This window comes from Pezoporus occidentalis, unplaced genomic scaffold (assembly GCF_034315485.1).
Source record: "Pezoporus occidentalis ecotype Australia unplaced genomic scaffold, CSIRO_AGI_Poc_V1 ctg9, whole genome shotgun sequence".
In the NCBI taxonomy this organism is placed as follows: Eukaryota; Metazoa; Chordata; class Aves; order Psittaciformes; family Psittacidae; genus Pezoporus; species Pezoporus occidentalis.
Genome location: NW_026916262.1, coordinates 4,218,029 through 4,289,723, shown reverse-complemented (window position 1 = coordinate 4,289,723; position 71,695 = coordinate 4,218,029). Strand labels below are relative to the sequence as shown.

The 71,695-nt window shown below is 41.3% G+C and overlaps 3 protein-coding genes across 9 annotated transcripts in view; 2 read left to right on the top strand and 1 right to left on the bottom strand.

Annotated features, from left to right (window-relative positions):
• The first annotated feature begins 28,799 nt into the window (after nt 1-28,799).
• TAC1 (tachykinin precursor 1) lies at nt 28,800-35,293 on the top strand. Of its 4 annotated transcripts, none has more exons than XM_062604999.1 (6): nt 28,800-28,936; nt 29,604-29,741; nt 29,868-29,964; nt 30,578-30,601; nt 32,263-32,316; nt 34,643-35,293. In XM_062604999.1, the coding sequence occupies exons 2-6, from the start codon at nt 29,619-29,621 to the stop codon at nt 34,690-34,692; spliced, it is 348 nt and encodes a 115-aa protein (XP_062460983.1). In that variant the 5' UTR covers nt 28,800-28,936; nt 29,604-29,618; the 3' UTR covers nt 34,693-35,293. The 4 variants fall into 4 exon arrangements, with proteins under 4 accessions (XP_062460983.1, XP_062460982.1, XP_062460985.1 ...); XM_062604998.1 differs by having other exon boundaries at nt 28,808-28,860; XM_062605000.1 differs by lacking the exon at nt 28,800-28,936 and adding an exon at nt 28,940-28,962.
• A 9,662-nt stretch (nt 35,294-44,955) lies between these two features.
• ASNS (asparagine synthetase (glutamine-hydrolyzing)) lies at nt 44,956-59,386 on the bottom strand. Its single transcript, XM_062605175.1, has 12 exons — nt 59,246-59,386; nt 57,939-58,220; nt 55,691-55,928; nt 54,238-54,423; nt 53,881-53,982; nt 51,681-51,808; nt 50,776-50,902; nt 49,329-49,435; nt 48,860-48,960; nt 47,059-47,140; nt 46,640-46,795; nt 44,956-45,350 (listed from the first exon to the last, which is right to left on the bottom strand). Exons 2-12 carry the CDS (start codon nt 58,185-58,187, stop codon nt 45,141-45,143), a joined length of 1,686 nt encoding a protein of 561 aa, XP_062461159.1. The 5' UTR covers nt 58,188-58,220; nt 59,246-59,386; the 3' UTR covers nt 44,956-45,140.
• Nucleotides 59,387-69,024: 9,638 nt separating this feature from the next.
• Nucleotides 69,025-71,695, top strand: part of C1GALT1 (core 1 synthase, glycoprotein-N-acetylgalactosamine 3-beta-galactosyltransferase 1) — a 14,940-nt gene continuing 12,269 nt past the window's right edge. Inside the window, exon 1 of one of the 4 annotated variants that reach the window (XM_062605140.1) lies at nt 69,025-69,166. The gene's annotated coding sequence lies outside the window, so the exon portion shown is untranslated. Of the gene's footprint in view, nt 69,167-69,556; nt 69,581-69,849; nt 70,007-71,695 lie in introns of those variants that run through there. The other 3 variants (XM_062605142.1, XM_062605139.1, XM_062605141.1) reach the window with 3 other exon arrangements.

Sequence of the window (71,695 nt, the reverse complement as noted above, 5' to 3'; positions counted from 1 at the left end):
CCTCTGAGAATTTCAGCTAACAAACCTGCATTCATTTTCCAAAAGCTCATTTCACCTGTTTTATGTAATAAGTTCACAAAATTAAAATGAAAACCCTTTTCCAGCAATCTTGGCTTTCCTGGTTTCTTTGCCAAGCAACTCAGTAGCAGCTTTCTCTTCAAGGTGCTATCTCATTTGATACCATAACGTTTTGATGACAACAGTGCAAAAAATTGCTTTTCAAAGGATGAAAACCAAGATATTTTCTGCCTCAATTTAGTAATATCGCCTCCAGAATGAGTAAGCAAAGTTCTCAGCTACCATGGTATGGCAAGAGTCTACTCTGACCTCCCCCATCATGAAACCATTTTTCATAGAAGAAGAAAAAATGCTTTTAAAAAGTTCTTTGAGATAAAGTTGCTGCAGTCCTCCAAGCACTACGTCTTCTTCCCCAGTGGACAAGTGAAGAGTGAAGGCTTCATTATGCCTATGTTTACTGAATGTATCCTCTTTCCAGAAAAGTGTACACTGCATGGAGTATTACAGAAATTAGAGAAATACTGAGCACTGTGTGTCCTTGAAAAGGGGTGTGAAGACATCCAAGTGGAATGGAAAGCACACAGTGAAGATAAGCTGCTTCTTGTAAACAAAAGCATGCAAGTCAGCCATGTAAATCTTCTTCCCATGTCTTTGGGGCCCCAAGCTATCTGTAAAAGAATTAGTCCAGGCCTCCATGATGAACACTGACAGAAAGGGACTACGATCTTTTAGAGTGCTTAACACTCACCTACCATGCTACTAAGATGGCACTATCATGGTCTGTAATGGTAGCCTCCATATCATGGGTGAAGATGTCCTCATGCCCACAGTCAGTGCTTTTCAGCTGCACTGCATCCCTGGGTACCTGTCTCAGAGCAGCACTGGGCAAGATATGCCAAAGCTGTCTGTGATCCCAGAAGATCATGAGTAAAGGGGCAAAACTCCTCTGGCCTCCAGTTTTGTAAAGAAGACTTGGTTGAATACCGTTTATGTTATCAGAAAGATAAACTTCTGCTGGTCCAGAAAATTGGTTGCCAGCCATCCAATGACAACCATGGTCCTAAAAGGTATGCCACCAATAACTCTGGGGAACAAGACACTGAGACCATGTTTCCCTGGGGAAGAACAGCTCCACAGAGACTCAGCTTGATCTCTCAAAGTTGATGGGAACTCTCCTTGCAGGCAGTGAAAAAAGAAACAGGAAAACCAGTACAGGTAAGAGTTTCTGGCCAGAACCAGCTGGGAACAGTTGCTGTGGTGTACAGATGCTCGTGTTACCCTCCTCTGATCGGGATGGACTCGGACCAAAAATAAAGCAAGCTTTTGTCAGACATCTTGGCTCTGGATAACTGAATAAAACAAAATTTAATAATAATACCTTAGCAGACATCCACTCCTTTTTCTGACATGGATGTAACCACAGCAATCATGGTTTGATCTCCAGCCACAACCCCAGTTTTCCCCCTCTGGAGAGACTGGTTTTGGCAGGATTTCTGTCCCAATTTATGCTTTGTCACTCTCCTCCGTATCCTACCATGGTAATCTTTTCCCCTTCAGCAAGAAACTAGATACAAAGCAGATAACTTTTTCTCACCTAATGCTGAGATTTCTTGACAGCAGCTCTAAATTGCCCAGTTAACAACAAATGGTGAGTCAAGGAGTCCAGGAGAAAGACCACTTTAGGGAAGAGATTTTAGTTGTGAGGGTTTCTGCACTTGCTACACACGCTGAGTGCACACACTGTCTATTTTCTTGTTTTGGTTCCTAAAACCTTCCTAGGGCCAGTTTCATTCTTTGCCAGCTGTTTTCTGAAATGCAACAATTGTTCCCATCACTGCAGGTCTGCTTCTTTCACTGCTGGAAGGATAAAGCCAAATTAGGTCTGAAGACAATTTCTTCACAAATGGGCACTACTTCATGTATTGGTGCGTCATTTTAGGGCACATCCATGGATTTTAACCAGTGAGGATCTGTCTTTCAGTCCTTGTCTCTCATCTTGAGATGGAGACTCATGCTGAGCCACTTCCTTTTATGCTTGTAGTACATAAAAAAGCCAGTTCGTAAATATTTGCTATATTTTGCTTTAAGTAGCATATCATGAGGTCATTTGATGTTAGTCCCTAGAAGGTCTGTACCAGTCTTAGTATCAGGGACTGGGGTGGTACTATGAAAAATGAAGGAAAATTTCAAGTCCATGGTGTAAATCTACTCTCAGAGCTACAACAGATTTACCCATGCAACTGCAGTGTTCTATGCAAAAAATGTTTCTGCCTCCTTGCTCTTTTCCCCTATTTCTACAGTGGGCAAAACTTCTTTTTTAATTTATGAAGCTACAGGAAGGAAGGAAATTCTCTGTGCAAGCCTATGAGACTGTCTCTGTCAGCAGCAGAAGACCCCAAGCTATGGTTAAGTGTACCGCTGGTAGAACAGAGAGCATCTTAGGAAGGGTAAGTGACAGCTGTGTTGGAGGGACTTCCCTGGCGGATACACACAGGCAGTACTGACACAAGGTGCTACTGATGCAAGCTAAATCCTTCCGTGCAGGAGTTGCCTCCTGCATGACTTCTGTCACAGGAGTGGCGGCTGTCCCAGTACAATAAGCATTGCAAGGGTCCTGCCAATACTGGGACCTGTGTTTCCAGCTCAGGACATGGGGCCAGGCCCATAGGACGTGGAGGCAGAGTATGGACATGTGGGCTTGCTTTAGGTGACTGTAAGGACAGTTCGGAGGCTGCAAGTGTGGGCCAGTGGGGTACAGCTGGTGGACATACATTAGTCTGAGGCTGTAAGACTGTGATTTTTCTTCATTGAGATGGGTCTACAGAAGGGGCTGGGGATTGTGTACCAGTCTGGAAGATGACATTGGAGAATGAGACCAAAATTATTGAACCTTCTGGGCAAAGAAGGTTTTTTTTTTCCCCTGATGTCTATACTATTTCTTACACATCCTTAAGCTTTTATTGATGCCTTCATGCTATCTTTTAGTAAGAGTAAGGAACAGTAATAATAGTACATGTTTCAGCGTAATGACATATTTTGTTCTATTTTATTTATTTTTCCAGTTGATCAGCTGACTGTTTAATCAGATGAACCACAAGCCATTTTCCATAAACAATTTTATCTACCGTGGAGCAATACAATAATCCAACAATTCTCTCTAATATATCACAACAGGAAACTGACTAAAATCATGGGGATTTTATAACTGGGGAATTATATGACTTCAAGAAAAAATATAGTAACTAATGTTGCAATTTGGGCATTCTTATTCTCTAAGAAGGGGTGTGTAGACTATCCATCCACTGAAAGAGGTATTGCCAGTGTCATAGGCTGCGATGATAAATCAGCTCTTTGGCTGGAAATCTTTTTAAGAAACTTCCTTTTTTTATTTTTTTGTCAAACTTCTTTTTTTTTTTTAACATCAGGGCATTTGATCCCTGATTTTCTAAACCGTTCTTTCTGGAACAACTTTTTTAAAGGCAAACCTAGAGGTGGGCATGACTGTAGTTACAGTTCTGGAGGATAGGGAGATATGTGTGTTAATATTTGTGAAACGCCCAGGAGTTGCAACTGTTTGCATGAATAAAGCAGCAAGTCATTAAGCCACTTACAAAACAGAATAATATGTTACCAATAGTAGCTACATGACTTTACCATGAATATTCATAAAGCTATTAGTGCTTTATTTTTATACTATTCCATTAATGGCAAATGAAACTATTCTGCAAACATGCAGCTTAGTAATCACACAAATATATCCTGGAAACATTGAGATGCATTAAGCAACTAGTAAGATCAATATGTAAAATGTATTTTACAGGATTAGGACTAGGACTGTACTTGGTTGGCTGGTCAAATGGCAAATACACCAAAGAATTTTAAAATGAAAGATTATGATTTTCATCTTGTGGTTGAAAATAAATAACTGCCTCTACCTTCAGTAGTTTGACTCTCTTGGTCTGCACAAAGGATTGATCATTTTGTTTGAGATGTCTCTGTGTCTCGTATTATGAGATGCTATTGATAACTTTGAATGAGAGAGTAAGGAAATTGTCTTTAATTTCCACAGAATTCAAGTCTTCTCATTCACTCTTCTTTCGGCTGTGCATGGTTTTGGGATTTCAGTATTAGCAGCAGTGAGTTAATAAGGAGTTGGCTGTCTACATAGATGTGAACACAATCTTATTATTCAGAATTTACCTGGTCTCCCAGGAGGTTGCTCTCTGCTTCTGTGGTGATCAACCAGGTCTTGAAGGATGTAGTGCCCCTAGAGACTGCCTGATTAGCAGTGCTTCCACACAGCAAAACTGTTAGGTACTGCACTCCAAGCCACTGAAACACATTCCTTCCTATTCAGGTAATGAGAAGCAACCCCACTTAGTGCTGCAGAAAGACTTGGGATAGGGTGTGGTATCAGCACAGAAAAACCCAAGAAGAAATTGCTCTGGGGCAGTCATCCCACAGTGGTGGGCCAGGATCTACCTCTGGGAAACCCAAAATCTAATATTCTCTGTAGGATGATATTTTAAGTATAACCGGAAAACAGGTGCAAGCCCATGGGACTGTCTGTGTCAGCAGGAGAAAACCCCAAGCTAGGCATCGCATTCACCTTTGCCTACTCACAAACCAGTGATATGGCTAACAACTACAGAGTGCTGCTTGAAAAAATCACAGCAAATAAATGATTCAGACCTATGAGGAAGTGAATAGATTGCATCTGCTTAAAAGCTGTGCTAATGAGTGTGTTGCCTTCTTTTCTACACTGTTGTTTTTTTCAGTGAGCATATATATTGAGTGTTTGTCTCACTTTGCCATTCAGGACTTGTATGTACATCTGCTGCACAGAACCAAGGGGACATCTGTGGAAAATAGACTGGGAAAGTCGTAGACCTGTGAGGAACTGTAGAAAATATTGCTTATGTTAAAATCCCATAAATTATTGTTGCAGGTATTGATTTATCCTGTAGAAAAATACTGTCATCAGAAGAGAGCTAACTTTAATATACCTGCATTGCCAAAACTGGCAGAAGTTGGGGCAACTGATCCCTGAAAATCATTTTATGCAGTCAATGATTTAAGACACACTGGCTTCATTAGAAGAGAGAAAACAAAGCAAAGATTCAAACTAATTTTGTCTGGAACAAACAAATTTCATTTTCCTGCTCCCAAGAAACACTACGGATGGACAGGGTTTTCAGTGCAAGGAGCTTAGAGAAGGCAAAAAGTGCCAGATCATTAATTAGAAAGCAAATAAGGAAAATTAAGTGATGTGCTGCAAATGAAGGCAAAAGTGAAGAGAGGCTTTAATTGAGGGACAAGTAGGAGGAAAGCAATTAAGACACCATTTAGAAGTAAACAGCAGAGGCGACAGAGCATAAATCATCCTCCAAGAAAACCACCCCAGCTCATTAAATATTTCAAAATTATTTATTATGAGCAGTTCCCCTTTGTCTTCCCACACTCTGTGCCATGTGCTCCCAGCGCTTAGAGTAGTAGGAGTGGGCCAACCAACTGATGGGTTGGCCAGTTTTCCCCTGGCAGCAGTGACTGCTGACATGCTGAAGCACTAATCCGTGACTGCACTTTTCTAGTTGATGGTATGCTCACAGTACCTCTCATCTCCAGTCCCAAGCCAAACAGACACTTACCTTCTGAGATGCAAGGCAAAATGGAGTAAGTGGGGGGGGGGGGTGTGGAACTCTGGACTCACTAGGAGTCTGGTGTTCATGTTAGCAGAGCCAATATGCCATTATACAGCTATCAAACTTCTGCTCTCCTGTTGCAAGCTTCCCCGAGCATATAACATTGCATAATGGACAGACACAAGGCAATGCTAAAGTCAAGCAGAAAGTAAAGCCATTCAGAAGGGTTTTTTGAAGCACAGGCATCCCATTTGGAGATGCCCTTCACAGCTGCAGCACAACAGCAGTGCTTTGCTCCCAATCCTGACTCTTCACCTCATACCCAGTGGGGACAATGCAAGGAAGAGACTTCAGTGCCAGCACTGGGTGGTGATGTGAGACGGGCCCTAAGTGCATGAGACATTCCTGATGCTTCATTTAATGGATGCAATTCCCCCAGCACTTAGAAGAGTTATAATTAATCATTAAATCCAAAAGCCTTCCTCACGTGATATCAAGGGATGCATTCTGCATTGTGCAACTTGTTTGTTCTTAGATTGAAGAATAATTCTTCCTTCTTGTCTCTAGTGCTTTCTGCTGCCTCTGAGCAGAGCTATTTAGCAGGTGTTACCAGAAATGTTAATTGTTCTCCCCTACTCCCTCCACACATTTTATACCTTTATTGACACTTGTAGCTGATGGTACTTGCCTTGGGAGAGTCTTAAAATAATCCTTTCAGGAAAAAAATCTCCTTTCTCCCCATTTTTACTCCACTCTCAGATATGTTCCATCCCCCTTCAAGTTCTCCCCCTGTGTAAAAGAGAAAGGCTAAATCAAACAAAACAGAGTTTGGAATAGATCCTCAGGCCAAGCAACACCTCCAAGAGAGATTAAAGTTGACTGAGCCGATAGATAGAGCTTCTTTGAGTGTAAATGTTAATTTATGGGACAGAACCACATAATTCCGGACATTCACTTGAGGTTTACATATGTGTTGTACATATATCTCTGTATTTAAGGCTTGGTAGGGATGCAGTACTGGATACTATAGCTCTACCTCCACGCTAAGATGATGGTGAGCCCCTACTGGCCAAGTGGGTAGAGAGGAGTCCTGAGCTGAGAAACCCAGTTTATGTCTCACATTTAAATCTTTGCAGTTATTTGTCTACTCTCTCTATACTAGTACCTTCTATTTTCCCAGGTAAGCACTTGGAACAATACTTGTTCTACTATAAGATTAGCTCATGCCCCAAAAATACCTTTTTAAAAAAGGAAATTGCTTTCTACACCCAAGGAGAAGGGTAGGTGGGAGAGTGAATTCTGCTACATTATCAGTTTGAAAGCAAAAGGGTACAAAAAGGTACTACTAGATTCTGCATCATTAGCTAATTTTATGCATACTAATATATCAGCAACATAAAATGCCTGGTAGTTTAAACATCATTATGCTAATGCACTATTTGATTATGCAATTTGTATCACATACCACAGAGAGCACTTGGCCAGGTTCATGGGGATAAACACCACAGTAAGCATAGAGGACCATGCTGCAAATCTTTGTTTCTTGCAAGAACAGGGACATCATAGGTCTACCAGCTGCACTTTACGCCTCTACCAGCATCTCCAACCTCTTTTGAGCTTGTGTCAACACACTTCAGCTCTCATTTGGAAAAGGCAAAGTGTCCAGCCAGGCTATCCATAAAAGGCTGCAGGTCTCTGTGTCATGTTATGAGAATTCAGACACTTGAACTGATTCTGAAATACGGCAACATCAATGCTGTGTCTTTACACATACTATAGGGCAATCAGTGTCACTATAAAGGCTTTTTACAATCAATTAATAGCTAAAACTTAAAAGCTTAACTCTTAGTTGGTTGTTCCTTGCAAAGAAAGATGGATGAAATTGCTGAAGTGAAAAACCGGCAGGCACAGTACTACACTGGAGCCAAAATGGAATCATATTTTCTAGAAAATACAAAGAGGAGATATCTCTTTCCACTCCTGAAAATGAAAAGATATTGGTGGTATTAAGGTGCAAGAGAAAAATCTGATGCTTAGAGCAAGAGAGACTGCACCAGCATATTTTTTCTGCTAGGTTTCTTCTGTGGTCTGTGGCTTGCTTTAAAGTATCAAAACTAGATGGGGTTTCTGTCTGTGTGTTTCAAAAGATTAAAAGGTGGGAACTGGAATCCTTTACACCAAGTTATAGGATTTCAGGGTCTGAAAAATATTTTTAAATTATTTGAAATTGCTGGGGACCGTGACTGAAGTCTGCATGCGTGCAGACTGAAGAGCAACTTTTTGGGTGCAATGTAGAGGCTGTGAATATGAAACAGAGCTCCACTGCTCACTTTGTTAGACTGAAATAATTAAGAACACATCTGCTTATTACCACATTGGTCTGCATGTAAGAGAACTGTAAACTGCTTTTAGAAGACCAAGAATACATGTAGGCAAATATATAGTAGGTAAAGAAACTGACTTGGACCTCCCATGAATCATGGCTGTTCCCAAATTCTCATGCCACATCCCATGCTGTCATTCTTACAGCTCATTCACACATCTGGGAAATAGAACTTTTAGTTTTTGACAAGGGAATTTGTGTTTGGAACTCTGGAAACCAGTTTAGACTAAATACCTAACTGTTAAATAAAGATAAATTGGGTGACCTCACTAAATTTTGTATTGAATATTAACTAATCATAAGAACAATTTATTACTGTATTATAACAACCCTGTCCTGTCTGTAGCATCTCCTAATTATGCCTGGACTCATAATGAAAGTGCTGATGATTTCTGGAAAAAGTCTTGCTACCATAGTTGGCCAGGGAAATGACTTTGCTTCAATTTGCTTTGCAAAGAATCTTTATACTGCAAATGAAAAATCTTTATTCAATACAAGCTGAATTACAAGGCTGAATACTATGAGAATGGAAGTTATTACAGATAGTCACATTAATTCATATCAGAGCTTTTATTTTAAGATCCTACTTAGCCTAAAAAGCCACAGTGTAAGTTAACCTTAATACCATGATTTACCACCAGGAACTTACTATATAAGTTAACTAAATCACCTATAGAGCTGTGAACATTAGTGATGGTAATGGACATCAGCTATGAGTTCTGTTACTTGGCTTGCAACTATGAATACAAATGAAGTCTGGCGAGCAGTTGCTTTGATTGTGAGTGGTGTTACTAGGTGTAAAACCGTAAATATTAACAATGTGGAAAAGACAGTCTATTTGGTTGTGACTTGTGCTCTTGTCTGAGCAAGTATACATATTTCATCCTTCAGTGTTTTGATACAATAGCCTCAGCTTCCACTCTTCCACAACAAAACAGTATTTTGACAAACATGTCCACCCAAAATGCACAAGGTGGTTCTATTTCTGACTTTTGAACACAGTTCTCTTTGCCAAAGGCTGTCTCAGTCCCACCATCAGGGCTTTCAGAGGAGGATGTATCTGCTGAACCTTTGGCAGCCCCAGACGTACCTCTTGTACTTCATGCTACAAGCAGTACAGATGGCAGCACTTATGTTTAACTTTTCTTGCTACTTCCCACTGTGAACCTTTGTTTTCAGTTGCTTTAAAATTTCCCAGAGTTTTCTGGTGTGTCTGCCCCCAGGTCAGGTTTTCTGTTTCTCTCTTTCTTCTCAGTGCTGCAGGGAAGGTGAGGACATGGGGCCTCCGGCAGCATCTTCTTCACCCTCATTCCCCTCTGAAGACTGAAATGTACCTGGCCATCCCTGTTGCTGCTCCATAAGATCTGCCCTGGCAATTCTATGCAATTACTGATGTATATCAGAGCAGAGCCCTTTCTTGTGTAGTTCGTGTGAAGGGCAGGTACAGTGCTAGAGTAGGGTGCAGCCTGGAAATCCACCTAACTGTGAGACAGATAGTGCTTTTGTGACCAGTCTCCTGTCTGATTATTTAGTGTGTGTTAACATTTGCAAGAGAAAGATCCTTAGGCCCACTCATGCTGTTGCTGTGTTAATGCGCTTTCCAATGCTCTGCCTTTATACCCAGACGTGATGACTTCCAGAAGAAACATCATGCCAGGGTCACTGGTGTAAGGAAGCTGAAGATGCTAAAAAGATTCAAAAGAGGGCTACTATTGTGAGCAGTTAATCAGGACTAATACTTCAAGGAAACTGAATTTCTTGTTTCTTGTGCACTGCCCATTGAGTTTCTACAACCAGATGAAGCACAGGGGCTTGCAAAATTTCTGGAAGAGGGCACAAAATGCTCACTGTTGGACTTGTTATGTTTGAAGGGGGGTTTTGAGCAGGAACAAGTATTTCAGAATGAAGGTCCACCAGAAGAAATCATTTTGGGGAAGAGATCTGAATTAGGGGAGAAGGGATTATAGGGCATTAAAAGGAGTACAGGAGCTGCAAACACTCACCTTTCTCAGAAATGAGAAACCAGTTCTTCAAGATTTCACTTCCCTCTTTAGACTTAAATAGGAAGTTGCATCAACACAATTGTTTCCAGATCTCCAATAATGAATATGAGATGGAACTACATTTTCATATAATTGTCCATGGCTTCTTGACATAGCTTATGTCTTTACTTCAGTCCCAGTGAAGCCTACATTTTCTACAACAGAAAATTACAGAACTAAAAATTACAAGACTAAAAATGTCTTTTCCCTGCCTCTCTTTCCCTTTTTGGTTTATGACAATTTCTAGGAGTGTTTCTATTGAAAAAGAAATGGATTTGGACAATAAGTGTAACCCAAACTGAGTTTTTAATGATAATACTTCCAACAGAAATATTAATATATATTAAATGTTGATATTTAATATATAATTATGTATACAATTATACATATAATTGTATACATAATATGTATTTACATATATATATAATTTTTATATATATATATAAAACTCATCCAACTGAAGAAAAGAGGCATGAAAAAAATGCAAGAGAAAGTCTTTAATGGACTTTCTTCCTTAGTGGTAATAGATTCATCAGTTTCCCAGAGCCTGTTAACAAAATCTGTGTTACTAAGGGTTTATCTTTAAAGTACAAATACGAAATTGTGAGTGCCTTGTTTCAAGACTCTATGGAAACAGTGTGTATTAGTATCTTGATGTTGCTCGAGAACTGCTGATTTACCCAGACTAAACTTTCTGAAAAAGATTTTGAATTCTAGGAGGAATGTTTTTTAGGTTGGCTGATGTTGTATGAACTGGGGTTTCTAAACGAGGTAAAGCCTGCTGGTTTGTAAATGACCTTCTGTCTCTATTAGAGTAAAGCATGGGGTGTATCCTGATTAGCATCCAAACGGTCATTAGTGTTATGGCTCCCCATGCTTGCCCCAGATAATACTGTCTAGACCTTAGCTTCAATATATAGGATATAGATTGAATAATTGCATGACATTAATATTATTAAAGTACTTTTTAGGCAGATGGAATTGTCTATTTTGTATCAACATGTATTAGTGCATTTAATTTGTCATATTCATCCGTAGTATCACTATCATTCGTGCGTGTGTGTATTTGTATCTATGTGTATGGGAGGGAAAAACTGACAATCTAGGCATTGCTCTTTGATATAGTCTCATGATTAGTTTAATACCTTAAACTGAAAAAAGCTTCACATGTTTACCTTTACATAATGCTAATATAAGGATCTCATTCCTAAAGCACTGTGTCATTCTCATTTGCTTTTCCATCCAGGTTCAGTTGCTATTCAACCTTTTGGCTTATGACCCTTTTCCACTCCATATATTAATAGTCTTGTTTGTCTTGTCCTTTTGCTCATTTGTGATGATCTCCACACCAGGAAGTTCATCTTCACAGTGAGGTCTCACAAATATGTCTTCTTGCTCCACTCCCTACTGCTCAGCAACAGCTTTCAGGGAAAATCTCACAAAACAGGCTCTCTATCATCAAATTTATTGTAACACTGCACTGGATAAAATCAAGTCCAACAGGTATTAATGTTCTTCAGACAATTTCACTTTCAGGAGTTGAAAAGAAAAAATGCTTCTAGACTTTATTTAACCTTTATTTTACTGCCTAATACAATTATGACTAACACAGCTCTCTGTATTATGGCCATTAATCACTATTTGCACACAGCTCATTTCTGTGGAGGCGTGATTTTCTGTATGAGAGAAATAAAGGACAAAAGTAGTTGCATTTTTTTTTAACGTCTATTTGCCAAAGGAAGAGAAGATTTTTCACTGCCTGACTAGCCCAATAATCCACCTAGATAATATGCTTAAGAGTTTCCTACTGCTAACGTAAGTAGGCTAATTTAATTAGGATGGAACCTAACTTAGGGGATGTTATAATTTTATCTGGATGACTGAAACATTTTAAGATGGAAAACATGAATGATAAATGATTAATATTTTTATTCTTGTGGAAGTATGAGCCTTTCAGATATTTAAGTATGCACATGCTTGCATATCTATATGTATGCTCTGAAGTGCAAGTTTTTGAAGCTAGATGGAGAAGACACACAATAATTGCCAAAGACTACTTTCACAAATAGAGACTACCTTGTTATTTACTCTTTTCTAACTGTCAGGACAGCTACAATACCTCATAGTGTGACATTCACTAAGGTATTGCTTAAATGATTAGGTTCAAGCTTTGAGATATACTATGACACTCTATTTTAAATAACATCAGTGAAAACTGCACTGTTTCCTTCTGATGTTTTGGTATTTTCTTGCTTCTTGATGCATGGATAATAGTTGTATTCCCAGTTGCAACTGGGCTACCAAAGCTGTGGTGAATTATCAGAAGAGCCCCTGAATTTCTCACATCATCCAAAGCTGTCACTCATATGCATCAATGGGGATGGCTCCCCAAATTAGTACTATGTATCCAGACCACAAAATCTGAAGAGCACCCACATGGGGTTAGATCATGAATTGGTTTCCCCTGTGTGAGGCTCATCCCTTGCACTCCTAGGGAGTTTATCTTTACTTTTCCCAAATGCCAGAAATCCAGCTACACCGTTTGTGGTTAATTGGGCAGTTTTCACTCTCTTTCCATAAAGACTAGTACCAAAAATTAATTAAAGGTAAAAAAGGCAGGCCAGTATCTACCCACCAGCGGAAGGTGCTAAAGCTCCACAACAAGTCACTGTAAAACCTCAGGTCCTGGCATGTCCTCAAAGTGACACATCAGTTCCCTGTCTGCATCTGACGCCAGTCTGAGGAACATGGGAATGAGCAGTGCATGGTGAAAGCTGTGTAAATGCTCAGATCAGCTGATAAAGAGTTAATCCATGTTTTCAGCTTTCCATCATCCCCTTTTCTCCTGGTGGCAGGTCTTACAAGAGGTACAAGTGCTATAGGCTCCCTGGATGATGCTTGGACCAAAGGCATCCTTCTGGGAAGGCAGCATACCCTGATCACCTACCCAGAATTGTGCCATGGACCATGTGTCACGTAGAAAAAAAGGAAAAGAGTTTGAGCAATTAGAAGAAGCTGACGGTACAAAAACAGATGTCATGCCTCTAGCCTGTGAGGAACGTCAGCTGTGCTCTCTGGTGTGACACCTAGACCCCTCAGATGCCTTACGTAAAGTCACAATTCTGAGTGTAAATACATTCGTCTAAAGAGGTTTGTGGTTTGAAATAAGTAAAATTATCAGTAAACATACGCTACTGGAACTAATGCAGAACAAGTCTAAATAACATAAATGGAAGGTATTTTGTGGAAAATAATACCAATCCCCAAAACATAGAAGCATATAGCAAAGAGCACACACATGGAGGCAACTGGTATTAACACTTCTGAACACTTGCTCTCCTCCTAAACTTAAATCTCAAGGACTTCCTGAGCCAGGAACCTCACAGTGGATTTTTAATCCCTTTTGAGTTTGGAGCATGGCTGGTTGTCAATGAACTAAAAAGAATGTTTTTAGCCTCTGCAGCATCCCAGGGAAGAAGCTCCACAACTTGTCCCTGTGTTATACACCTCCTTGTGAACCTTCTTGATGGCTGTCCCATAATGCCTCCTGCTTCTTGTACTGGGACAGGTTGTGAAAAACACTCCATATCCATCTGTCTACAGAAGACCATTGTCATCTCCCTTTTGGTTAGCTCTTACATCCTGAAAATTTACTGCATCCTCTGCCTGCCACCCACCTGAGTCCCCCAAGCACCACATGTCGTTATCAACTCTGTGGCTTCAAAGCAGATGGCAAAGGCTCCCTGTATGTTTCTGTTGTACATATAAATAAGGGGGAGTCTGGGGTTCCAAAACCAAATATGGACAACTTCAAGTAGACAAGCTGCCCAGTGAGCAGGCAAATACACAAATTTGGTTTTCTTAGGCTTTATCCTATTTTAGTTTTCCACAACTGTGTCCTGTGGCCTTCTCTCAAATGGAGAGGAAGACCTTCAGCCCTGTTGTTATAAGAGGCACTCTGTTTTCCTGAAACTTCAAGAAAATCTTTTAGAGGTTAATATTTTAACAAGATATGGTTGGAATTGTAACTATCAGGTTGAAAAATGTTTATAGTGGGCTGAAGGACCATTGAAGAAACACACAGACATCATGATGATATAAGCCTTACTTCCTAGGAACCTGAGCTAAAGCCTACACTGAACTAATAAATTATTGCTCATCCCAAATCACGTTTTTCATATGATCTATTCTTTTATGAGCAGAAAGGAATATTAGGCATGTAAATCCTTCATCCATTGACAAGATAACAGACCTCTAACATAAAAGCATTTTTATTTTACATATGAAAAGTAGATCTTTTAACCAATTTAGTAAGAAGGCATTTATCTTCTTTTTGCTATTGTTTTAATGATTCAAAAGCTGAGAAATCCTGAATTAATTACAGTGAGTAAGTTAATAAATTAATTATCCTGCATATTATTTTACTTTGAAACATCAATGCTGATCCAAAACCGGCAAAGAGAATGAAATTCTATAGATAAAATGTTAATACGGAGGGAATATTTTAGTCAAAGGAGAAGACTGATTATTTGGTAGTGGTAAAGGTGGAGGAAGGTGGGGGGAAATGCCTGACCCCAAATTTAAATCCTCTTTAAATGAAACTGGGTCCACTGTTGATGAAGCAGACTCATGGCACATTTCGCACATTGTAGATTATCACAGCAGTGTAACACCGCTCTCACTCCCATTTCCAAATACAATTTGATGGTTTCAATGCAAAATTGCTTGCTTAATGTCTTTCAGCATCTTCTTTATGATGCAGATACTTTCCACACATTTGCTATGAGTTCCCATATCCTTCCTATTATTTCAGACACAGCGAAGTAGCTCAGGTGGTTTTGGGCAAATACAGAAGCTGCAGTTTCTCTTGTCTCATGGCATCATTTCTGTTGAGCAGCTCCTGATCTTGGCTGCAATATATGGTCTTGCAAGATTTGTTTGAGAGTCATGTTTCTCCTTCTTTGCTCCAAAATGTTGAACAGTGATTGCAGTTAGTTGAGACACGCTGATGGCGCTGACTACTTAGAAACTGAACACGGCCCATCACTGAGAGGAAGAAACTGCAAAATGTCTTAGGAATAACAAATTACAGCTTTGAAGACAATTAACTTTCTTCACCAAGACAGGCTGTTTAAATGGAAAACTCCCTTGAACATATTTTGTGCTTCTATTGTATTGGTTTATAATGTCCTACCAGAGCACATAAAACTGTGCAGTTTACCTAACATGGCAAGATGCTTAAAATTTCAAGAGTTTTTTCTTTTCTTTTCTTTTCTTTTCTTTTCTTTTCTTTTCTTTTCTTTTCTTTTCTTTTCTTTTCTTTCTTTTCTTCTTTTCTCTTCTCTTTTCTTTTTTCTTTTCTTTTCTTTTCTTTTCTTTTCTTTTCTTTTCTTTTCTCTTTTCTTTTCTTTTCTTTTCTTTTCTTTTCTTTTCTTTTCTTTTCTTTTCTTTTCTTTTCTTTTCTTTTCTTTTCTCTTTTCTTTTCTTTTCTCTTTTCTTTTCTTTTCTTTTCTTTTCTTTTCTTTTCTTTTCTTTTCTTTTCTTTTCTTTTCTTTTCTTTTATTTTCTTTTCTTTTCTCTTTTCTCTTTTCTTCTCTTTTCTCTTTCTTTTCTTTTCTTTTTTCTCTTCTTTTCTTTTCTTTTCTTTTCTTTTCTTTTCTTTTCTTTTCTTTTCTTTTCTTTTCTTTTCTTTTCTTTTCTTTTCTTTTCTTTTCTTTTCTTTTCTTTTCTTTTCTTTTCTTTTCTTTTCTTTTCTTTTCTCTTCTTTTTTTTCTTTTCTTTTCTTTCTTTCTTTTTTCTTTTCTTTCTTTTCTTTTTCTTTTCTCTTTTCTTTTCTTTCTTTCTTTTTTCTTTTCTTTCTTTTCTTTTCTTTTCTTTTCTTTTCTTTTCTTTTCTTTTCTTTTCTTTTCTTTTCTTTTCTTTTCTTTTTCTTTTCTTTTCTTTTCTTTTCTTTTCTTTTCTTTTTTTTTCTTTTCTTTTCTTTTCTTTTCTTTTCTTTTCTTTTCTTTTCTTTTCTTCTTTCTTTTCTCTTTTATTTTATTTTTTCTTTTCTTTTCTTTTCTTTTCTTTTCTTTTCTTTTCTTTTCTTTTCTTTTCTTTTCTTTTCTTTTCTTTTCTTTTCTTTTCTTTTCACTTTTCTTTTCTTTTCTCTTTTCTTTTCTTTCCTTTTCTTTTCTTTTCTTTTCTCTGTTTCTTACCTACTCTACTGAAATAAAACCTTTACAGTGAGAATATCCATCACATCCTGCTTGCATCAATGATCAGGAGGATGATCCATGTCTGCACTTTAAGGTAATGAATAAAAGCATCTCTAGTGAGAGTGTCACAGGTAAGGTTATTTTACAAGACACACTCTTCTTAGATCAAAACCAGGAACTCTGGCAGAATGATGTAAAATATGAATGTGCTGGAAAGCACTACTTTCTACCAGACCCAAATGGAATATATAAATCATAGAATCGTAGAGTAGTTTGGGTTGGACAAAAGTCATCTTGTCCAACCCCACTGCTGTGAGCAGGAACATCTTCAACTAGATCAGGTTGCTCAGAACCACATCCAGTCTGGCCTTGGATGGCTTTGGATGATGGAATTCATGAATAAAATATGAATGGCCTTCGGATCATGGAATTCAGTGGCCTTGAATATCTTGAAGGGACGGTGCATCCACCACTTCTCTGGGCAACTTGTTTCAATATTTTACCACCCTCACTGTAAAAAAGAGTTTTTACTCATGTCCAGCCTGAATCTCCCCTCGTTTAGTTTAAAACCATCACTCCTTCTCCTGTTGCAACAGGCCTTGCTGAAAAGTCTCTCCCCATCTTTCTTATAGGCCCATTTTGAAAACTATGATGGATAAAGATTTCAGAACAGGGTCAAAATCCTCACTATTCCTGTTTACTCTGATTTAAATATAATTCTAAGCTTACTTCTCCTTCCAGAAACCTGAAAATTCTATTTTTCAGCCCTAAAGGCAAATTGGCCAAGCAATTTCACTGGAGCATTCAGTGAAAATGAGAATTTGTAATTTTCTTATACTGAAAACTGAAGATGCAGTTACTCTCCAGTGTTTAAATGCCATAGGTAACATGATCTTGATTAAGATCACTATAGGATGCCTAAAGCACCTTTGGGGTTGGATTAAAGCTGTATAACTGTATCCATATAATATTTAATTATGGTAAAATACCTTCACACATGCAATGTCTGTATTACATATAAGGGCTGGGAAGCAGGCAGATTCCTGAATTCAGGTACAGAACATAGCCACATACCAACTGTCTCACAGCAAAACGTAGATGCTCAGCACCAGGATGTGGGAGAAGAATCAGAGAATGATGCAAATAGATGCCCATTGTAGGTAACTGGTGATAGTCCTGTGGCACGTCACAGTGTGCATCAGAAGGTGACGCAAGACACAAACTCTGGACTCCTGTGGAAGGCAGCTCACCCCTATTGTCATAGGACAAATCACACCCTGGAGTGTCTCCTAAGCAAAACCAGTCCTAAATGCTCAGCTGCAAAATACAGCCACTCAGAAGAGGATGAGAACAGAACAGGAAATTTGTATAATGGATCTTGAAGAAACAGGAAAAGTACTATTGCTCTATGCAATTATAAATATAATAGCTCCTTTTTGGAAAGGAAGAAAAAAGAATCATGTGTCTGTTATTTTTATATTACCCCACTGCTATATTATGTTATATTCAGACCATCTACAATTGAATGTAATTACCATATACTAGACAGTGATGAACTATCCAAATCATCTGTTTCCCCTCGTGAGTAGAAAGAGTCACCATAACTGCTTCTTTCTCTTGATTGTACTAGCAGCCCTGGACAAGCAATAGTTCTTTACTCTTGAATAAATATATCACAGCAACCCTAATCACTAGTGACACATTGATGTGGCCTAAGTCATGACCTCAAATTGCAAAAGTACTCACTGCCCTCCATCTCTCCCTCTGCCCAGAAAGCAGAGCACTTCTTGAGTTCTTGTTTTGTTCAAGCATCATCTTTCTGTTTATCCCCAACAAAAATAGCTTAATATAAGGGGAAATTCTTGTTTCTGGAAATGGTAAAAACACTTGATTCTCTGCTGATGTGATAGAGTGTTAAACCAAAATTAGCAGCAGATCTTTGCCACATTAGCCACCACAGCACCAGTTCTGCCCTGAGCTTGCAACAAACAGGTCCTCGGTTAGACTGTGGCACTGGTGTCCAGGCTGAAAAGAGCATGAGCTTCACTCAGCAGCTGCCATGCTGCCAGGGACATGTGGGACAACAGTTGCAGGTCAGTAGCAGAAAAGAGGGAGTTAGAGACATGTTTCCCAAACCAATTCCACCTTCTATTTACTGCTTGAGCAATGGAATGTCCAAGTGCATCCCTCTTCACCAGAGAAGAACTTAGGCTGGAAGGTACACCTGGAGGTCATCCAGTCCAGCCTTTCTCAATGCTAGGGTAACTTCACAGTCAGATCAGGGGACAGCAAGCATGCTCTGCACTTCTGAGCCATGGATAGCCTGAGAGTACATACTCTCATTCTTTTCAAACAGTTATTTACATATCATTACATGGAGGGGGATCACCTTCTACAGCAAAGAGTCTTCCAGCAGGCTGACTGGGACACTGTAGCTTCTGATCATGGAATCAAAGCTGAAGCACCTCTCAAAACTTTTCTCCAAGTCCCAGACTCTTTTTTTCCTCCAAAAAATTATCACCTTCTGCATGCAATCCTGAGTTACAATTCTGCCTTTAGCTTTTAACCTGCCTTGCTCTACTTGGTTACTCCTCCAATGCCTTTCAGATTCTCAAAAGGTGGGATTCTCTCTCCCACTCTGAGACCCATCTAGTGCAAGTACTGGTCCTCAGTACTGGCCATGGAACTGAGGGCAACTTGAAGAAATGTTTTCATCTGTAGGTGGTTTTTTATATTTTGGTGACCCTTACCAGCATTTTCCTCCCTCAATAAGCCAGCTCCCCCTCTCCCTTTCTTCCTGAGTTGTCTTCTAGGACACAAAAGGTATTGTCTACATACAGGCCTGCATGTGGCTGCTTCATGAGGATCTTCATGCTTTAATTCTGTTGCCACCTTCTGCTCCTCTGGCACAGATGTCACATCTTTTTCCACAGCTTTTGGGAGTACATGCGGAGTATGGCATTTGGTGAAGATCCTTGGAGACAAAAAGACCCAGAATTGCTTGCAGTATCACAGCCTCTGTTCCCCAGGCACAGCTACAGAAACAATTACAGACTCACCTCTATTTAAGAGAAGGCACCAAATAATTTTATGCATGTTTTGATTTCAAGAGGATTAAAGTGGTGCTTATGCATGCTCTGGACTGGGGATGCTCTCCTAATCACTGCTTTACTTCCTTGAAAAGTCACACCAAAACAAAAAGACATAGAAGAGACAAAATGGCTTTAAAGTAGAAGTAACGATGATAGAGATGGCAAAATTAGTCTAAACCTTAGCTAATATGTTTATTGATGTTTTAAAGAGAAAAGACTTTTATTCACCTGATGTTTGTTTTGCATGTTGTACACTTGACTGTATGTTTAGACCTTGGCTGTATGTTAATAAAAAAGTTGTAATAAAATCACAGTCTGTCAGAGACAAACCTTTGCTTTCATAAAGTTAGTAAAAAAAAATACAGTATAGACTTCGGCTCAGAAAGCAAATGCTGTCATGTTCCATTTTTCTTCAGCAAAATATCAAGGGAAAAGTATAAAAAGTGGAGAAAACCACTAATGTTTAATGAAATACTCAAGAACATACAAAAAACAGAATACATAATGTGTCCTGAGGTAATAGACCTCAGATCTATGAGTAATATTTTTATCTTTGATGTGTCCAAATATATTTAACATGTTTCTCTTCATTTGCTGCACAAAAAGTGGGGTAAGTTACACAGACTTTGAAATACCATAACTAGTATTTTTATGAATTATATATCAGCACATTCATAAGGAAAGATGTGAACATTTTATGAGCTCAAACTATCTTTGTCCTAAGATAGGGAGGAAACTGTCCACCTCTCAGGTTTTCATCTGGAGCATGTTTATTCAACATACTTCCTTACAGTAGACATCTTTAGTTTGGCATAAATCTTACATTATCCTAATATTATGAACAATTTTACTTGAAAATGGATTAGAAGTGATGCAATAGGAGATATATCAGAGGTACCAATATATCTGCAAAGCTTACCAGCACATGTTAAGAGCATCATCTTTTAGTCTAGTTGCACTAACTAGAGCTTTGCCTGAAGATTGGTGCCTTCATCCTTCCTTTCTAAACATAAGAATATATTACTCAGCAATACACATAGCAGTTTATGCATTGCCCAGTGAATGCACATCAATTATAGCTGATCCAAATGTAACCTACCTCTCAAATTAGTTAAAGTGAGTGGCACCAATCCTGTCAGCCCTCTGGCAGAGTGGTTGTGGATCTCTATTTTCAGAGAAAAACAAACAGCTGATGAGATGCCTAACTTGAAGATGGGCAGGATAAGAGGTTCACACTTTTTATTGACTAACCCCAGACAGTCTCACTCTTTGAGCACTGGATGTTTGAACTCCATTTTCAAACATCTGATTCTTCCTGGTGTTTGTCAGAAGTAGGAACTTGGATTTCATTCCTTTAGGTGCTCTACTGAGCAGCTAAAACTTAAATATTGACATCCTTAGTTTTTATGTACCTAAATCCTGTCAAAAAATTAATAGAATTTAGTAATTGAATATGAAAATACAGGAAGACTTCTCTTCCACAATTTGGAATACATCCAATGTGTGTGATATGGTTCCACCACTTGGAGGTAAGCACCATGCCACCTGAATTATGTTTAACTGAATAGCCATTCCTTCCTCACATTCCTAGCTGTGGACAAGCAGTGTTGCCTGCTCACTGCACAGCCAATGCACCCAGTTATGTGTGCAGCTGAGGGTGCAGAAAGCCAAGCGGACTTGCAAGTTGGCGGGTTCTGTGGGAGTTAACACAGCTGGAGATTTGCTCATCGCTTCTGTCAGAATTCGCTACTCTAGGTGTCCTGGGAAAATGAGCTGTCCGGGTTAACCATTCAGGGTGCTCTTCAATAATCAACACAAACTACCAAGAATATTTGCATGCACATACTACAGTGCACCTGTGAGGGCACTGGCAAAGAGGCAGAGCACAGACCTTAATGGCCAGTGTGAGATAAGTCCTTGTGCATCTTCTGATCAGCTAAAATATGACAACTTTGCCTTGACCGGATAATGCTATGAACCTAGATGAGACCCATCTCTATTGCTGAAAGCGAGAAGAAAGGGGAGGACTTCAGCAGAAAGTGAGATGCCTGCTTGAGTGTTCGTGCCCTCTGTAAGTGTGGCTGGGCTGTGGGCCAAAACAGATTTTAGACTTGGGAATGACACAGTCCTCTGCTATGTGAAGCCTTGAAGTGACGAAAGCTTTTGTTTCTAGCCAAGTGATGAGCCAGTGATGTTTTCTTACAGGTATCCCTAGAAGACTCTATTTCTTACCTTCTTGATTTCAGTACTTCTTATTTTATACCTCAGACTTACAAAGAATTAATTTTCCTTTTAAGACTGGCTGAATTACGCATAGGGCTGCAATTGGCAAGTGTCTCAGGACAGTCCAGTAATCTCATTTCAGAGGAATGCAAGGCCAGTAGAAGTGAGAACGCTCTCAAAGGCATAGGTGCTTCCAGCTTAACATCCCATTTACCCTTGCTTGTTGGTCTCCATTGACCAGAGGGAGAATCTGGGAGCAAGTCATTATAGTGGGCGAGAAGTGAATGTATGGAAAGACAGCATTGGAAAGAGGCTTCTTACGAGATCTGACTTTCAGGGCACCACAGGGCACAGCAGCCAGGTCCCAAACACTGAACAGAGTCCCTCTTCCTTAGCCCAACCCAAAGCTGTGTGATGCTCTTGCTCTGTTCTGCAGCCCTTCACAAACACTCTCCAGCTTTCATCATGCACATCAAAAGGAATTCTAGAAGAAAGAGATGCAAATAATCTAAACATAAATCCCAGCATCTCAGGGACTTTGTATTAGGCTGTGGGGGCTGTGAGGGGAGAGAAGGCTTCTTGGATTCCTTGGCCATGGTGGTGATCCCTCAAGACTTCTGTAAGAAGGTGTCTCCCCTCACAGCTTGTTACAGAATTTGTGTCAGATGTGGCAAAGTTTAAAAATTGCTCAAAAGTCAGCATGGAGTGAGTGAGAAAGGGTGACAGAGAGACAGCAAAACCAAGCAGACAAAACAGCCCCACGTGAAAAGGCATCCACTAGCAACTCTGACACCTTCCTCCTCAAGACACACATTTGAATTCTGGCATAAAAAGTCCTTCCTGGGTTAGGCAGCTACTTTTGTAAAACTTCTGTGTAATAAATGATCCACATAAATTCATGTCACATTTTATCTCTCCAGCTGAATGATTTGGCAGGAAGTAACCTATTTAAAAATGAATTTGTCACAGACATGAGTTTAGAGCTTAAGAGATTAAAAAAAATACACATAAGATTCAAAAATGGAAGACAAATCAGCCACACCATAGAGAGATATTCTACTTCAAGTGATTATCAAAGCAGCACGAAAGGCTGTCCTTGCTACTTTCTCCCTTCCTCTGCTTTTTTTCTGCTTGAGGACCTGAACTTCTTAGGTCTCCCACTGATTTCATCCTCAGGCAATTTCTTTTTTCTTTATTTCACTTTTAACTCACAATATAAAATGCTGCATCCAACACTAAATTCATGGATGTTTGTTCAAAATATGCCAACTTGTTTTTACAAGTCATTGTACAGGTTTCATTTATGGGTTTAGAAGGAAGTCTCCTAAAAACTGTGGAAAGTCATAAGCAAAATTTTTGAGGACTTTGAAGACTTCTGGATGTGATGAACTTTTGTTGAAGGTACGTGAGGAAGGAGAGAGATGCACTGAGATGCAACAAGTGCAAATAATGAAGAAGATAGTGTCAGGGATTTGTAAAAGCTGTTTAACGTAACTATTAAAAAACTGGTAGTTGTAGTAATAGAATTGATTTAAATTTTGCTGAAATTATACTCTTTTATCCTGCTGATTTCTGAATCTATATTTGTAATGTACTGTTACTGAAAAATATTAATATTCAATGAATATATAACCATATAAATTATCTAGCTTCTAAAACAGGGCAAAAAAGAGGATGACTCATCAGTGTTTGATCCCAAGTTAAGAAACTTTCACTTAAGTGCAGATTGTAGCAGCCATGACTAGCATGGGAGATTGGCAGATGACCCAGTGTGAAATAAGTCTCATCCTCCCTGGATGAGGTCTGGAAGTAGGTTCTGGAGGCAAGGCTGCCCAACCTCTTCCCCAGGAACTGAGGGCTGCTGTTGCACGTCACAGGGATAAAAGAAGAAGACTAAAGAGTGAATGGAACTGTTGTGTGTCTGTTGCTTTCCCAGATAACCAAGAAGCGCTGCTTCCATGGTGTGGGACTGAGGTTGTTCCTCCTCCAGCATGACCATCCTTCTCCACCACCACCTGTGACAGGAGCCAGCCAGTGCTCAGTGCAGTGAGGACAGGTTCTGGTGACAGGATGAGGTAGAAGATACTTGGGTGTTGAAAATAGGCCAAAGGCCTGGCTTTGATGATCCATGTGTAAAATTTAATAAGACCAAGGCCAGTCTTCGAGGGGTCTCTGGGAAAAGATTGTCCTTCCTACAGAAAAGCTTTAGAGAAGGTGTGCAAGGGCTAGATTAAAGTCAGCTTTTTGCTTTAACCTGTCGATAACTAAATTTAAACCATCCCTTTATCCTCACAGGTCACTGTGAGGTACTTTTCAAATACACTTGCACAACTGAAGCAAAACACCTTAGAAAGTGAGCTCCAGATTCAGAAGCCTCAGTTTGAATCAAATCAACTCATTTATAAATATATTTGTAATCTAATAAGTATTCAGGAGACAAACAGGGTCTCTGTTTGCATCAGAACAAAGTGATGTCAGCAGTTTTCTTCCAAGAGTGATGAACTTAGTTAATCTGAGGCATCTGCTCCTTGGCTGCTCCGAGTCCTTTGCACTGCAATGGAAGTTCACATTGCAGATTTTTTCTGGTCAGGCACAAACCAGTGATGCTCACAGTCTGCCTCAGCTTCTGGAAATATTTTGTGCCACATCTTATGGCTGTCCCTGGCTGTTCAACTGATGATGGCAAATATGGAAAAGAATGGGTTCATAGTTGAAAGAAACAGACAGCATCTCTGCGAGGCTAATACTGTTCCATATTTGCTATTAAAATGTGTTGTTAGAATGTCATTCACTGATGGTTTCTTTGAATAAAAATGAGCAAATATCACATCTTTCATGTTTCTTGTGAAAACTGCTTGGAGAATTATGATAAGGCATCTCCAAGTAGCTGCAAGTCCAGATCTTCTCCCTTTTGTTTTGAATGAATACAGATCTAGAAATGCCACAAGGGCCCTTCTCCTCACCAGGTTCCCCCCAGCTCTTGCAGACATAGCTTTGCACAGCTTTGCTCCTGTCTCCCTGAGACCTCCAAATGGTTGAGAGTAAATGCCCTTTCTCCTCCAAGGACATGATCTCTCAAGTAGCTCAAGAAGTATTTATTCCTCTTGGAGCTGATTGCCTCTAGAGCTAGTAGGCTGGGAGGGTAGCCTTGCCTGCACTATTTGTTTACATGATATGTTTACATTCAGTATCTTAATACCCTGACATTTATCTTCCTTTCAGCTCATCCCACATCTCATCCATATGCCTAACTTCGTGTGGACAAAAGTGGTCCTCAGATCAGGGTTAAAGAAGCTTAGCCTAGGTAAGTGAGATGTAAGATGCCAGAACAGCAATGGGAGTGTAAAAGATGACAGGGATCAGAAGAGAGGGGAAACCCATCAACTTTACAAAATAAGAACCAAAGACCAACATTGCGTTTCCAGCTCTTAGATCAGCCTTGCTTCTGCGTATACCTGCCCAGGAAAGAACATTCCTGTGGCAAGAAAGAAAGGAGAACATCTCAATGCTCCCTTTCTTGCCTGCCTGCAAGCCCAATACAATTGAATCAATAACATCTGATTTCACAAGAAGAATAATCTCTTACTCTTTATGGATGGGGAGGAGAGAGGTATGCATGGTTATCACATATGCGTCACATGCATTAATGTGTACAAGCATATGCTCTGAAGACGTACACCTTCATTAAAGGAAAAATTGCGATGAAAAACCTGTAGTGTAATAGTGTAAAATTTAAAATATAGGTGAAAATGATTCATTAACCTGGCCATTTTAATTAGAAAATCAGAACGGTGGTGTGAGTTTTGCTAATTTTTCCAATGCCAATTGGATGTTTTGCTAATAAATAATCTTACAATGTCAAAATCAATCACTGTGTTACAAAGACTCCTCATCTGTGATCAAATTCATTCTCTTTCCCCTGGAGATATGTACCTATAAAAAATTTAAGAGGTCATCAATCACTGTCTCTCTTTCCAAACTTTGTAAAGTTGTATATTTGGAAAGAACATTTCCAGTGTTCTTGTCACAATAAAAATCAGAGCTGAGGTCTGGCATGTTTACAGACAGGATTGCTGTGCTCATGTAGGCTGCATCTCATCTGTAATGTTTGGAAGTTACATGAAATAACTGGTCTGGGTCTGTCTTTGTTATTTGTAGATCCCTAGCAAAGTGATGAAAAAGGAGATCTCAATACATATGAGAATTGGGGTCTGGGTTTAAGTATGTAGCATATTATTGCATAGCATAAAGCTACTGAAGAACAATGCCAGATGCATTCATTTCATGTCAAGAGCTCTGAAACTGTGTATATTTGAACAATTCAGATTTGCATTCTGCACAAAATCTTACATGGTCACATGCAATTGGCTATTTTCCCATAGCACATTAGCTGTGTGTTGACGGTGTAAGAATCACTTGATAACAGTGTAGCACCCAATATATCCAATATTTTTACTGGAAAACAAAACATCATCATAAAATTCAAATAAACATTTCACAAGGATCATCATGCAGGATGTATCATATTAAACCCATCAAACCCACAATTCTCTCAGTTGTCTTTCATAGCCAATTTCTTCCCAAAGAGTGTTCCATTAGTGTTGAGATTCGGGCCATAATAAGCGCCTTTAATCAGCTCCTAAACCTTGATTAGGGAAATGTCTGGATAAGAACTGCAAAAGCACCTTTCTCTGTCACATCCACAGGAAATGTCAGCCCCTATTTGGGTTACCTTGGGTCTAGTGATTTCTTTCTTTATGAACAAAAATCTTCATGGTGGTTGTTAGAAATCACAGTCTGACCATAATAGGAGGGCAGGATCAGTGCCCTGGGTGTGGATAGAGCAGGGATATTCAACACAGACATCTTGTACCTGTGTGCTCTCTCACATACTTATTCACAAGGCGACTAGTGACTAAATAAAAAGCCGCTAATATCTTATGTCTGAGTCAGGGGCAATTTTTTGCCAAAGTGAGGGGTTTGTTTTTTGTTTGTGCATAAAGGACATTTAACCTGTTCCAGTGCACCCCTAGGGCAGGGGCAGGGCAGCACAAAAGCAGGACTTTGACCAGCTTCCAGGTCAAGATGTAGCTCTTGCTCCTTTATTTGAGCCTTCTACTTCCTCTTTATATATGTTTAAAAAAGCGAACTAAAAAAGTCTTCCTAGGAATCAGTGTTGCTCATTAGCCAAGAAATCTCACTTCCAGAAAAGTTCATAGCCTAATGTCTGGATATTGCAGGTCAAAGAAAGATTAAGCAGTCAATTTATTTTAGAAACTGAGAAAGAAAAATAAGCTTGACCTATTAGTCATTTTTTTCACTCCCACCCAAACTATTAGAACAGTCTGAAATGAAGTACTTGAATTCATTAAAATCTCTGATGAACAGAAAGGACTCCTTTTTAATTTTCCATCTCTTGGTCTCCCTAAAAAGAAAATCTCCGTAATTTTACAGGTCAATCTATGATTACATCCATTTTGATATAATGCTGAATTACAGAACAAATAGGGCTTTTCATTTCAAATTCATCATACTTATCACGGACTCCTGGATGACCGAAATTATTTTCACAGGAAGCTGGGAGTTCTCAGGTTTTCTGTAAAATATAATCTTCATCAACACTCACAGGTTTGGCAAGCCTGGCATGATGTATCTGACCTTCTGCTCCATAGTCATTACAGTGAACAGAAATAGCATAATGAAAAAAAAACCAACCCAAAACTACCAGAAAACAATTTTCCTTCAAGGGTCTTCAAAGTTCACACATCAAAGGGAATGCTGCAGAGCTGCAGAACAAAATGCTGATGGAATGGATTCCCAGAGTTGGCTGGCTTGTTGATGGAGAGAATGAGGGGCGTTCATGCTGTGCAAGGTCTCAGTAGGGGTGCCTACAGTGGGAGCTTGGGCTATATGAAGTCCCTCACCAGGCTTCTCCAAACCACACTTTTTCTCAACCACCCTCTCAAGCGGTCTGTGTTGACTTCAGAGGGACCCTCGGATCATTAGGCCACAATCTTATTTATGTGCAGAGTGTCTATAGACCTCCCAGAGTAGGGAAGTAGCTCATGCTTGGCTGTTCTTTGGATAATGCTTCAGGTCCTGAGGAGTATTTCTGGTCAACAGGAAGTCCTGGTATTAATTGTTCCTTTATTTAGCAAAGAAGGTGCCTGCCCCTCCCTGTGTGCACAGTTATATGCCAGTGAATGGTCCTTGCAGAGAAGGTTTACCACTGTCAGCAAGGCCACCTTAATGATAGCAACCTAAAGCAAGCAGGTACCAGCGAGATGATTGCAGCTCCTGAGCACTCCTTTCTCAAAAGAAGCGCTCTTAGCTCCTGTTAAACTGCTCAGTGTCTGATTTAGGCTGTGGTACCACACACCATGACAACGCAGGTGCTGAGGGACCACCAAAGTTAACTGAGAAGACTCGCGCACAATTGACCTTGGAGAAAAAAACACGAAATAAAAGTGAAATGGAGGATAACCTCAATAGTTATCTGAGCAGAATGACAGCAGCAATGCAAGGCTGTCGCAGGGGAAGGATGAAGGCAGGGATGTGCTGCTGGAGAGACTGGCTCATTTCCAGTGAAGGCATCAGCCCCATCAAAGCAGCCAGCCTGGCTGTGCGTGCCGGCTGCCTTGTGCCGATAGACCCTCAGCAAGAACACACACGAGTGCTCCCCTGCTCCCCAGAACTGCACCCGCTGCTCCCGCCACGCTCCCCCCTGACCGGTCTGGCAGGACCCCTCCCGGGCACGGCCGACAGGCCACTGCCTGGTCCGCCGGTCACCGCTCCCTGCTTTGGGCTGTCCCCGCTCACCCGACCCCTACCCACAGCTCGCCGCGGGAACTAGCTCTGCCTTCGGTGCAGGGACGCGGGGAGAAGCGAAAAGCGGTATCTGCATCCTTACACCCACATCTGCACCCTGTACCAGCACCCCCGCAGCCGCAGCCGTCGCCCGGGCGCGCCTTGGCACCGGCCGGGACGGGGCGGTGCCGGGGGCTCGGAGCTGCAGCAGGAGGGGAGGTGGACGGCACGGGACGGGGCAGGAAGGGACGGGGCGGGAAGGGACGCGACGCGACGGGACGGGACGGGACGGGACCGGCCACCCCGTGCTTCCGGCCCCGAGCAGCACCGGAGGCGCCGCGGGAGAGGGGGCGGGGGCCGCTCTGCGGGGCGGGGTCTGTCGCGGGGCTGGGACGATAAAACCGAGGGTAATTTCATTTAGGCAAATGAGGCTGCCTCGGCCCTCCCCGTCTCCAGGTATATAAAGTGGGGAGCGTACCCGCAGACGGCTAATGCGCACGGAGAGCAGCGCCCGCCCTCCCCGGTACAGACGGTGCGTGTGCCTCCGGGATCCTGTCCGTCCCTGTGTACCTGTATACGTGAGGATGCGCTTGTCTACATGTTTGGAGCGTGTGTCTACCTGTATGCGTATGTGGGGGGGTCTATATGTGTATGCATCATTGGGAGGGTACCTAAACATGCTTGTGTGACCACACGGGTGTGTGTCTGTATGTGCAGGCGTGGTTTTGTGTCTGTCCCGATCTGTGTACCTGAATGTGCAAAATGTACCTCTAGATACGTGTGTCTGTGTGTGTTTAGAGAGCTGTATCTCTGGGCAGATGTGTTTATAACTAGATGTATACGTACCTGGGTTTATGTGTGAGTGGGGTGAATGTGTGTGTGTGTGGGGGGGAAGGTGTGAGTACCTAGATGTGTATCTGTGTGTGAGGGTGTGTTTATGTATAATTCTAAGTGTGGAGGTGTGCCTCTGCATGTGTGTGTCTGTCTGTATGTCTACATCTAACTGCACATCTGTATGTGTGGGGTCGATGTGTATCTGGAGGTGTATGTAGCAGTCGGTGGGGTGTTGTGGGTGTGCAACGACGTGTGTGTATGTGCGAAGGAGCGTGCATCGTGGGGGGAAGGTGAGTGTGTGTGCAGGGCCATGTGTGTGCATGCCCTCAGGCTGGTGCCGGTGCTTCACCCTCTGCCTCCCGCAGGACGTCGAGGCGGCGATGAGACTCCCGCTGGCTTTCGCCGTGCTCCTCCTGGCCTCGGCGCGGGCGCTGGCCGAGGAGATGGGCGCCTCCGACGACCTCAGCTACTGGTCCGACTGGTCCGACGGTGACCAGGCGAAGGTGAGCCCCGGCGGGCGCTGCGCGGCCCGGGTACCGGTGTCGGGAGCGGCCAGGGCTCCGAAGGCACTGGCGGTTGCGGGGGTGGGGAGGGGTCCCCTCTGAGCGCCGGCCCCTGTCACCCCGCAGGAGGAGCTGCCGCTGCCGCTGGAGCACTTCCTTCAGAGGATGGCCCGGAGACCCCGACCCCAGCAGTTCTTCGGCCTCATGGGCAAGCGGGATGCTGGTGAGCAGGGCGGGGGGGGCGGGCTCCCTCTCGTCCCCCCACATGTCCCTTCTCCTTGTGCCACCCCAGACCTTACAACGGTTACCACTCGGGTTCAGTGTGATAAACCTTTCCCCAAAGGTGCCATGTAGGGTGTCTGGGTACATGTTTCGGTTTTTGCAAGTTTAATACCAGATAAACTCACTAATCGGGAAAGAGTAGGCTTCACATCAAAGTGCTCGGTGCACACCAATTACAGCATGTAAATACCAGTAAGGAGTATTGCAATAATTCATGGGTCAGGAATTGGTCATGCCACTGAATTGTCCAAATGTGGATATCTGTTGTATATACAATTATTGCTGTGATTTCTACATGTTTACCAGTACAATAATTGATCTAAGAAACTGGAGCTAAACAGTTCTAAATTGTGTGGGTTTAGCTAAACAGGTTTTTGTACTCATTTCAAAGAGAAATGCAGTTATAAATGATCACCTACATGGAATATGTGAACAGCAGTTTCTGTATTTGATTCTTCCAAGCATTGCAGTAGCATTTGTATATGCCAATCCTTTCTCAACAATTCTTTTTTCCTTTTATTTTTTTTTCCTCTTTCATTTCCTCTTCCAAACAGGATATGGCCAGATCTCTCATAAAAGTAAGTTTTAAAAAAAGCAAATATCTGAAGTATTTTTAAACATATTCATATATTTAAATGAGGAGTAGGATAGTTGAGGGGATTAGTTAGAAGGTGATTGGGTTCAGCTAAGGACTGGCAGCACCAGTGGTGGAGAAATACTCTGTTAAAGGATTTGCGCACACACACACACACACACTCCCATACAGCCATGAGCCTATACATCATCAGAGCTGCCACAAGCTTTGAGATTTCAATTCACATAATGTGTGGATGTTGCAGCTCTGTTATTTCCCCAGGGGGGTATTCTGTGAGCCTTTCTCATAGGCAAGGCAGGCTTACTGCCAGACTTGGAGAGGAGCAATTAAGATGGCGAGATCTGGAAAATTAGAATAGCGAATTCCCAAATCCCCAGGAATGCTTCCATAGGAGAGCCCATGTCATTGCATATGAGATACTATATCCATGCTCTCAGTGTTGTCTGGTGGGAATCAGACCCTCACTAACAGCAGGGGTTGATTGATGATGTGCTGCCATATAAATAACACATCTTGCCCTGTTAATAAGTGTGCCTTGTTTTCCATCTGGATAACAGTAAGTGGGAGATGTTACCAGCAGAGTGGTGTTCCCTTGTTGTGCACAGGGATAATTTTAATCTCTAAATTTGTCTGAAGGTGCTCAGACAGCTGCTAGAAGACTTAATAAGAAAAACTGATCTCATATTCTGTGAGACCTTCTCTGTCCACAGGGGTCAGTAACTGTCCCAGTGTTCTGTTAGGCACAATGTCTTATCACTAGGATTATGTATTGGAAGACCAGTTAAAGAGTCTGAAATAAAGCTCATGTCAGATAACCTGCCACCTAAAGTAAAAAATTATAGTTTTCTGAAACTGCTTCAGCTTGAATTAATAACTGTGAAGTCTGAGGGTCATTCGTCTTAGCGAAGCAAAATTCTTTCCAAAGAGAAACTTCTAAGTTTGCCTCAAAAGTCAGCTTAGAGAAAGAATGTTTTTTTGTTTCTTCTTTATCTGAAACTATGGCTAGCCCTGTACCTGATACATGCTGTAGACCAAAACTTGAAGTAATTAATCCTCTACACATCCAGTGCCTCTAGGAGTACTAATGGGACAGGGAGGTAATATCTGAACTCATAAATATTCCAAAAATAGAGCCAGACTGTCTAGCTTGGACATGTCCAGACAGAGTCCTGTTTGCTTCCCCTTCAGTAAGGGCTCTGCCTGACCTGTGACGAAGATTTTTCTTCCACATTAGAGAAAAAACCATGAACAGGTAGAAGAGATACATCACGCAGATGCAGGCTATACCAAGACACTGCCTTCTTGTGCCTTTGCTCAAATCAGTAGGAATTGCTCTACGAGAGGAATAAGAAACAGTTCTTGGCTGTTGTTTTTCCATTCTAATTAAAAAAATAAAATAAAACCACAAACCAAAACAAAGTCTAATTTAATGAGAAGGTGTTCACCAACTGGCCTGTGCCTTGGTCTAACCTGTTTAGTCTGATTAATCAGACTGATGTTCATCCTCTGTTGTTCAAGTGGTGTGAGCAACTAGTCTGAGAGATGAACAGTTTTGGAACCTGTGTCTTTCTTCCCATAAGAACACATTATCTAAAAGCCTGCCTATTTAAAATGTATTAAAACATGCCCAAATATATTTTTCAGGGCATAAAACAGACTCCTTTGTTGGACTTATGGGCAAAAGATCTTTAAATTCTGGTATGTATATGACTAAATCTGGTACTTGATGATATACAGCCTCTTCATTCTGTTGCCTCTTTGTTCTCTCCCAGCAGATGGAAGAAGCAGACTTTATATAGTGTAGACCTAGGGTTCTCTGAGAAAGGATCAGGATTTTCTCGGTTAACAAGGATGTTTCAGAGTCTGCTTCAGTGCAATGGTCCAGGTGATCAGGCTGGTCTGAGCAGCTAGCAAGGTAGAAGTCCCCAAGGTGTTTCCCTTAGTGCCCTGTCCTTGCCAACATCATGTTTGCCTGAAAATGTAAGGCTAATTTAAGATCGTGATCCCAGACCAGAGATGTCCCCAGGTAAAGGGATAACCTTTTCATCTCTGAAGATGATTATTCCTCAAACTTAGAGCAGAATGTGGAAGAGCAGAGATCTGCCATTAATACCACCTCGTTCTGCAGGTCAAGCTGTTAAGCATTCTCAGCCTCTTCTAGCTTTTCACTTTACCTAATAGCTCCCTCCTCCCCCCCAACCCAGGGAACAAGCATTTTAAGCTTTGAACTGATACTGTGATTTTGTGTTATTTTCCTGTAGTATTCATATAGGGCAGAATCCTCCCTCATGTGCACAACCCCTGTGGTACCATCATATTTCCAAATACTGGGGGGGGGGGGGGGGAACCTATGGGGCTGTACAGAAGAAAACCCTCACTGTGAGCCATAAAGTGTCAGTTAATTCCCCAGAATAGAAATTACAAAAATTTAAAAACCCCTAATATGTATTTCACGTCTCTGAAACAGTTCTCACAATTTTGTTAAATGGATGATAAAAGTTAAATTACTAGCTGACACCTTTATATTATGTGGATACACACTGTGATCTATATTCTGCAATTATGGTTGTCAGTAACTTTTATTTTCAATTAAACCCTGTTCAGACTAGTAATATTGCTCTCTGCATCATCTTGCAAATTGCTATGTATCATGAATAATTTTGTACAATCTTATCTGTGATGGCAATAGCTGTTAAATGCATAATACCTGTAAATATACCTGCCATTACAAAAGTAAATAGCCTGGAAGTAATAAATTGGGTTTGGTTTCCACTGGGATTACATCTATATTAATATGAGAACGTAAAATACAGCAGATGTTTAAAAAAGGCAAAGATTTTATTGCTCTGATTTCAAAATTGCTGGTATAGTCATTATACTGTTGTGTGGTTTGTATAACAAAGGGGAATAATGAAGTTTTACCCTGCTGGGCTATGTAATACCTGCCTGACAGGTGAAACTCGAATTCACTCATTTTCTGCCCAATTCCCCGAGAGGAAAATGGTAACAATTTTGTTGTGCTCCTCTGGAGGAGAAAATAGGTCCTAAGGACTGCGTAATCAAAGCAAGAGCAGGAGTACATGCAAGGGCTGTCGTTGCTTCTCCCTACTGGAAGACATTTAACTGGACAAGACCTTTTCTTGGTGCCGTGGTTTATTTCTGCAGAAAGCCCCCGAGTGCCCTGGCAATGTGTAGGAGGTTATGGCACCCTGCTGCTGGGTGTGGGCATGGTGCTGATTTAAAGCCTTGTGTGACAGAGCAGGGCACCAGGATGCTGGTGTCTCAGTCCTTGGGTCTGACACTGACTGTCTCCCAGGCTGTGAAGTCTGTTGTATGAATACTTCAGGTAGAAGCTAGGAAACAGTCACAGGTACAGTAAATATACTGTAACAATCCGTATGGGGGAAGATCAACTCATTTTGCATTTATCATGGTGGAAACTGAAGCATTATTAGTTTAAATGTGTCACTGATCCAAAATTCCAGCTCCCTGCAGAATGCAGTGCTGGATCCCCCCAAGACTAGCTATGTGTTTGCATGTAATGGCTAAGCAGGCATAAGTTCTGTGAAAGTAATTCTCCCTTTGGGTGGAGGCAAAGATGATTCCGGTGACCAGCTACACCACCTGATGGTCAGGCTCTGCCCAAGAAAGGCTGTCTGGGTTTCCCTCTCATTTTAAAAGAGCAAAAAGGAGAGATAAACTGCTACTAAATGTTAAATATGTTACTGAAGCCTATTTTAGGCTGCAGTAAGTCCACTGCAGGGTATTCTGAGGTTTGCTTAGCTCCTGCTGCAAAGTTTAGTAAAATGTATCATCAATGCAGGGACTGTGGACAGGGAGGGTTTAAACCTGGCAAAGAGCTGACTGTGCAGGACAGAAGGTGCACGTGTCAATGCAGAAAGGTTCTACCCACTAACTGATCTGAGTGCTCAGATCCCATCAGTTAGGTGGTTTCCTGGCAGGTAAAGAGGCTCAGAGTTAATAGGCTGCACCATTTGCTTCATTCTGCTTCATTTTTTTTCAGGATCCTCTGAAAGGAGCATAGCACAGAATTACGAACGGAGGCGTAAATGAGACATCGCCATGTATTATTTATTAAACTTCATTTGTTCTAATGGCCAATGCAGTGTAATATAAACTAACCACTGTATGGAATAATTATTTATTTAATAATAACTGATGGGTTGGTTCCTGTTTTGTTTGGGGGTTTTGTTTTTGAGTTGTACATTCAATAAAATGATTATTTTTCACATTGTGGCAGTGACACATGTTGTGTAGGTGAGTTGTGGTTCCAAAAGGACCAGCAGCCCTGGTGACGTCTTACAACAAAGCACATCATTTGATATGACCCGTAAAGTTATGTTCACTAAACGAAGAAAATATTCTTTTGTTCATTGAAAGCGAGTCTTATCAGCTTCACAGCCAGTGCAGAACAGAGCTGATGTACAGTCTAGTGCCTCAATTTGTTTTCATGGTTTATAATGTGCTGTAATTTCCATATCAAAAAATATATTTGTATCATTGCAGCATGCTTTATGTTTGTGACTACGTATCTATATATTTTAAAAAGGGGGTGGGTAAGGTCAAATGGGAATCCAAGGTCTTCATTTCATAGTCTGGAATTTTATGATAGTAACATTTTAAATAAAATCTACTCTGGGGCTTTTGCAACATACTTTCTCTGGTGACAGTGATGGAGTTATTTCCCACCTTGGTCTGGAATGAGACTTGGACCCAGGTCACAGTGGTCTGAAGCTGGAAAGAAATAACAAATTACTGACTTCCTTTTGCAGGGAGGCTGTAAGCATCCTAGTGTGGGTTTGGCAAATGTCTGGGAGATTTGCTACTGGAGACAAGCATTCCTGGCATTGCTCCAGGTCACACAAGGTGCTATCCATACTAGACATGATGGAAATCAAGAAGTGTGTTGTCTGAATGAAAAGGGCACAATGTAACCCCCCGCTCCAAGTGGAATAATTTGCTGTGGAATGCATCCACTATTGCAGGTTCATTACTTGAAAGCCAACCTTTCAAGAAATTCTAGACCTCAGGTTTGCAATAGAAGTACCTATTGGCTTGAATCCACACAATAAAAGAGAAAAAATGTGAGTGGAATTATCTTTTTAATTAAAAAGTCAGGTTACTGCATATCCAGGACCATCCCAAAATGCTATATACCTCTTACCAGATGCCAAGGCATCTGGAGATCTGTATTCTTTCCACCTGCTAAAAGCTATTCTCTGATGCTATTATATAAGCTTTCATCACAGATGAATCAGCAGTGAAAACAGCGTGTACAAATCAAATTTCTAACTAAGTAGTACAAAGCACTTAACTTGTTGTTTTCCATTTTGGAAGTGAACTCAGCAGCCTCTGTTTTCAAGTCTACCTGGAGCATCCCATAACTGAACCTGTTAAGAGCAGGTGGGCATCGGCTCTCCCTCCTGATAGGTTAGGATCAGTGCCTAAGCCTGCACATGGTTAAAACAGACCCCACTTCCACCCAAGTAGGACTGGCTCTAGCGGGGTGAGGGGCTGGGAGGTGGGAAAACTGAGGCAGAGTAGCGACAGGGCTTGTGTCCGACATACAGTGGTTGTACAAGAGCTCTGCCAGCAGTACATTGTGCCAGGGCTAATTTTCAAACCAATTAACTTCTGTGTGAGCTCCCACTGATCTCAATGAGGGGGGGAACATTGCTGGGCTAACAGCATGGCAAAAGGACTGTGGAAATGCACATTGAATAACACTCAGTGGAGGGTGATGAGACAGGAAAAGCTTTAACATGCTGTTTCTCAAGCCTAGAAGCCCATGATGCTCTCAGAGCTCACCGCCTGCGTGCACTGAATTGCTAGACACAGAGAAGAAAGAAAAAGCCCACTGCTCACTCCCTGCAGCCTCACTAACCTCCTCACTAACCTCACTAACCCTCACTAACCTCCCTGCAGAACCAACCACTGCAAATGTTCACATCCAGAGGAAGCCACACATGACAGAGTGGGCTTTAAGCGTTTGGAGGGCAGCACAAGTTAGCAGCACCCAGCAAAGAGCTGGGACTGGATTTTATGGCAAAATCAGGGAATCTCCAAATGGTTTGGGTTGGAACTTTAAAGATCATCCAGTTCAACCCCACTGCAATCAGCAGGGACAACTTTCACTGCATCAGTTTCTTCAAAGCCCCATCTAGCCTGGCCTTGAACACTGCCAGGGATGGGGCATCCACAATGTCTCTGGGCAACCTGTTCCAATGTCTCACCACCATCATCATAAAGAATTACTTCCTTATATCCAGCCTAAATCTACCCTCTTGCAGTTCAAACACAGCGTTCCTTCTCCTGTTTCTACAGGCCCTGGTGAAAAGTCTCTCAGTCTGTTTTACACCCCCCCCTTTATATATTAAAAGGCCACAATAAGGTCTCCCTAGAGCCTTCTCCAGGCTGAGCAAGCCCACCTCTCTCAGCCTGTCTATATAGCAGAGATGCTCCAACCATCGGATCATATTCCTGGCCTTCTGGACTCACTCAAGCTGGTCCATGTCTCTCTTGTGCTGGGGGCCCCAGAGCTGAATGCAGTACTGCAGGTGGGGTCTCATGAGAGCAGAGTAAAGGGAGAGAATCGCCTCCCTCAACCTGCTGGTCACGTTCCTTCTGATGCAGCCCAGCATACAGCTGGTTTCTGGACTGCGAGCGCCAGTTTATGTGGAGTTTCTCATCAACCAACACCTCAAGTCCTTCTCCTCACGGCTGCTCTCAAACCAGTCTCTGCCCAACCTGTAGCCGTGCCTGGAATTGCACTGACCCAGGTCCAGGACCTTGCACTTGGCCTTGCTGAACTTTATGAGGTCTGCCCTGGCCCACCCCCCAAGCATGTCAAGGGCCCCCTGGATAGCATCCCTTCCCTCCAGCGATCAACCAAACCACCACCATTTTCTCTAGAAGGAAAGGCTAACCCTCTGGGCATCAAAATATTCTCCTGTTATGTGGCTGTATGATGAGTGGTTTTAATTTGGAATTCGAAACAACCCATTGTAATTTCTGGTGGCAAAATAATGAGATTTGCACTGATTTAGCTTTTAATCAATAAAATTGTAATTGGCATATGCTTGTATGGACACACATTCCTATGCTAAAAGTAAACCAAACACACACCAGAAGACACAGCCTGAAATGTTCCAAGTGACTCTACCAACAATACCTAACACCCCTCATCGTATTTCAGCACTGGTAGGGACTGTTCATCCAACCTGTGCTGCACTGGGGATGTGGGTCCATGCCTGTCCAGCGGGTCTGGGCAGATGTAGAGGTGCACGTTATCGCACACATCTGCAGGCATGTCTGTCCCCACTGCAGGCACACTCCCACTAACCTCCTAGCCCAAACACTTCCCCTCACAGCCACCCTGGAGCCTCAACCAGGGATTACTCTTATTTCTGTTTTCAGTCTGTAGTAGTAAGGGATATAGTCTATACGTTAGTGAATACTTCAAAGAGACTTTTTAATAATTTCTGTGGGTTTTAACCTCCCTCCCGAGGCTCCTTCAGCTTTTAAACACTTTTGTGTTGGACAGCATCGCTTGCAGCCCCTGGAGACTTGTGCCTTGAATGGCTGGGCAATGCCAGCTCTCCAGCTTCACTGAAGGCTTTGGAGAGGCTCCCACTAAATCCCCTGTCATCTCTGCAACAGCCAGCCTCGATCATGACACAGCCTCAGCTCTCTTTTGATGGCAACAGTCTGACATCCCTCAAGCTGCATAAGCGAATTGATAATGCTGCAGCAAGAGCATCTGTCAGCAAAATGCAAGTGAGCTTTAAATGAAGCAACAAAAATCTTTCTAGGAAATCAGCACAGAGTAAATCCAGGGTGGTGCTGGTTATTGTCCCCACTGGGGAGATGCTATAGGCAGTTAGATATCACAGCCTGCCTCCAGCATGCTCTGCCCCCTTTTTGCTTCTCTTCTCCTCTCAAAATACATCTTTCATGTGCATCAAGACAGGCAGCTGCTCTTCTGATAGGCATTGTCTCCCCTACACAGGGTCTCCCCTTCCCCTGGACAGGGGATGCTGAAGTCAGGTCTCAAGCAACCTGCTTTGCCCAAAATGTGGCCCAGAGGACCATTCATCATCTCCATCTCTCTGCTGTTGCATGGAGACTGCTCCTCCATGGCCTCCCCACAGACCAGGGAGCTGGGAGAGGAGCCTGATCCCATCTATGCACCTTGCCAGGCAAGCCTGGGCTCTGCAGCGCTTAGCTGCCATGAGAAAGTGCTTTGCTGTGTTCATGACAGGAGGATGTATCTTTCAGCATGGTCCTAACCAAAAGAAAAGGAAGAATCTGGAAATCTTTAAGAATAACCCAGCCCTCGGCCATTAGCTACAGCAGAATAACATCAAAAGGGTTTTTTAAATTATTAAAGTGACTTTTAAAAATGCTGTTTATTCAGAGCATGCCAGTAGCAGCTCTGTCAGAGTTACCAAGAGCCATTATTTAAATGCAGACTGTCCCTCTACCTTCTTAAACTACAGCTTGGATAACTGCTTTAACATAAAGAGATACTGAGCAAGTCCCAGTGCAAACTTCGCTAATGACCAAATTTCTTCCTGATGAGCCTGAACAGTTCCCTTAGCCACAATATCGCAGACTGCGTTAATGAACATCTCCCACAGTGCAGGGATGAGAGCACACTGTGTTGTACTGTCGGGATGCAGCCGCCTGCAATTCCAGATACACCTCCGTGTCCTCACAATACCTCCAAAACGGCTCGCTTCCCTTCACAGGAAATAGTCATTACTGGAAGAGTAGGGATTTTATTCCCCTCCTCCCTTGGCTGCTAGCAAGTGTACAAACATCCTCAAATCTACCTACATCTTTCAGGGGAGACAAGCAGGCTCTCCTCGTATTACTCTCTCAGTTTTTGAAAGACCACAGACTGAAACATTTGTCGACAGGAGGGGCTGTAGGAAATTAGTGATGATATCCATTCATTAAAAATTATCACTGCCTCATCTCTGATAGATACCTGCCTTCTGTCAGAATAAAACAGCAACTCATCAGCTCAGAAACTCCTTTCTGAAGAGATGTACGCAGAGCACATGCAACAAACAGCACCTCTTTTTTCCTGTGCCCATCTCCAAATTAAACAGTATCACCACTTACTGCATATACAAGAAATGAAATATGAGCAGACTGTTAAAAAACCAAACACTTTGTGTGTCATGGTGCTTCACACTCTCCCAGAAGCCTGGAGGGAGGAAGCCCAGCAGGGTGAGGGAGCTTGGGCAGAGGTAACAACAGTGGTTGAGCTAGAAACACAATGCACAGCTTGTACCCGAACAACCACTTCTGAAAAGTGCTACTTATGCACAAAGGAATTTAGGAAATGGTAAAGGATAAGGTTGAATGTTAAGAAAATCTCTGACAAACAGCAGTAGCAACACTAATATAACTACTAATAATATTTTTCCTATCTAAACCATTTCTTACGCTGCTCTTTCAGAAGCATAGCTGTAATAGAGTTATAAGACCTACCTGTACCAACATATGTCAATATACTTTTAATATCGTTTTCTACATGAAGTAGTTTGTATCGAAAAACACTTAACCAAGCAACAGAAGAACACCTTTAATCACAGACATTCAGTTTTGGCACACAGAAATGCCTTTTATTTTCCCTGTTATAATACTCAGAAAACAATAGGCACGTTGTAATTCTGTGTACCAAAACATTAAAATTGAAGCAATACCCTCTGCAAGCAAGTCTTGCTTGGAGAAGATACACATTAATTACTGGAGGAACATACAGTGTGGCTACACGAAGACTGTATTTAAAAAATGTTTATAATTCAGCAAATTTAAGGCAGTGAATGTTTCTAATTCACCAAAGACACCATAGCTGGTTTGTGAGATCTGAGCATTTGCAGCTTGGATTCTGGCGGTGCCAACTCAGCCCAGGCAAAGCCTGCACTGGGTGGGCATGAGCATGACCAGCCCATGGCACCAACAAACCACACCAAAATGGTACACAGGCAGAAGACGGCCCTTCAGAACACATTCTTGAAACATAAGAATTCTGATGTCTGCAGATGGCAAACTGTTGTTTACGCACAGGGCATCTTCCCCATGCTTCCTTACCAACCCAATTTCAGCTCGAGGAAACAATCAAACCTTCCTGCCCTGCCCTCCCAGGCTGCCAAAGGAATTCCAATTAGTGTCAATTGGGATAATAGCTCTATTTGCATTTTTAAGCTATTATTAGCAAGTTGTCAGTCAGCCCGTAATTTGTATCACTTTGGTATAATGAGTATTAAAATATTTAAAAAGAGAACGTTCCTTTCTACCACCCCCTTCTTTTTTGTGCTAAAATAATAATGGTTTTAATCAAAAGTAATTTGTATTAATATACATTTTGCCCCAGGTGTTAAGAGCAGTCTTCTAGAGCAATGGTGAGAGACGTTAAGTAATTCAGTTTATTAATATAGGCAACTATTTCTGCCCTCAATAGTAGCAGATATGGAGGCTGCTTCTGCAGCCAGATCATTCTTACTCTCCTCTTGGCCTCTGTGAGACGATTATGGTGTAGGAATTGAGGTAATTACAATAATTTTACATACCTGGAATTATAATTCTCTAAGGGACTAAATTGGGCCAAATCACTCTATCATCTATTTAGTGAAAATTCCTCATTTAAGCACTCTGTAACACAAACACACGCAGAAAGTCCAGAAGGCCTCTCTCCAGTGTGAGCCTAGAGCAGGTGAAAGGCTGTGTTTGCCAAGGTGGACATTGCTATTATGCCACTGACAGTCAGTGGGGGATGTTGCTTCCTGACAGTCTAGGTGCTCAGGTATACACAGTCTGCTCCTGTTCGCCATCAGCACACAGGGCTCATAAAACTACTGGACTAGCCAGTTGCATAATTTTGCCAAATTTCTATGATGTACTTCATTTCATAATGCATGTATATATGTATTTTTAAGAATAATTCTTTCGAGAAACAAGAAGAGGTATGACCCTGAATCTTCCTGATGTGTATCTGTAAAATTCCTCAGTAAGACTCAGTGTTCTCTCTTTTTGAGTATCTGAAATCCTGTGATCCACATGTTAACCATGACGAAAATAGGAAAAAAACCCCAAACCCTTAACATCTTCAGAGGTAAAGTTAACATCCCTCATTCCACAGCCCAGTATTATCTTCCATTTTCCTTAGAACTGGCATTTTATATCTGTTCTAACTGAACTTTCTGATTTCTAATATCATAACTGTTTTTTAATTACTTTCAAACTGAATACTGAACACCTTCAATACTTCAGCTCTTAGCTGCCCTCTCACCTGCAGCACCAGCATGAGAAGCTCTGCACTGTTCTCTTTCGAGCAGGACCAATTAAACAATATTTTTTCTGCTTGGCTTTATCCCTTCTCTAATCTAGCACTTATTAAATTCCCTTCCACAAAGCTCAAACACAAATACCAGTGACAAGTGTGTGTGAAGGCACCGGCTAAACACAGGAGAGAGGGTGCCTTCCTTGGGAATGAGGAGCTCGGCTGTGCAGACCCGCTAACAGCGGCTGCCATCTGCTGGCTAGGAAAAAAAATATATTGAAAAGTCATGCCTTGAAGCAACCTCTCGATCCGAATTTAAACTTTTACATGCTTCTTTTGGTCCACTAGAGGAAACATGTCTGACTGTTGGCTTCCTTGGACCAGCACAAGGGGGAAAGCAGTGAGGCTGCAGAGCCGAGCCATCTGACCTGCTTGCGTGGGAGAAATCCCAATGTTGTGTGGGCTCTAAGGTACTGTCAATGTCCTTTGTGCAGCTCATAGACACTTCAAAGATACAGTGCAGGAAAAACTAGCTGCCCATCTAATTCTCTCCTGCTGGAAGAGTTTCCAGGCAACTAATAGATGGAAAGTGGAAGAGAGGACTGGGTGAAAAACCACAAACAGATCTTGGAAAGCAGCAGGCACCAACATTTATGTGTCTCCTCCCCAGCTATTACCCCACCAAAAAAAACATCCTCCACATAAACCACTTATTTCCTTTGTCTTCTCTCCTTTCTCAAACTTTGTAAATAAAAAATTACTCACTTAAGTTTATTTTAATTAATTCTATATTTAAGTAAATAAAAATGTTGTGCATTGCCTGCACTGAAAGCAAGGCTCATTTAAAAGTTTCTAAGACTTTCCAAATCACAGCCTTTGTATCAACTATAATGTCTATGTAGATATGCAAATATCTCATATGTAAATAGAAAACTACAGCCCCTGAAATTCCAAATGAGGAACACATGAGTGACAGGCATGGCACAAGTGATAAATGTGCTTTGGCTATCCCTAGGAAAGTCACTGAAGAACACACAGCTTACCTTGCTACGTAAGTAAACATCCTCTCACATACTTCAGCCCCTCTCTCCTTTCAATAGCCAGCTCAAACATTGGCTTACCTTGTATTAAATCTTCCTTCAACAACTTACCTCTCATTTATTAATGGAATCAGACATTAGATCTGTGTCAGAACAAAAGACCCCTCAAGATCCTCAGTGTAATTGTTTTATATTCTACCTCTAACCACAATTTACCATATTTTACCTCAGTTCTGAGGAGAGAAAAGCAACAACCTTGACTGATACTAACTCTGAATCTGAATAAAACTATAGCAGTCATTGAGGAATTAGATTTACGCCTTTAACAAGGTAGCAAACACTGTAGTTTTCCTCTGCACATCAGTAAAAAGCTAAAATAACTAGGGTTACCAGTCTAGCATCAAACCTCACCATGTAAATGCCCAATATATAAGGAATTAAAAAAATTAAGGTAGATTTCCTTGAACACCTGACAATGTTGCAGCAGAAAGCACATTTGAGTAATGACCTTAAAATGTGTTGAGCTTATTTTTACTTCAGGCAAATGTTATTTTCTTAACATCTCAGCCTTGGGAAATTTACAGTGAGTAGTAAATCCTATCTTTACACATCAGTACCTAATCAACATGCTCTGTACTCTTCTCCTAAGTCAAAATATACTTCACTGCTTCAAAGAAATCCAGAAAGACAGCCACATGCACCTTATGTAAAGAAGGCTGTAGGAACACACCTTACTCATCTTATGTTCATAACTAAATAGTATGTGTAAGTTTATGTCAAAATATGGCCACTACTGGCCATAGCTGGAGTGCTCATGGGCTCTATGGTACCACTAAGAGGTTCAGTAAGGTTTCTGAAAGGGAGATTCAAATGCAGGATTAGGGAGGAGTATTAAGTAGACAGTCTTATTTTATGAAGATTTTAAACCAGAATTGTTTATAATCTTTGAAATAACAATTTGGTTTGGTTTCCCATTCAAGAGGGACACTAAACTACACTTGTATTCATAAACAGCATAATGGTAATCAAGTCAATCTGCAGTACATAAGCATATTTCTTGACAAAGCTTATGTTTAATTTACCTTTAAAAAAAAGCAGCTCCCATGCCTAAGTAGTCAATAAAAAGTTGTCCTGGGTAAAAAGTCACGTGCTGTTCAGTAGGGTATTAGAAGTTCTTGTGGTTTCTGAAGAAAACTTTTTTTTCCATTTTTCCAAGCAAGATGTCCGATCCCATTGTCTTCAGTGATGCTTTGTCTGACCAGAATCTATGGTTAACGAGGTTGGTTCACCACACATTTGGTCCCATGCAGTTGAGCAGAAACACAATCTACCTTTCATCTCATAGGTGGAAAAACAATTACAGTAAGTGAAAAAATTCTTAAAATACTTAGTCATGTAACTTCCATCAGATTGACACAAATCACTCCGTTAACATTCTATTTTTAATAATAAATAAATTTAAGAATTGAAACCCTTGAGTTAGAAACAAAGGCTGCTCTTCTCTTTGGTAACAGTCACAATGTCTTTAGACTGCTGGCATATTTAAAAGATTCAAACCAACCAACTGGTAGCTTTACAATAACAAATTCAATTCCCATTAGTTTAATTGAGTAACGCCCAGCACCACCACTATGATAAATACTAGTAAGCATCTCTGCATAGCTATGAATATTTAAATACCTTTTGAAAACCAGATCAAGGTTCTCAGGAATGCTTAGAAAGAAATTCAGAATAGAGTAATATAGACAGACTATTCAAATCCCACAGCCAGGAACACCAATCACTAAATTGTCAAATTCCCCTTGGCTCAGAAGGCCAGCAGCAGTTTGCAACATTTACTGTTATTCAAGTCCTCAAAACAGAGTTCACATTAGTATATATTAAATGACTGCAAGGCAAACTAATACAATCAAGGTCACATAAGGAACATAACTGCCAAATAAGGTAGCTCCTTGTAATAGTTTTTTCCCACGAATGACAAAGTTTTGGTACAGCAGGGTGAATTTTTAATAGTACACTAACCACAGAAAGCTCTTATTTCCAACAGCATTGTCAAAATGCATCTTAAAGACCATTTAAGCTTTAGGTTTGCATTGTTTGTTTGTTTTTAAAGCAGAGTGCATGCAAATTGCTCGCAGCACTTCTGTCTGGGGGCTTGTTTTAACAGCCTACTCTTGAGTAGCTGACTTGTAATGTTTCAATGTGCGAGCAGAAGGATCAGTAGCTTTAACCCATCTTGGCATCCAGTAGTGGGGCAGCCAGTTGCTTTGCCCTGGGTAGTGCTTTTCAAAGATCTGCCGGTAGTAATAACTTTCTTTTGTTTTTGGAGGATTGAAAGGATATTTCTCCACTGCCTTTTCCAGCAGAAGGTCATCAACCTGTAGACATCAGCAAAACTCCAGTTAAGCTGCAAATACATTTAACTCTTTACAAGTCAATTTGCTGCAAGATAAAAGACATACAAGGATTCACCAACTGAATGCCCAAAGCTTTTAAAAAAAAATAATAAAAAAGTAAACTCTGTTCTAGAAGCAGAGGCTTCTGACAGATAAATCTCTGTCTTTCTTGATCCATATGAATACATAACTGTATTTCCATTTCTGTTTGGGTTACATTCACCTTTGTTAGTAAGCTCACAAGAACTTCCTTCCTATCCTTCTCTTTGCTGTGAATCGATGAGAACAGTCTGTTTGCCATGTAAGTGGCTACTTGGGAGGTTTTTTTCAGCTCACAGAGAGCTGTTGACTATGCTTTTATAACCAAGCTCTTAGCAACAAAAGACCTGGGACAAAGAGACAAAGACATCTGCAGATGCTAAGCTGACAAAGAAAGAGAGAATGAAAAGTTACACCAATTGAGGTAATTTCTAAAGCAGCTTCAACTGCCAACATGTTGACCAACTCCTCACAGCCATGAAATAAATTTGCCCCAGTACTCCAATGCAGGCTCAGTGCAGGCAGCACAACACTGTGGCCCAACTACTTTCTTGGATACAGAGAAAGAAAAAGGGAAATAAGCACTTGGTGATAGGACAACAAGCACTCATCTACAGGCTCGACTACACATATTTTTATGTAACAGTGCTCTGGTGTAAACTGGGTGTTATTCCCTCCTGGACGATTAAACTGCCTCTGTACATCAGAGATGATTATTTGTTGTCCAAAGTCAAAATACTGTAGGTCTTTACTGGTTAGCAATGCAAGCAGAGGCTTTAAAAAGCAAAAGGGCTTAGGCAGGCATGGCTTGGAAAAATAAATGAAGTAAACAAGCAAGGACATTATAAAATCATTATGCTGTTACTCAGCAGAGTAAGTTCATGTAAGTGCTTTCAGCTGAAGCAACTGCTTTGTGTGTAGCCCAGAAATTGTGTTTGCCAATACAATCTAATTTGCAACCCAGATGCTTAAATGCTGTTCATTTCCTTACACAGTCATTTCTGTCAGGCTCTAACATTTCTTTCTATCTAGGATTTCAAATGCCTTTAACCAGAAGACCATTAGAAGACAGAAGACCGCTCATTAAAGTTTACCTTGCTGCTCTACCATGAAGCTCAAGTTTCTATCATACCCAGATTTATTTTCCTAACTAAGCATGTGAACTGCCTCCCTTTGGCAGCCATATCTAATACACCTAAATGTGAAAGACAAAAAAAACCGTAGTATTGTACCTGTTGATCAATATAGTCCTGAAGAATAGAAAACCAGGATTTCTTTACTGATGCTATACCATCACTGAAAGCTTCTTTGGGTCTCCAGAGTATTTCTTTGGGAAGCAAGTTGGAATCTTCAAAGGCCTGTCTTAGAAGGTACTTTTCAATTCCATTCTGTTTGCAGAAAAATAAACAATGTTGTGAGTCTTACCAATGGCAGTATAAACATTTGGCTTTAAACACGGAAGAAACAGTTTTCTTTCAGAAGGTCTGGTCAGAAAAGGGTTTCAGTAGTCCAACAATCCAGCAAAATATTTAAAAGTATACTTAACTTTGGGTAGAGAACATAACCACTGAATTCAGCAATTTGGTCATACTTTGAATACAAACCAGTGAACACATAAGATCGCACTGGGTCCAACCCTAGTTTTACATACCTTTGGGATTCGCAGTTCTGCTGGTAGAGATAAATAATAAGAAGTAAACCGGTGATCCAAAAATGGGACTCTCAGCTCAAGACTAAACAGGGAAAATAAACACAAAAAGACACTGAATTAAACCAACAAGCCATATACTTACAGAATTCTTTACTGTTAAGCATTCCCTGTACTCCATATAAACAAGCTTTTCTGCTTTTACTTTGAAGAAATTTCACTTGCATATTCATGACTATCTGCATTTAATTCATCAAATTGTAAAGTTAAGATTTAATAGAGATATCAATGATTTATGATGCCATCTGCTGGGCAGCTTCTAGCACAATGAATTTAAAGACTACAGTCCTGCGGGATTTGCAACAAACATTGGACCATGTAAGAAAAAAACCATTGGAAAACAAAAAAATCCTGTGGCCCCCAGAGGACTACCAAGTTGCTCACCCGAGATTTGCAGCTCAGCATTTGTAAAGATGTCACAGAATCAAGCAAAGCTTTTTGCTCTATCATTTTTGAAATCCACATTTGTGTTATCAAGAAACAAACTAAAAGGAGCCGCATGGACACCATTAAGTTACTTATTGTTCTGCAGCATTTACACTTTCTCTCCTATACCAGTGGCAGTTATACATATACAAAGTCTTCTTCCTTATATTCTTACACATATCATGACTTCTAATGATACTGAAGGCAACAGATAGAATTACAGTAACTGTGTCTTCAGTAAGAAGACCCCCTCTCAGTCAGTCTGTTTCTTCAAGAGACATTAAGCTGCCCAGTTTCAAAGTCAAATAGAGATGTTATGCTGCATACTAGTAATTTCATTGTTTCTGCAGCTTTTCCTCTGCTAAAGAGCTTCAAGTACTTCAGGTAACACCCCCCATGCCAAAAAACCTCAAGAAAAGGCAACTCTCCAAAAAGCAGCCAGAGTGAGATACTAAACAGCCTTGGATATGTGGCCAAATTTTTCAGCCCAAATCAAATTATGAGGCAAATGGCGGGACTACTGCTTGTCCATCTTTTATACAGGAAGGAGAAATGTAAGGAAGTATAAAAAACTGGGCAAGTCATTTTGTGGCAGGATCAATATACCACACAAGTTTTCCAATAGGCAAGTTAGCTGCTTTGCCAAAGGTACTGTCTTTTTCTAATTTACAGCCATTTCCCAGCAATACTTATTACGGTCATCTACCAGACTCAATGTACACACTTTCCTCTTTAAGTTCTTTTAATTCTTCATATGTGTGCTGATTATCCAATTCAAGATTCCTCTTTGTCTAAGCCTCAGAAAAAAACAAAGTCAAATATGACTTTGCCTTCCCTCCTTAACTCTACATATATATATTTCTAATTCAATGCTTCTATGAAGACTAGTACAATCCCAGACAAAAGATATTTCCCGCATCAGCTGGCAACACAGTGCGCCCTATAGTCACAGAAGAATGGATTAAATTTTGTGGTTTGTGGTTTGCTGTTGCTTAAACTCCTTCAGGCTACAAACTGCTCTGCCAAAGTGGGTGGTGTCTCAAGTTATATTAAGATACACAGCTCAAGCACAGTCTGGGGTGCACCCCATTTGCTATTACTACTCTGAAGACCAATGATCATCTTCAATTATTTTAAACTCAGACAGTAGGAGTAAAATTATCCTGCACCACAATATTCTGAATCACTTAGTTATTCAAACAGTAACAGCAAGTCAACAATTAACTGTTGTATTTTCCTCAACAGCAACAAAACTTCTATGATCTTCTTAGGCTTTTAAATCACAGAAGTCCTCAGCATCCAAGAGAGTATGTTTTACCCATGTGCTGCAGTAGTTCTGTCCGCACGAAGCACATCAAACAGGTACAGCTCCTTCAGAAGCCTCTCGCTCTCTTCTGCAGCCTCTTCAGGGGATGGTGCCTGTAATCAGACATGCACATAGCACACAGACATAATATAGCTGCACTGAGGAAACCATTACTTGCTGTCCTGTGTTTGAGTTGTTGTGATCACCAAGTGATGCCAGAACTAGCAAAGACTGCATACAAGAAACAACAGTCTCAAGAATTTTTTTAAAGATTGGGGTGTTTCGTTGGTTTTTGTTGTTTTTTTTTTTTGTTTTTTATGTGATTAAATTAAATCCCTTGGACTTTATGCCACCCGAGGAGAAAGTCTCAACAAATACACAGCTGTGACAACTCTCAAGCATCACACCTTGGAATCTCGGAGATTTGTCCACTGAAGGGGACAAGCAGTTCAAGCGATTTCTTCATAGGGAATATATCTACCTTATGGAAATATATATATCCTTGTGTCAGCTCATCTGATCCTTCTCCTGAGAAAATGACCACACTATCTGTTTTCTTCTGTATATATTTGGAGACAAGATACATACCTTAAAAACAAAAAAGTATAAAGTTATCATACATGTAGCTGTATTTTAATGCTATACACAGCAAGCCAAGTTTTAAATTAGCATTTTATAAGCTTTTCTCCTACACTACCTTCTTCTGTGGCAAACAACTGCAATACGCAAAAATAACATCTCATTGTTATTCAAAGCCATGAACAGCCACACTAGGTACTGCAGATACATCTAAACTGTGTACCTACACTTAGCCCTCAAAATATCATAAAAATATAACTGTGATCCTGGAAACACTGAAGGATTCTTATGGGAGCACATAGAGGTGTTATTCTGATTCAGTTTGAAATGAAGTACATGATTAATTCCAGCACAGTCCTGAAGAAACCTTTCCATTTTGGATAAGAAAACTACCAACAAAAGTTGCTCTTTAGCTCTCTGCCACTGTGGGTTGAACTGTAGGAAGCCCTTTTTTTTTTTTCCCCCCAAGAATTATTTATTAATCAGAATTAACGCCTTCTCCTTACTGCATCTTTCCAAACAACATGCTTTCATAAGACAAGGATCTAAGGAAAAGGATCCAGTTCACACTAAGCAGCAATCACAAAAAAAAGACGACAGCTGAAAAGTTTATTTTTTAAATAAATACTTTCAATATTTCACATTATAAAGTCATAACTTCACGTCCCAGATTCCAAACAGGGAACTTGGGTTTTCAAAACTGTGTTGCCTTTTTGGCTTAATTTTTTTGCAATGCTTTAGGAAGACACAAGACTAACTGGGTAAAATGTCAAAGCCTGCACTGCACAGCAGGTCACACTGAATTAGGGTTTTTCATTCTATCAGGCTGGCAACCCTTTCCGAGAAGCTGCTGGTGACTTCCTTCATTTCTCAGAATCAAACATACATTATAAGAAGTCTACCTGGCTTGAGTGAACATGTTACTATAGGGTGACAAGAAATACTTCACTTTACCCTTCCTTGCATAATTTTTATACTAATCATAATTGGTTTGTTATCATAACATTCAGTAATTCAAATAACCTGTACATTTCCCCCTCTTCCTTCGGGGAAAACCCAGATCTTAGATCTAACGTTTCTTCTTCATACAACTTCTGTTTTTCATCCCAAAGCTTCAGGAACAGCTCTTGACAATTGTTTTGTACAGTTGATGATTTTGAAATTACTAACAGTTTTGCCTCAGTGTGGCATCACAGACAAGACTGGGGAGCAGAATATGGGATTTCCAGCTCTCAGGTTCTGAGAATTCTAAAGGATCTAGTAGATGACTACGTGATTTTGCAAAAAATTTTATTTGGACAATATAAAGCAAAGGCTGCTGTTAGGGAAAAAAAAAAAAAAAATCTTACCAATTGAAGCTCTTATTGTTGTTATATCATAGGTTTCCAAGGAGAAGATAACGTCCTCTATCGCCTGAATTCCCTCTTCAGAATTAAATATTACTTCATGATGTTCACTGCCTATATGTGCTGCCACCTATTTGCAAAAGATCACAGTAATGTACTGCTTTTCAATTAAAACATTTTTTAAACATACATTGTACTTAAAAACACACACATTGCATGAAGGACCAGCTCCCTTCTGCCACAATGAGAATTACAGGACACTAGGCCAAGAAAAGACGATACTGTAGCAGCCTCTGACTTGCAGTGGTACATTCACCAGAAGGAACATAGTCTCCCTAATTACAATGTTCAATTACGATTACAACAGCCATCCAGCTGCTTGCCCAAAGCATAACAGCATCTGTAAAGGCTCTAAATACTCCAGATACTTGTCCTGAAGAGAAAAAGCAGCTCAAAAGCCAGGACAGCCTGCATACCCAAAGAGTACCCCAGATGGCAAACAGTTTGTCCAAGGCTCTTAATTCAGTAAACTGATGATTAACTTAAAGCATTTAACATATATACAAATGCCACAGCATAGGAACCACAGCATGGAGATTTACCCTAAAACACAGAGGCAGAATTGAGACAACTCCAAAGCACCATGCTTTTGGTAACAACACAGTGAGGGTCTGTCATGAAAGTCTTCTAAATACAAGAGAAAACAGGTAAAGCTAAACTGTCTCTCTCGTAAGATTTAACTAAGCAGCAATGTTGTACTAAATGATTTACTGCAAATTGATTTACATCACAGCAATACATAAATATTCAGTGTTACTATTAATACCACAGCATGAAGTTAGCACCATTAATATACACCGTTTAGCACCCAGCAGCTCAGAACAAATGGAAAGCAACACTTACTATACCTTTCTGGCAGCCAGTAAGTCAGGACTGTTTTCCATTCCAATTGCAAAGGTTTGTAATGAATAACTGATGTTGATTTCTTTCATGAGTTTCAGAAGAACAGCTGCAACCAAGCTGGAATCTAAGCCCCCTGCCAACAAACCAAATTATTTTGTTAGGTGTTTGCCTGGTTTTTGCTTCCCCTTGAGGACACTGAATCTAGGTAGTGGAATCTCACGTGTGGGCTTCATTTTTAAGCCATGTGAATCCAAGGTACTTCTCGTACAAGTGCAGTTTAACTCTGCTTAACAAGAGAATTAGACAGCTTTACTGGAACATCTTCAGTAACAGCTGTTAGTACTTTTGGTGTCAGAAGCATCAGTGGAAATCCTTCTTTAAGATACACAGAAAGTATTCTGAAAACACTGTACCACTGCAGAACATGCCTCTTCTCAACGCTGCTGTAATGAGATTCATTTCTCTATCCTCTTCCTACCTACACATTTCATGCTTCACTGACAGAACTATGCGATATATTTTTTGGTTTGCTGTTTGAAGAAAGAGGATAAAGTATTAATGTTTAGTGTAAGGATTCTACTCTTTCCCAATCATTTTAAAAGTGAGGTTTGAGTGCCATTATTTTTTTAAACATCACTTCAAAGTGAAAAGGTTCACTAGTGACATTCTTTTTTTCCCTCCTTTTCCTTCTCGAACAGTGGAGGGATTTGAACAGAAAACAAGCAACAAACCCAAGAGATACACAAGCTGCCTAGATGCACTCCAAGACTCCACCTTGTTATTCTCTTGAGGTAGTTCTGCTAATCCTTGACTAGTTCTACTTGCTGTTTCCCTTTGAAATACTGAGCAAAACAGTACCTGATCTCCCACACCTGCCTGCAGTTCTAACAAGCATAAGACAAAATCCTCTTCTCTGTTTCCTACAGTCTGCATGTGGTTTTTCAGCTGAGTGCATTAGCATCCATTCCCACCCTGATCCCTTCTGTGGACATGACACCTTGCAAATAAAATGTAGAAATTACATGCAGAGTCTGAGAAAAGTGGAACACAGAAATAAAACTGAGTGCTTAGGATGTGGAGAGCAGGGAAATCAAAACCTGAGTTTCCACTGCAAAGTTGCAGAACTTCCTGTGTGATTGGAAACAAAAGCATTTTCCAGCTGTGATGCTCCAAGCATAGCCAAAATTGTGAAGCACTGAGATACTCTGGTATTATACTAGCAATGGCACTTAGTTTTGCTATTAATACATTCTGCATGTGCATCTGAGGAGCTGCTGACTGCCTTCTAATTTGATATGTGAAATTTGGGGTTTGAACAGGCTTTTTACTGAGGCTGGGATCTTTAAACTCCATGTATCTCCCCATTTCATTTATCTCCATCCTACTTTTTCTGATGCCACAGTAAGAAAATGGTCCAACCGTGTCTCCTAGGCAGTTCTCTCGCATTCAAATGCACATGTAATAGGGTTAATTACATATGAGTGCAATTACTGATGTTCAGTGAATGCATCAACAGCATTTCAGAACTCTAACCACAAGTACAAAGTGCTACAAAACTAAATAAATGTGAATCTCAAGGCTACAAAGGCTTTACCTCTAAAAGTACCTCTATAACACTGAACCACCAGATCACATCACAGATGACCTAAGTCAGTGAACAACTTCCTGTACCTCACCTGAAAAAGAATGTAGCAATCAATTTTGGTCCAGATGTCCCCTGTAATTTGGTAAATCAAGGGCAGTCTAGGATGGAGGCTAAATCAAAGAAGGTGACAAGTAAGAACTTCACTTCCTCCTACTATCTGAAACATGCCAAAGACTTTTTTCTATGCTCAACCCATGCAAAGTGAATGCAATTACATTTTCTTTTTAGACATTGACCTAAAGCATGAATCTCGTATATTTACGTGTACACAGGGTTATTTTTCAATATATTTTTTTCATCTTAATTAAAAATAGTCATGTCTCCACAAACCAACATTCCACACCAGAGTATGCTTTAAAAGTGTAAGATTTTCAAGATATCTGTAAACTGGAAAACTTTATTAGAAACTAAAGTTCTCTGTTATCTGCTTTATGAAGCAAATGAAGATTTGTATCACTCCGGGTACATCACAGCAGAACAACCAGTATACTTTTGTCTGACTAACAGAGATGGGTGAAAGACAGTCAAGATAAAGAATCAATGTGATTCTTGCTACTCACCTGACAGAAGACAACCAATCCTTCTGTGAGCCATCAAACGTTTTCTAACAGCATTTTCAAACAGAATACGGATGTTGCTCTTCACGGTTTCAACATCAAAGCCTATCCAGAACAGAAAAGGAAAAGAAATCCAAGAAGCACCACTTAGACTTTGATAGATCATGCTGTTAGGAAACAAAGATATTTGTCTAAATTTTCCTTTGATAATGAGGGCATGCAAGTTCATCTTTGTACATGAGCGTCTACAAAAACAATTCTTAAGTCCTTACATTATAAAGGTTCTTCCAGTTGGCACTTTTTTAAACCACTCAAATTCTTTTTAAATCAGAAGCAGCAGGAAATACTTTGGTGTACTACCTGAAGGCAGAGTTTCCACTGTATCACATGCAACATGGAGTGGCTCATCTTTATAGCTATGAAATTTTACTAATTCCACTGATGCAACTTTGCCAGAGGGCTTTAAATCCAACACTTCATAATGACCGGGGAGAAATGGTTCCACTTTAGAACATAAGGATGATGAATGCTTCAAGTTGATAAGTCCTACAGACAAAATGGGAGAGGGGGGGAAAGGTCAGTTTTTACCTGATTAGTTACACCTCACACAACAGCATCTGTACTAAACCAATACACAAATATTTGCTCCAGATCTTAAATTTGGTATTTAAAAAAAAATAAATCATTTGAGTTGGAGTCTGTTCTGGCTAGCGCATGACTCTGCGGCTGACCGGTTACACACACAGATCTGAGCCATCTTAAGCTGAGGCAGACAACAGCAATGGGAAGCCAACAAGTAGCAATTTATACCCCTGTGAGCATTAAGAGCAGCACTTTCTTGACATGATGTCCAGGTCAAAATGTAACAGGCTTATGAGAATTCAAATGACAATTAACAACTGATTTTGTGTTTAAAATTAGGTGTAGTCAAGCTAACAAGGGGGTTGTAATAAAACTACATCACTGAAGTGACTGCTTAATTGACAGTGATTTAGTGATTTCATAACTCACCAGTTCCACACTGTACTGTAGTATGTAGTACTACTATTAAAGGAGTCAAGCTACATTAGAGTCCAATAATAAAACTGGTACACAGTAAACAGGAAGGACACAAGTAACTAAAGTCAATTTTAGCCAAAGTGCATTTTAGGCAATAAAATCCCTTTTGGCACTGTTCAGAACTGTTCATGCAAGTGTCAAGACTGGAGATAACTACTTTAAAAAACATTTGTCATTTTGAAGGAAAAAAAATCATCATCAAATAAAGTAAGTGTCACCAAAAAATTACCCAATGCTGCAGGAAATTTCAGTAGGGTTTTAAAATTCCTGGCTTTTACAGGTTAGCAGCTCGTGCAGCACTATTTCTCAGTTCACCACAGAACACCAGAACCAAATTCTGATGTAATTTATCATAGCATAAATCTAGCCTAACTCTGTAGGCTACATTTAACTTCAGGGTAACAAAACATCTTGGGCTCAATACTTCTATGATTCTAGAACAAAAAGAATTACAAAATTAAATAAGCGAGTTATTTTAGAGATATTAAGGACAATTACACATCTTAGAGGTTTACTATCTGTGGGTTTTGTTCTAACAATATGTAGCCCTTAGACTTCTAAATATAGTTCATTTATTACTGAAAGACTTCTAAATATAGTTCATTTATTACTGAAAGACTTCTAAATATAGTTCATTTATTACTGAACTTACAGTTCACTTTCTTGTCACACTTAGAAGAAAAGCCTAACAAAGTAGTTTGTCTCTGACAACAATATCTAAGATTATTTAGGCACTAAACACAACTGGTCTTACCTTTTGCCTCAGAACAGACACCCAAAAATCCATCATCAGTCAGCACCTTAAACAGTGGTCTGACTCCATAGGTATCCCTCGCCAGAAACACCTTTCTATTTGCAGTGTCCAGAAGGATGAAAGCAAATACACCATCTAGCATGGATGCTGTTTGTTCTATTCCTCCTCGGTTGTAAAGATGAAGGATAACCTCGCCATCCACTAATGTTTGATATTCAAATCCAAACTGCTTCTGTAACTAAAAAAAAAATAGAAAGAAAACATAAGAATTTGCAAACACTGACCGCTTATTAATTGGGAAAAAACCCCAATGCCATTCATGTAATTGTTTAGTAAGAAAAAATATTTTTCTTTTGTAAAATCACAGTTCAAAACTTACATAAACATTTTTGCCAAAGAAGGCAATTATACTTCTGTGTTAAAAATATTACCCAGATCATGCCTCAGACAATGTAAATTGACTCTGTGGTCTTAAGCAATTCACATTATGGCATGTTTTAAGGGATACATTTCTATCTGAGGATGTCAAACTGCAACCCATGACCCTGATCTTCAGAAGCACTAGGCTCCCCATCTCCCACAGACAAATGGCAGACACAGGTAGTCTCTGCTTCTAAAAACCCAGCTCAAAACAGGACCATCAAAGACATCATTTATTATAGTCTGAAATCACTCAGTGGTACCTTCTTATCAGATAATAACATTTACAGAAGCCCTCCCCTGCTCCAAAACACAGACACTGGTAACATCTCTGCAGAGTAGTTAAAAAATAAACTCCGGTTTACTTATGCAGTCACTGCAATTCCTCAGGGATTTTCTTTATTTTATTTTTTTTTTTTTTTACAAACCATTTCCTTCTGCCTAATCTTCCTCCATTCCTCAAACTAACCTTTTCACTCTGCCTATGCAGATGGAGTGGGGGAGGAAGAAATTAGCTGTCAGACTCAAGCCAGACCAAATACTCTTCATTTTCTGGTGGTGCTACTCTTAAAGTCCTTTCATTATCTACCAGACAGGGGGAAAGAGGGTTTTAGTAAAACACTAACAAGCCAAGAAACTCCACAGAACCAATGCTCTGCATTTTGAGTTCTTCAGTTCTAATTGTTGTTTATGGGGCAAAGTGTTGGACCAAATTGAGTCAATATTAATATAACTAAGTAATTTCCCTCAACAAATGCCTGTTTCGCCAAAGATCCTTTCCTAGGTAGTTTTCAGCCACAAGGCTGAAAGAAAAATCTCTTTATACCCCTATATAAAAAGTGTATACTATGTAATGAGAACAAACTCCTAAAGATGGCAAAGGGAGATTTGCACAATTCAAGTCCCCTTACGATTGCGTGCAGTATGACTGAGAGTAATTCTTACAGGGTTCAACAGCAGAAAGACCACAATGCAAAACACACCAAGTATTACAGACTGCTGGTACTATGCATTTCACGTGTACCTCAGGGCAAAGTTTATCTCACCTTTCAAACAGATACTTGAAGATGGGGGAAAAAATTATCTCCTGCCTATTCAAATTCCCAGTGACGTTACTGATGTCACTGACATTGCCTGCCTCCAACTTCAAAACTGTAATAAGTACTAAGACATCTCAGATTATTCCTATATTTCTGATACTACCACACTCAGTTAATGATTAATTTTAAGCATTCAGTTTCAGCATGAGTCAGAAACAGTCACGACTGTAAGCTGCTTTATACATCAAATTTGGATGACCTGAATCACTTCCCTTTACAAGTAACATAGGGGGCATGGATGGCTCAGCACAGGGACTAAGGCACACAAAGCGATATTCAGCTGCAGCATCACACCCACCAGGGACATTCAGGTACTTTAGGAAGTTAAGTACAGAGCTGCTGCTTGTTTTGCACCCAAGGGACTGACCTAGGTGGCTCTTAAAAGTGCCACACATCTGCAGACACCTAAGGACTTTGGTGGCATAATGGAAACATCTGCCTTGTGGTTGCTGTTTTACTTAAATACCTAAGCATGCATGCTACACATATATTAAAGTGACATATTCCATCTGAATTGATAGGCAGAAAATAAAAATGTAACATTCAAAAGCTTGAACAACCCAAAAGAAATTAAGAGCAAGACAGCCTAGAAGCATTTGATTATAAAGACAGAAGGGGAGAAAAGAGGCTTGGAGTTTCCCTTCCCAAGAGATAAAGAAGAATCTATCTTTATTTTAAACTCAGCATACCTGAGGATACAAATACTTACTGATCCCTGCAACATTTACCTGTTTGAAATTATATATTTCTCCATTGTAACACAGCCACAGGTATGGGAATTTCTTCACCCGAATAGGCTGCATACCATACAGCTGATCAACAACCGCAAGGCGGTGGAAACCAAAACAACAGTTGGTGAATCCATTGACGTTCTCAAAACGAAATGCATCAGGACCTCTGTGTGCTATCTTCATGGCACTTAGACACTGGACAGAAAGGCATTCATCACTCCCAAACAGGGCCCAGATACCGCACATTGTGAAGCTGTGTATCTATCTGAAGTGGAGAACCTGTCCCACAAAGACATTATAAGCAAGTGCTGACATGTAGAAAACACAATCAACAAACACAGGGTATTAATCTCTTAAATGTCAGAAGGACCGATGAAGCAAACAGCAAACTTTGCTAACACGAGGTAAAACCTGCTTTGCACAGACTATGATAAGCAAATTTTGGCCACCAAGAAATTAGGCTTAAGTTTACCTTTAGGTACACCAAGGTTGTCTATGACTTTTTTTATAGAGCACAAACAGAACAATTCATTACAAATCATGGGCACTGGGTATCATCTGCGGAAGTATCATCATTTCAGCAGAAACACTGACAGTCCTTTCAGTCTGTGGCCTTTCAACACATAAAGAGGATTTATAAGAAAGATTAAGAGAGGCTTTTTACCAAGTCCTGCAGCAACAGGCCAAGGGGCAATAGTTTCAAACTGAAAGAGGGTAGGTTTAGGCTGGACTTCCCTAGCACCATGGGTAGCCCAGATAACAAAGCTGTGGAAGGAGCAATGCTGGTGCAGTGCCATGCTCCCTCCCCGAGGCATGCCTTTTGCAGCCCCAGTGTCCCTGGAGCTGGAGGCTTTGTGGCTCTCTGAATCCGAACCCTAACCCTAACCTGACCGGCACCATGCAGCTGAGGTCCCCAGCACCACCACTTGGCTGTAGGTTCCTAGAAGCAGCCCGCCTCTGGGACTGCAAAAGGCACATGGAACTGGGCTTTCCCACCAGCTGTGGCGGGTCCCCCGTGCCCCACGCTCCCCGCGGGTCTCTTTAACACCCGGGAGGACGTCCCCTCCGCCTCCACGCGGCTGCAGCACACCGCGGGCCCTCCGCACATGGCCCACCCGCCGGGGCAGGAGCCGGGGCGAGGGCACCGGGAGGAGCGCGGGAAGGCCGGGGACTGCGGCCGCTCCCCACGAAAGCCGCCTGCGCGGCTGCGCTCGGCCCATGACCCTGTTGGGCTCCCTCGGCCAGCCCTGCGCGGCGCGGCACGGCACGTAACCCTGAAGCTGCCTCCTGCTCTAGCGCCTTACCCCGTCCCGGCCGCCAGCGCAGGAAGAGCTCCAGTCCTGCCCGCGGCGGGTGATGAAGGAGGCAGCTCCCGGCCGTGCGGGCTCCTCCCCCCACGACGCCGGCTGCTGTTGAAACCCGCCGCGAAGTTTCATCATGCACCGCCCCGCGGGGCTGCGGCCTGGTGGTGCAGGGAGGGACGGGGAGGCCAGGAGGGGCTCGGCCCGCAGCCTGCCTGCACCGCACGGCAGGGCAAGAGCTGGCTCGCAGGCCGGAGATTCCGCGGTCTGCCACCTCCCCTGGGCCGCTGCGGGGAAGGCGTGCGCCGCTGGGCATTGCTGGGCTTAGGAGCGCGGCTTGCGGCCGTCAGGGATCCTGTCCCTGCAAACCTGCCCCGAGTCGTACCTTGTATAAAGAGCTCTGACCACCTGCATGTGGTGCTTTATTTGGTTTGGGAGAGAGAGCGCTTGCAAAGCTGACACCTTTGGAAGCATTTACTGAGGAGCTGGGATTTTGCAGTGCAACCCTCAGCTTTGAAGAACAGACGTTCTGGGTAAAAGGGATATTGATGCTTGCCTGAGCTTCATTGTTGGGCAGGTTTGCCTTTTTGCCTTTGAGGATGCTAAAGTAAATGAAACTAAGACTAGGGTGTGAAGTGCTAAATATAAACCTTAATTCTCCACATGTACTTAAGGAGGGCCATTAGTTGTAATTTGCATAGCTTTAGTGGACTTAGTGTAAAACCACAGTGCTATGCATAAAGTTCTTCAGGTTATGCAGACCATCAAATATAAGTGGTCTGTGTGTACAATTTTAAAAGGACCTGTGAGAAGCTGTTAAAAGGGTATCTTCTAGGCTTTAGAAAGAAGAATGTCCAGAGGAATCCTGTGAATGAGAAGTAGACTCCAGTGGTGATCAGGAAGAGCTATAAGAGGTTTCTGTTGAGCACAGCTGCACCTGAACACAGGACTGGCCTTGGCCTTGGCAAGGCTTTGGGAAGCCTGCAGATGCCATGTGTACGGTTCCCAGAGCAGTGCACCGCTTGGACGAGCAGAGTGAAAGTGCACACTTTGGTTCACTAGGTCACTGCTCGCAGAGGAGTAGTGCTTGTGCTTGTATGGGATTTATTTTCCAAATATCTAAATGTCACAAACTGAATTTTGAAAAACTACAAGAAATGGTTGTATTCTATTGTTAGCATTAACAGCGTATTAATCTAGGTTGGTTTTGGGTTTGACACTGTTTTGCGATTTTTTTTTTGAGGTCAAAAACTTTTGTAAACAGTATTTCTTTACATTTTTGCTTTCCTCCACACAGAGAAAAGATTTTTGGACAAGTCTGCATAGGCTTAAGTTATTGTCTGGATGTTTTCATTTTATGAGCAATTCCAGGTTCATAACTAGCTCTCATATAGTGTTTTATGATAGTAAGTCAGAAATTGTTTGGTAAAATCTTTTTATGGGGAAACTGAAGCAGGGAATTTGCGAAGCAACTTGCAGGAATTGACCCAGTAAGGCTGGGCAAGCACAACCAGGGCAGAGTGAAACCTCTTAAGTCCTCAGTAATGTCCACATCCTTAGCACACACTGGGCAAGAGCCACATGGTTATCCTCCCTTTACTACCACTTTTAAAAACTGGGGATAAGTGTTGCATTTTACTAGGTCTTGCATGTTTAATCCGCTATTTTAATGGAGTTGATGGTGTTATATGTGGGACTAATGGCAGGAATACCATACGCAACCTGCTTTAAACACTGTAATGTTGCTGTTGGGTAGTCACAATAGTGCAGATAATAACTGTTCTAGCCCTGTCCTTTTCTAGCCTTTTCTAGTCCTTTTACACTGTGTCATTCTTCAATATCCACTCTTTCAGCATATCTACAGACAGCCCTAGATGTAATTACACTCCACTCTTGCAGCTTTGTTCTTCTCAGTCACATCTTCCCTCTCAGTTTTCTCCTTCCTGCAGGCATTACCATGTGTAATTGTTTCTCCAAAGCATTTCCTTCTCCACTATACTCCTTTAAAGCTGATTTTTAATTCCATTTTCGTTGAGAGGAATTTAAGTTGATGCTACCTGGGTTAGTGAATAGGTTTGAACGTAAATATTGGGTGCCATGAGTAGCTAAGAGGCTTTCTACTTTGCTGGATTATCTATTAAGTAGAGTAACCATCTGGCCACAGGCTAATACCATTTAAGAATGGCTGAAAACCATTATAAGAAAGTTCCTGACTGGTTAATGAAGAAGTACTTGGATTAGTTTTGTTTCTAATCAGCTGAAATCAGGCTAAGAGGTTTCTGTAAAGACAGCAGGTAAATGAGTAAATGAAAGGTCAGAGTGAACAGGTAAAGGAGTACAATGTGGAATGAGCTGTTGCAGCTTCATGACTGTTACAGTAAGCTAATCACTGTCAGCTCAACTCTCAGTGGAGCATTGCCTGTACCTGAAGCTGGTGCTCATTGTTTTTCCCACTAAAGATGAATACCTTTGCTGCATCCATTGGGTGTGGTGCATAAGCATGCCTGGAAGACTGGAAATGTGTGAGTTCTGTAAGATACATGAAATGTGTTTGCTGCGACATAGGTGACTTTTGCACGAGGCAATTGCTAGTGAGTAGCAATGGAACACAGGCATTCTGCACCGTGCCAGACCATCTACATAGTCAAAGACCATTAAAGATGATTCATCACTGACAGTTTGAGGGATATTGAGGATAATGCTGAAATACTTTGTGTTTTTGAAAAATTGGAGATTTGGGCTTTGGGAAGGAGAAAGATGTATCTTGCCTACAGTCTCATGAGTGTAATCACACACTCTCCCTTTGCATCCCATAGCCATTTTTAATTTGGGCCAACTACTCTCCATCTAGCTTTGAACACATGCTGAATTGCAACAGCAGTACTTCTCCAATCCTAATGTGTAGTAATGGCATCATGGGATAGGCAACGAAAATTTTCCACATGCTTCAAATGGTCCTTTTCTGAGCCTCAGTGACTGAATGTTTATGATGTAAGCTGGGCATAGATCACCAAGAATCCTGTATTTTCCAGCTTGATTTTTTTCCTTGATGTATTTGAGCCACAACATTTTGCCACACATTGTCACAGGCCCAACTGAATGGCATGTGCTACTCCTGATTTGTGTTTGTCAGCATCTACAAATTACTTTGGTGTTGAAGTACTTTATGCATTTACATATTCTGTTCCTGAATGCGCACTAATAAGAATTTAATGCCATTCTTGGGGCAGGGAGTCAATGTACAGTTTCGCTTCCACCAGGAAAGAGTGGCTTTAGACAGACATTGCTCCACACTTCAGCACTGCAGCAGTAACAGAAAAGATGTGGCAAATGGTGAACACTCTTTCTGGGAACTGCCTAGTGTATCTTCTAAGACAGGGAGTGACCCTGAAAGCAGTTGTTTCTCCTAATGGACCCACACAGAAACACCCATGTACCGTGGTGGCATTGGCAGCTGTGGGCAGGACTCTGGGGAAGGTGGAGGTCAGTTTCTACTCCCCAGTCACATGGGTTGATATAAATGACGTTACCTCATACCCTGGCTATCTTTACAAACAGAAATATGTGTTGGATACATGTATTTACAGGCAATAGTTGTGTTGTTCTGGTAACACATCTGACATCTGAAACTTATGCTTATAAGTCAGGGATATGCATATGCAGAGAGCAAAGGCCTTTTCCTAGTTTTGTTTTCCTTCCCCAGGAGAACAGTAACTTGATGTGTTCTAAAAGTCAGAGTGCTTGCACTCAGCATCTCAGGCTGAACTGGCTTCAGTCTGATTTGTTTCTGTATCAGTCCAGTATAGCTTGTTGGTAACCCAGACTACTGCTAGTCCAGCTGGACTTTCCAGTCTGGTGTCCACCACAACCTCCTGGCTTGATCCATGCCATTTTGCTTGGCTGATTGAGTCAGTGTTAACATCTGTCCAGTAGACATATAGTCATCCTTTGAGCCCCAGTCTAGAGCCCCATATCTGAATGGGGAGAAAAAAGTGAAAAGATAAACTGTCAGATTTGTAGCTTGAAGAAAGGTAGGCCCCCATTTGTGTTACTTGGTCTGTATTTTACCCAGTGGGACTGAACCACATGCCAGCAAGCTTTGAGCTTGCAGCTTTCAAAGAACTTATTGACCTAACAGAGCTGTTCCTGTAAGTTTGAATATATTTCTTTGTTTACTCTCTTCCTTTCCCTTTGGACATGCAAACTACTTGTTTCTCCTCCAGACAAAATCATCTCACTCATGGTATAAAAAGTAGCTGTCTCTCTCACTGGGAGTCCCTATTGCTATAGTCCCTCTTATTTAATGCTTTTTCTTTTCTTTCTGATTAATTATGTTAAGCTTCAAAACAAGTAAGACTTGCTCTGACTTTGGAGTTAGAGGTCACAGCACTGAAGTGTTAGAAGGAAATCTTTTCTAGAGCCTGGGCATTCAGAACTTCAGTGAAGTGCCAGGAAGGTACGTCTAGTGCATCGAGAGTGAACACAAAGTAAGGTGACTTGTTATTGCCTGCACAAAGCCTGAACATTTTGCTTGACTGCTACATCCTTTAACATCCCAGGCCTTCCAGTAGCCCCCATGTTCCTTAACACAGACAAGAAAGGATTGTTGAAAGAGCTGTTGGCCATGCAGTGCACATGGCAAGCATGGCATATGGCATGCCAATGGCACTATTGTCAGCAGGACCATGGAAGAATGACACACTGCTGACTTCCCCTGAATAGGGGTCTTGGCTAATTAGAAAGAATCCGGTGTAATTTATTCTCTTCCTGGGGAGGAGGAGAAGGAAACAAACCACAAAACTGAAGAATATTACACAACCTTTTTTACCAATTCCAGAATAAGAAAGAAAACTTAGTTGTCTGATACTGATTCTATAACAAAGTGGAATAACTCTGGAGTTTTTAGAGCCATAATGGTAGAACTAATATAAATTCTGGTTCTTTTTCATACAGTAAGAAAGATTAGGTGTCAGATGAATTAGCATTTAATCTGTTGTTGTCAGTACAGCAGTATTAACTGCAAATTACAATCTTCAGTTCACTTTTTCATTGTAATTTGTCCATTGTGAGATTTTGCCCCATTCAGTAGGTGTTTTGTTTAATAAAAACACAATCTTTTTCATCTAGAATACAGCTGAATTCCACTGTAAAAGACATGGTTAGCTGGTATAAAGCTGTAACAGCTAAATTCATGTTTGACCATATATGAGACTTAAAACACATTGGAATGTATTTTTCAGCTGGAATAATGGGACATAATTCTAATAAATTTATTTTGACACAGATCAGTTGTGCTGCTTTTAAAGCACTGGATTTAATTTTGTGATTTGTGTCTGGGAGCCAGAGTGTCCAGTGAAATGTGCTTAAATGCACATAATATGCTCTCCTAGAGGCAGTTAAGAACAATAAGGAAGTGTTGTTTGGATTTGAGGGTTTTGGTTGTTTTTTTCTCCCCACAAAGTTAGATGGTCTTTGTTTATAAAAGCCTTGGAAACTATTCTGACTGCAGCTGCTCTTTTCCATCACTAGGTCGAGCTATTAGCTCAAAATGAGAAACCGACACCCTGCTAGTGTTGTTACCAGAAACCGGAGGTGTAGAACAAATACAGCAAGGGTCTGCAATAAAATAACTAGACTGGCAAACGTAACGCTTTTAGTCTTGAAAATAAGCTATCACATATACTAAGCCATTTTTTATGTAAAATAAAAAAAAATAACGTAATTTTTCCCCATTTTCCCACAGAAGTACACACTAAAGTAGATCTCACTTCACAGTATTTATTGGCATCTTACTAATTCTGTAAAATCAAGTAGTACTGAACACTTAAATGGTTGCCTTGTTTCTTCATTACAGCTGCTTACTCTGCTTTTTTTCCTAGGAATTCATTCTGAAGTCTGTACAGCAGTAAACTTCTGTTGTTACTGCTATCATGAACAGTAAAATGGAGTGTTTCTCCTCCCTTTTCTTCCATAGTTAGAAACTCTAATAACAGGCTTTGTAAAAATAGCTTTGTCTCTTTACACATAAGGAGAAAAAGAGAATTCTTCCTGATTAGAAAAAGAGAAGAAAACCCAAATGAGAACCAATTCTAAAGGAATTATTTTTTTTAAATCAGGATTAAAAGAATTTAATGATTGCAAAGTAGAAGAGTTAGTGTTCTTATTCTTACTGAACGATACTTTATCTCTTCTTGCAGATGCCAGATAACAAGGTGGGTATTTCTACTAATTTAACAGGATAATTTCCAGTATTCCAACGTTTTTATTAAGCTTTGCCATTCTCAAAGAAATACAATTATACGAGAATGATAGTTTATAGAAACATTACCTTGAATCTCATTTTAGCTGAACCTCTTTGCTTTTGCCAAGAACAGGTAGGAGACAGGCAAACAAATGTATCCAACATATCCACAAGCACTGGCTACACCTTAAGCTATTCTGAAATGCAGCTCTTTTATTAGAGGTTTTATTGTTAGAGAATTTATTATTTTTTTATTATTGTAGGATTTGACAGAGAAAATATTTGCACTTGCCTTTACTTTTACGTTGCATGCATATGTAAAGTGAACGGAAATATACTTATCTATACAGTAAGATATCAGTAACAAATAGAGATGTATTTTTCCTGACTCCTTAATGTAGGTTTCATGAGGCCACTGCCATGAATAAATCAGTGCCAGAAAGTAAATTCAAGACTGGGAGGCTGACTAATGATTAGCACACTCATTGGTGTGATTTATGCATTGAGAAAATCTCTGGGCAAGGTTTACAGAGTAACACTTGCCAAGAGCTCTTTCAAAAGGGCAGTATGGATAAGGCTGAATTTTTGGTCCATCCACAGTGCAGCCCTCCAAGGGAATCCCAGCAGAATTCCTAACCCACCAGTCCTCCTGCATGCCTTCCCGCCATCTTCCACAGCACTGAAAGTCAGTGTCATTTTCTGTTCCGTGATACAAAAATTTCAATCCAGTGGGCTGCAACACAGCCCTCAAATTCTTTGAACTGAAAAAGCCTAAAATAACTATGTCAAAGAATGGTCCCTGGCACTGTTTCCTCCCCAGAAGTAGAGATGTAGTTCAGAGCATTCTGCAGTAGGCTTTGGAGCAGGTCTGTGAGCAGGATAGAAACTTTGTGAGATTTTTTTTTTCTTGCAGAATTGCCAGAATGATAACTTATTGTATTGTCTGATATGAAAGTACAAAGAAATCTCATGTCCTTGGATAAAGGAGGAAACAGGCCTCCTTTACTTCAAATTGTTTGCAAGATACAGTGATTAATCCCTTATTCTGCCACTTAAAATATATAACTCAAGTTTTTGGCACACACTGAATACTAACCTGTTAAGTTCACAATGGCTTAAATCAATTATTTGTTGCAAGATCTGGTTAAGACAAATAGAGATTGTACATTGTTTAAATGCAGACAGTACTTCTGATGTCACCGATCAGTAACATGCCTTACTACACAGCTGTTCCACTATTGTTTGTGCAAGACATAGAGAGAGTGAAGTTCCATATAATAACAGGATGTCATACTTTCAGCCAGCTGATGTTCTTACATGTAAAAGGAAGGTGGTACACTACAGCATGGAGAACCCTCTTACTCCTTTATCATGTTATAATTCACTCCATCTCATGCAGTAATCAAGCATATTACAGTAAATAAATTAATTTTACAGCTTCATATATAGTTCTGACTCTTTCAGGACACCACAGCACCAAATTTGCATATCCTGTCCCATGTCAGGTGAGCAAAGATGTGGTGGTAAATTGAAATTCCACTCACTTTCCTGAAGGCCTTTGTTGTGCTCTAGGAGTTAGGGTAGGCATGGGTAATACTCGTATTTGATCTGGTCCAGTATGCCTGCAACCACAGTTTGTGGGTTCACAGGCTGACATACAACAGGTAATAGGGTCTTTAAAGAAGAACAGCCTCCCTGAATCTGAACAGACAAGTTAATGGGATTTTTTATAAATACTATTAAGCAAGTAAGGCTGGTCATATGTTTGACTAAATAGGAGTGAACAGAGAACACAAAAGTAGTTTTCAATCAAAGAAATATGGAAATTACTCATCAATATATACTTCCATGGTCTTGCTGATGATCCATAAAGCAATGGCATAAACAGAAGCAAGACCATTTATAATTGAACGAAATAGTGAGAAAACAAAATAGTTTTCCATGGAGTATGTAGAATTTGATCTGGTAAAGCTGGTTCCTTGCCAGCCATTAGCATGTAGAAAGCTGCTTACAGAAGGAAATCAGTTTCAATCACAGATATTTATTAGATGATAGCAAATTAAATATTTAAATTTTGTATGTGAAGTCAATGGCTTGCCAAATCACACAGGCTCACAACAGCTGTTGCATTTTGCCTTCCTCCTTAACTTTGTGTCAGCTTTCTTACTTAGAAACCTGTATTCCCGGTCTCCTGTGCATGGTAATGGAGAGTTGAGAGCCGCAGCTGATCTGCAAGTGAGCTTTTATGGTACGTGCGTATTCTGGAATGCTCTCCTGAGAGCTTTGCAGTGAAGATGCCCAGCCAGGTAGCTCATGAAGACCTACCAAAGGTAGGTGAATAAAGGGATTAAGGACCTGCTACCCTGTATTTGCCCTGCACCTTTTGGAAGCATGCAGGAAACAAGTCTTATGTTTAATATGGCTTTCCCCTCCTACATAGGGAAACATCTCATTTTTTATTATATACTGACATGAAGATCAAAGTGATTTATTTCCTTTCAAACCAAACTACTCAAAATTTCATTACATATACACATACGCAATATAGATGGGCCCCAGTACTTAACAGTAGAACTTATGTGATCCAAGAGTTTGCCACAAAAAATTAAGTCTTACATTCAGCTTAATTGTGATGTATGTAATATGTATGTAATCTCATGTGCAATATGAGATGTTTTGAAAACTTCATTTGATCTGTTTTAGGATTTTAAGGCATGCCCCTGGACACGGGTGGACAGAGCTCCTATCAAAACTTGATGAGAAGAGGAAGGGAAACAAGAAGACAGACACCTCTAATTTTTCAGCAGCCTTTGCAATTTCCATTGTCTTTCTTATTGTTTATAGTTGAATTTCTTACTGCCAAACACTCAAATGTCCCCCCAACACGTGTGCTCACCTCACTTTTGCCCCTTCTTCTACGATAAAACTAGCTCAAGGAGATACCATTCACCAAGTTGCCTGTAATTTTTGTTTCCAGGCAGCAGGAAACTGTCAAATGGGGCAGGAATGAGAAACTATGACCTTAGCTATGCGGGACGTGAGCTTCTTACCCCAGTGCAAAAGCCAGCCTTTCCTGAATGACCTAGGAGGCCAAAGCCGACACACAGATCTGCAGTTGTGAAGAGGCAAAGCTATGGTTTTGACTAAACCCCTGGACAGGCTGGAGGAAGGAAATAGATAGGGTGCGACATCAAAAGCAGTGTGGGCAGTGACCTCCCTTTACAGAAACACTGGTTGCCCTCAGCATGGACCAGCTTTTGTTGGCACGTACCTTCACACCAGTGCTTTTGAAAAAATAAATAAACCTCTACTTATTAACTGCAGAGCTCCATTAACTACCTGCTGTTTGCAAAATACTGTCCTTTGGTTACCCTGTAATGTAAAACACCTCTGTAATCCTTCTTCATATTCAACAGCTTTTTCCTAAGGAAAAATACCGAGAGAGAAACGTCACGGATGTTAAAAAGGTAGGCAGCACTAGCACAGGGAGATAAGGAATGATTTCAGAGGACATGGTTACCTAGCAACGTCCCTTGCAGTTGCCTAATGGTATTTTGGAAGCGCAGAGGCTCCAGACCGGCTCAAGTACAAGGAAAAAGGGGCTGGAAAGCAGCGGCACTCCGCAGCCCGGCCGGAGCACACCGCACGGCTGCTTCCAGGCAAGACCGGACAGAAGGAGCAAGGTAATGCGATAAACAGGCGGGCGGGCAGGCCCGCCCGAGGCATTTCTTCCCTAACCATGCCTGAAGAGTCGGCGAGGGAGACACCGGCGCCGGAACACCACTTGCAAACCTTCCAGCGGCCAAGGGGAGGCGACGCTCCTCGCTCTCCCGTCTCCTCCTCGCACGCCCTGTGCTATGTTTCTCCCACATGGAGAGCCCTCACCGACGCACCCACCAGCCGCTGCGGGCGGGCCGGCCGCCACACCCCTCACGCTGCAGCTGCATCCTGGGGCACCCACCCGGCGGTCTCCCCACACGGAAGACATGGGCTGTACTCGCGGCCTGGCCCGGCGACGTGGCCGCGCTCCGGGCAGACAACCAGAGGGGGAACGTACGAAGAGGCAGATTACCATCCCCAGCGGGGTACCGCGCTCGGTCGGTCAGGGCGCGCTCCTGCTCGCCAGCCACCGGCCGTGGCGGCTCCCGCACGCACGCCGAACCACCCCGAGGACAAGCGAACTGCCACGCGGCCGTGGCGGCGGCAAGGGTTAAAATGAGAGCGGCGGGGCCGGCCACGCTCCCCACGGCGCTCGCAGCCAATGAGCAGGCAGCGGGGCGGGCCCCGGCCCTGCTCCCGTTCCGGTGCGGGGGTGCCCGGTGCAGCGCGGGGCTGGCGGGATGGTGCTGCCGGTGGTGAGGGCGCAGGTCGGTGGGCTTGGCAGCGGCTTCCCGTGCGCGCGGCCGACGGCTGCTGACTGCGGGCCGCGCGGCTGAGCGGGCGCCGGGGCCTCGCCGGCTCGACGAGGTGAGGGGCGGCGCTGAGGCGGTGGCGATGGGCCCCCGCGCTGGGCAGTCGTAGGGGTGAGAGCGTCGGGCGAGGCCTCTGGTGGCACTGCCCCATCTGGGGAGGAGGCATTGAAGGAAGGTGTCTCTCTGCGGTGACCGGGCGGGAGGAGGTGGTCGGGGTGGTGCGTGTCACCTCGGCGGCGGCGAGAAGGGTGTCCGCAGGGGCTGCGGTTGCGGGAACAGCAGGTGCCTGGCTGGGAAAGAGAGGCTCCGGAGGGAGGGGCCTCTACTTGAAAGAGAGCGGGTCCCGGCAGAGCCCCGGTCGAGGGAGCGAGGTGGTTGTGGAGGGCGAGTTGCTTGCTGCTCCACACCCTCCGCCTCTGCTCCTTGTAGCAGGGACTTCCTGGACTGACGTTGCAGTTATCTAGTAAGCGCTGTTAGTAGAGGTCTAGAAAGCCATTCTTCGGACGTGGTAACTTGTTGCTACGGGAGGGATGTCAGCTTTTGGAATGAGATTGCAGTATATCTCTTCCATCTCACCTGTGCTGTGGTTTGTTACACGTCTTGTTTCAATGGCCACCCATACCAAAATACGTTATTTTGCTGGCTATACTTTGTGGTAGAACAACCAAGAGTTTTTGATGGTTAAAGTTCTCCAAAGAAACGCCTGAAATATTAGATATCCCCCCCCCCCAAAAAAAAAAAAAGGGAAGTGAAAAATGTAATTTATCCTTAGTTGATAGGAAACTGCAGCAGATGTAGACAGTATTAGCAAATATACAACTTTTGCTTCTTCATTTTAGAAGCGTATGAATATGCCCATGTAAAGCTCCTGGAAATAGTGGGACTCGGAGAGCAGAAGACCTTTCTGGGCATTGCACAGCTAACCGTGTTTTCTACATTTTGACTTCAGTTATTCTGATGTGCTCTTTGGCTGGTGAGGGTGTGGTAGTGGAGATCAGTTTCACTGCTAATTATGCAGCTGTCCAAGGACATTTGCATTCTGTATCATGCTGAGGCCTCAGGGCTTCCCCGTCACTTGTAAGTGAGGGATGTGAGGAAGAGTCAGCAGTGTGTGTAGGCTAGCCTTGTTTCTCATAGTTAATTTATCAAATCTTAAAGTGATTATGGAGTGGTGCTGCAAAAAGCATGTGTAAAATATTTAGGATTATTTTGTAAATGTCAAGATCTCCAGATTTGGTAGCTTGCTCTTTTTTTGTTTTTTTTTTTTGTTGCTGTTGTATTTTCTCTGTAAACAAGTTCAGAAAGTTGCATAGTCTGAATTTATTTTAAAGTATTAATTTTAAAGGGCTTTTTTTTTGTTTTGCTTTGAGGGGTGGGAATGAGGCAAACTCCAGTATCCTGTTATTCCTATTGCATGGGGATTTGGGGATTCTTTAAGTTTCCTTTAGGCTTACGAAGGTGACCTTAATCCTTGTTGGAACAGCTACCAGAGTGAGGATGGTATTCTAGATCAATGTGTTAAAAGGCTCATTGCCAGGCCTGCACAGAGGCACAGCAGGGATGGGGGACCCCATTAATCTCATCAGAGGAAGTAGCCCCAGGTTCTGTCATTGGAGAGCCATCAGTCCCATTGCCCAGGTGTGGCACACATCAAAATAAGTCAACAGAAAGGCTTTCTGGAAAAGCTTGCAAGATTAAGGTGTAACTGCCTATAGAATATGGGACATATTATAGGGTGCAGGAGAAGAGTATCTTGTGACTGTACAAAACTTATTTTGGGATGCTTAGGGGATGGACTAA

Bases quoted from the DNA above. Each gene is read 5' to 3' on its own strand.
- TAC1 (XM_062604999.1), top strand. From the start codon at position 29,619: ATGAGACTCCCGCTGGCTTTCGCCGTGCTCCTCCTGGCCTCGGCGCGG. The intron at 30,602-32,262 runs GTAAGTTTTAAA...TATATTTTTCAG, and splicing joins TGGCCAGATCTCTCATAAAA to GGCATAAAACAGACTCCTTT. The intron at 32,317-34,642 runs GTATGTATATGA...ATTTTTTTTCAG, and splicing joins CAAAAGATCTTTAAATTCTG to GATCCTCTGAAAGGAGCATA.
- ASNS (XM_062605175.1), bottom strand. From the start codon at position 58,187: ATGTGCGGTATCTGGGCCCTGTTTGGGAGTGATGAATGCCTTTCTGTC. The intron at 55,929-57,938 runs GTAAATGTTGCA...TTTTTTTTTTAG, and splicing joins AAATATATAATTTCAAACAG to TTACAGAAGCAGTTTGGATT. The intron at 53,983-54,237 runs GTAGTACACCAA...TGTTCTGGATAG, and splicing joins AGTGGAAACTCTGCCTTCAG to GCTTTGATGTTGAAACCGTG.